Source organism: Camellia sinensis, chromosome 13 (genome assembly GCF_055761805.1).
Source record: "Camellia sinensis isolate YWXY chromosome 13, ASM5576180v1, whole genome shotgun sequence".
NCBI lineage: Eukaryota > Viridiplantae > Streptophyta > Magnoliopsida > Ericales > Theaceae > Camellia > Camellia sinensis.
In genome coordinates this window covers 103,497,521-103,569,609 of record NC_138973.1, presented here as the reverse complement: position 1 = coordinate 103,569,609, position 72,089 = coordinate 103,497,521, and the positions used below count along the sequence as shown (strand labels likewise).

Sequence of the window (72,089 nt, the reverse complement as noted above, 5' to 3'; positions counted from 1 at the left end):
TCTCGTATGAGACGCGTTTGGGCGTATTCCCTTTCTCTTCTCGCATAAGATGCTTTTGGATGTGTTCACTTTCTCCTCTCACGTGAGACGCGTTTGGACGTATTCACTTTCTCCTCTCGCATGAGACGCGCTTGGGCATATTCTCTTTCTCCTCTCACATGAGACACGTTTGGATGTGTTCACTTTCTTCTCTCGTGTGAGACGTATTTGGACGTATTCTCTTCATCTTCTCGCGTAAGATGCATTTGGACGTATTCTGTTTCTCCTCTCTCGTGAGACGCATTTGGACGTATTCACCTTTCTCCTCTCATGTGAGACGCGTTTGGACGTATTAACTTCATCTTCTCACATGAGACACGTTTGGATTTATCCACTTTCTCCTTTAGTGGAGAACGCATTTGGATTTATTCATTTTATCTTCTCGTGTGAGATGCGTTTGGATTTGTTTATCTTTCTCCTATCGCACGAGACACGTTAGGATTGTTTGCTTTTGTTATAAAAAAAATATTCGGGTACGCCCGATGTTTACATCGCTTTCGCTCCTCTGGCGTGCGACGTGTTAGGAACTCGGTTGAAACCTTGAGTGAGCCCAATGGTTATGTTGCTTTTCGCCTTTTTTTGCGCGCCGCGTAGTTAAGCTTGCATAATTTTCTCACATCCTTTCTGCATGAAATGTGGTTTGGCTCATGATTCTCACGCGTGGCGTGTTCATTCATTTATTTCTTTTCATGTTTGGGATATTGTACCTTGTTTCTGTTTGTTTAAATTGCGACATTTTCTTTGCATTGCAGCTGCATTTAAAATGTTTCACTGCACAGCTTCATTGCATGATCATAAGTTATATTCTTGCATCGTGCATATCATTTGCATCTTGCCCCAGAACTACACTGGTTTGATTCCTTGTAAGGGGGATACGTAGGCAGTCTGTGGGTGCAACCAATTTATTTTTGTCTTGCTTTCTTGTCCAAGTCTTACGGCCTTGTCAAAATGGGTCGTCTCTGGGCTTTGACATTTACTCAGGTCATTTTATGACTTTGAGCTCTGTCATAGAGGGGCAACTGTAGATATCCCATTTTTGACCGTCCGCAAGACTCAGACGCTTGGTTCAACGCACTCAATGATAAAAGTTGAATTGTGAATTCGCAGCGATTCAGAATCAGTCAGGCTTCCGAAACAACCTCACATTGTCAACATTTACCTTGTTTGAACCCTTGGGTTTATTTTTGGACCATTTCTCACCCTGAGATGAGTTTGAACCAAAAAAGATAGAGGAGGCCATCGAGGCCCGGCCGTGCATTGGTGATGGCCGGTCGTGGCTATGAATGGCTGGCCGGCCTTCGATGGCGATAAACACTACTCTGGGCAGGAGGCCGTCAGCTGTCCATTTTTGAAGATATTTATCACCTTTTCAACTTGAATTCTATAAAACCGAAGCTCTGGGATTGTTTTGAGGGTTGAAAAAAATATTAAGAAGAGATATATACACCTTGAAGCCCCTTCACACCTCCTTCTTCCATTGCAAGTTACCTTGAGGCCAACCTAGCTTGCTTACACCACCACTACACACCATATACAACCTTGTCTTACCACCCTAAAGCCTTGGTTGATCTTGAGGAAGTGTAATTCAAGCTTGAGATTACATTGAAACCAAGTTTGAGACTTCAAGAACAAGCTTGCTCTCTCTTTTCTTGCTTTCATTTCTATCCTTTACTTCATTATTCTTGCTGTTTTGGTTGTTTTTAAGTTTGTTTGAAGTGTTGGGGTTGGGTTTGAAGAGTTACCAAAAGGATAGAGAGAGCTTGCTCTTTCTACACCTTTATTCATAACTCAAACTCTTCTCATTTTCACTCTTTTTCCTTGGTATTCATACTGATTTTCAGAGGTTTAAAAAGGCTTAAAACCATGTTTTGAAGCTTAAAAAATGGAGGGGTTAGCCACCCCTCCCCACCCTTGTTTACTAGCCTTAATGCTCATCTTTATTGTCTAGCTTTTTAACCCCTTTTCATACATGTTTCACCTTTGATTTGCATGTATTTTGGACTGTTTTGAGGTTGTCTTAGCTTTTCCAATTGGTTCATACCTTGTTAGATACACTTGAGGTCTCATAGTTGGCATACTTGTTGTTTAATATGCTTTCTTGGTTCATTTTACATGCTTTGGGGATTAAATGTGCTAATCAATCAATCAATCCATATCTTTCATTCATGAAAATGGTTTCAACCAATTGAGGTTACTCAATGCATGTAAGGGAGACCTACACTTAATGGCTTAATCTCTTTAGAGATTCATCATCAACGGTGTAGTCTCTTTCTCATGTTTTGGGAGGACCTCTTGTTTGACATCACTTCTTGTTTAGAGGACTTAACATCACATTTGGACAAATGGATTAATGAATGGCAAGGCCTGAAACAATTGGTTTAAAATTTGGATCAACACACTTAAAAAAAAAATGGTTTAAATAACTTGAACTTGGCCGGACGTTATGCCAAGTTCCTTGTGTCAAGGGTTATCAAGCATTAATTCATGGTGTTTTTGATGTCCTTGAAGCGTTGAAACTTCCCTTTTTTGAGTTCATTTCATAACAAAAGGGTGGGGGTGGTCCATTTCCATTACATTCATTGACTTTTGTCCAAAAGTGACATTTGAGATCATCAAGCGATCATATCGCTCATTGATGGTTTTTGAATCAATCCTAACCTTCTCTTGAGGTTTTCCTGTGACAGAGAAGGAAGGAAGGACAAACAGAGCTTGAAAATGCTCTATTTGCACTGATTTCACCTCAGAGCACAGAAGCAAAATTTGCACCAAATCAATGCACGGCCGGCCCTCTGTAGGCCTGGCTGGCCATCAATAATGCACGGCCGGCCCTTGGTGTGTGGCCAGCAGTCCAGTTTTGCAGAAGCAGAGTTTGCACCAAATCAATGCACGGCCAACCCTCTGTAGGCCCGACTGGCCATCAGTAAGGCACGACCAGCCCTTGGTGTGTGGTCAGCAGTGCAGTTTTGCAGAAACAGAGGCAGTGGCTGAAGGTGAAACAGAGGCAGTCTGGGGTAGACAGAGCAGCGTTTAGTCGATGCACATGCAACCTCCATCCATCTTCCTTGACATCCACATCAAATGCGTTGTTATTTAATTGTTTCATTAGCATAGCAAATTGTGTTGTAATATTTAATTAGTCTAATTAGTTGTAGCTAATTAGTTGATGTTGTAATATTTAATTAGCTTAGCCTAGTTAATTTATTTTAATTAGCTTAGATAGTTAGTATTTATTTCAAGTGCTGTAATACATTAGTTAGTTAGCTTAAATAGCTTAGCATAGCTAGTTGGTTAGCTTTTATTCATTCGGACCCTTATTTGCAAGGGCGTAATGTTGTAATAAGTGTGCGTGCATGTGTGTATGTCTTCCAACCCCACGTCTTTCTCCCTTTTATTTAATCGCTTTTGATGGTTAGATTAGAGACATGTTTTAATTAGCATATCGCATGCTTGCATCCATTCATCTTGTCTTGCATGCACCAAGGCTCGGCGCATCATTTCAAACTGCATTGTCATTTCAATACTTCATTAAATATGTGTTTAACCGCATGTTATTTAATTAAATCATATGCCATATTAATAGCCGAGCCTATTAATTGCATTCTTTGAATGTGTTGCATTAGGCATTTTTGCATAGTTAGGAATCATACATTTTTCTAACTCTTATGTTTTCTAGCTTGGAGTACGAGGTGAGTTTTTACACTTTAGAATACTTGCATAAGTGTGAATGTTGCTATGATTAGCATGATTGCCATGCGGCTATGTGCTTTTATGCTAAACTGCTTGAATGCCTGTGGATGAAGGCTTGTTGTTTGAATTGGAACGATTCAACGAATGAATGTTTTAAGCCCACTTTGTTGAGTGGTAGATCATGTTTTAAGCCCACTATGTTTGGTGGCAAAACCGCAATCTTTAAGCCCACTTGAGGTGGCAAATTCAAACCATTTTCACGAACAAACATGAGTTGAATTATTTCAAATTTAGCAAACTAGTCTATACTTGCTTGTGCGTATCACATAGTAAAACTAGCTTAATAACCGGAATAAGAACACATAATGTTTATAAAATATCGTATCATGATTAGTAGAGGCCGATCTTTGATCGGGCGAGCAGGGGTGCTCAATTCATAACCTTCCCCTCTCGTACCCAAGTTCCCGAGCCGAGGCAACTTTGGTGATGACGGACACGTGGCCTTTGGCACGAGTCATAGTGTACACCGCCCGAACTCTCTCCGCGCATCCCCCTTTCGGAGAGGGCGCGGATTTGGGTTCATGCTACTACAGTTCAGACTCCTGTCACGGTTCTGAATTTAATCTCACAAAGTGCAATGTAAGACTGATAAATCACCAAAGAGTCCAAATCCGGCAAATCATTTTGGAAAATCAATTTTAATCAAAAAGCGCCAAACATGGACTACTTTACCAGATTTCAGAGTCGCCACCTAAATATTTTATTTTGGGAAATTTAGGAAATCCTGACTTGTGCCTAAGGCCACGTGTCCATCATCACCAAAGTTACCTTGGCTCGGGAACTTGGGTACGAAAGGGGAAGGTCCTGAAATGAGCACCCCCGCTCGCCCGATCAAAGATCGGCCTCTACTAACATGATATGTTATTTTTGAAAACACATGTGTTCTTATTCTGCTTATTTAGCTAACTTACTACGTGATGCGCGCAGCATATAAGTATAGACTAAATCACAAGAATTGGAACAAAACAATTCATGTTTGTTTTCGAAAATGGTTTGAAAGTGCTACTCGCAAGTAGGCTAAAGCGTGGATTTTGCCACCCTCAAGTAAGCTTAAAACAACATGATTTTGCCACCTCAAGCGGGCTTAAAACTCACATTTGTTGAATTGTTCCAATTCAAGCAATAAAGCCTTCATCCATAGGCATTCATGCAGTTAATCATTTAAGCGCATAGCCTCATGGCAAGCATGCTATCATGGCAGTCACTTACACACATGCAAGGATGCTAAAGTGGAAACACTTACAGTGTACTCCGAGCCAAAACATAAAACTAGTTAGAAATCAATGCCTGATCCTAGCTATGTTAAGATGCCTAATGCAACACATGCAAAATGTAACTAAGTAGGCTCGGCTATCTAAGATGGCATATGAATGCAACTTGACAACATGCTTTGAAACACGTATTCAAGTAAGTGTATTGAAATACAATGCAGTTTGTATGATACGCCGAGCCCGGTGCATGCAAGACAAATGAATGATGCACGCATGCAAGCATAAGGATGCTAATTGAAAATGTCCCTAAACTAACCATCAAAAGCTGATAAGTAAAAGGGAGAAAGAAGTGGGGGTTGGAAAACATGCACACACACACGCACCCTTATTACAACATTGTACCCTCGCGACAGAGGGTCCAAATGAACAAGCTAAGCTAATCTAAGCTAAGCTAATCAACTAATCTAATTAAGCTAATTAGACTAATTATTACAAATCAAATTGAATAACAAGTAAACTACTTACTAATTATTACAACAATCAACTAATTAGCACACTAATTAATTAAATTACAAAACCAAATGTACATCAAATAAACAAATAAAATGCTAACTCCACTGCCTCAGCACTGCTTTAAGAAGTTGAACATGCATGCATTCGGTTCCCGCCCCGAAACGCCTTCTGATTTGCTCTTGAGAGGCTCTGTTTGCAGGGTTTTTTTAGAAACTTTCTGTTTCACCTTACCAAACCAACTCTGAGGAATCCACCAGTGGCCTGCCGGCCATGAGGAGTTGCTGTCGGCCACCTGCCGGCCAAGGGTGTGCACTGTCGGCCAAGGATGAAGCAGTGCTGGCCATCTGTGAAGCACTGCCGGCCACTGGTGTGCTGTGACACCAAACTGCAGCAGAGCACCAAATAAAGAAAATAGAGAGTCTCCCAAGGACATGTGTGTACTGTGCCACTCCTTATCATCTCAAAACATCAAAGGAGAGGCACCATTGGATCCAAAACCATCAACCAAGCATGCAATGCATAATGGCCAAGGATCCAACTTCCACAAATTCAATGAATACACAACAAACAAGACACTAAGACCACTACCTTATCAAGGGTGATCAAAGGCAATGGAGACAAAGGGAATTGGCCCATTTTCATCACTTTGAGTATGAAATGGACCGATTCACCTTGTGTTCAATATGACGTCCGATTGAACACAATGCAATGCAAATGCAATACATGTTTATCTTGGCATGTTTTACTTAGCTCAATTCTTGTTTACACATTTTAAGTTACGAAACCACTCCTTAATTGGTTTGTCTGATATAAAAGTCCTCTAATGGGAAAAATGGCCTCAGCCACAAGCACCTTTAGCATGAAAGAAGCCTCATGCTTTTGGTTAGCAGAAACCTTCAAGAGAAGGCTAAAACCATTAGGCATGAGAGTCTCAATTCCATGCTCAAGCCAACAAGGGGCTTAAGACCACTTTCAAAGCAAATGAAAGAGTGAAGCATGAAGGAAGATTGCAGAAATTTCAGCACTGAAATAGCATGCAAAAGACACTAAATCATGCAAGCAATGCATGCAAGGCATGCTAAAAGGCCAAAAGCACCAAAGCCAGTGAAGAGCAATACACAAGAGGCATGCAATACATAGCACAAATGACCAAACCAACTCTGGACAGAGCTCAATCATGCCAAAATAATGGTCTAAACATGCTGAAATGGGAGCTCGAAATGCTAGAAGAACATGCACACATGTTGGCCTATAAGCAAGGCATAATACACAACCCTCAAAAGGTATGAAGAAGTGAAGTATATGAGAGTGTGAATACACTATATGCACTAAAATTACATCCTAAATGGTACCATACCATGCAAACATCACATGCATAACATGTTAAAGGTCTCAAAACTCAAACCTAGTCAAGTTCCTTTACACTACAACCATACTAAGCAATGCTCAAATGACCTTGACCATTCAAAACAGACCTAAGGTAGGTCGAAATAGTAGTAAAAACATGCTAGACTTGCAGCATAGATGGCAAGAAAGATATGCTCACGTATTGGCTCACAAACAAGTCACAAAGCATACCTCTCAAAAGCAATGAAAGAGTGGAATATGTGAGAGTGTGACAATGATATATGCTCTGAAATCACATGCTAAATGATGCCATGTCATGCAAACATCACAAGCAAAGCATGCTAGAGGCCCTAAAACTCAAAGCTAGTTAAGGCACCTGCACTATAGCTATACAAAGCAAACCTTAAAAGGCCAAGACCACTCAAAATAGTCCTAAAGCATGCTAAATCAGAGCCAAAAACATGCTGGAGTGGAGCATAGACATGCTAGATTAATAGGCAAAACCATCAAGTACACTAGGCTAGTGAGCAAATTTACACTACAAGTGCAAGATGTAAGCAATGAGTGGCCAAACTAGCTAAAAACAGAGTTTAAACATGTTAAAATATAGCCAAGAACATACTCAAACTAAGCTAAGACAAGTCACAAAGACATATCATTTTGCAAGGCTAACTAGGCATAGCATGGAGAGACAAGGAGAGGAGGCCACCCCCCTCATATTTGGGACCTCAAACCAAGTTTTCTACCACTGAAATTCCTTTGGAATTCAATGGTTAAAGGGCCAAAAAAAAGGTTGTTTGAAATGCTTTAAAAGATGGCTTAACACTTAGCAAATAAGTAACAAAGGAGGGTGAACCACCCCTAACTTCAAAGAGGCCTCAAACCATCATTTTAAACACTTAAAAACAGAGGTTTTTGTAGTTGACAACTAGGTTAAAATCAGCATGCAAAGGTGGCCAAGATTGTGTACAAAAATAAGCTTAAAAGAGGGAGATGCTCACCCTTGAAGCACAACACAAGAACAACCACTTTTCTTGAGCCAAAACCACCTTTTGGAACTCAAACAAAGTCCCAAGCTACCTCAGCCCAAAGATGATCCACTCTTGTTAAGGGTTGATAGGTTGAAGATGGTTGTATGCAAGCTTCTAGCACAAAAGCTTAAGAGAGAGAGAAAACTAGAGAGAGGTTTTAGAGAGAGAGGCTCCCAAACCTTTTGCTAAATTGTTCCCCCCTTATAAACCCATAGAGAAGGCTCTCATATATAGCAAAACACAAGCTTTGGTCGAAATATCCCCAAGAGGGACAATTGTACCAGCTGGACAACAAATATCTGCCAAAAACTGTTTTCTGCCTTCAATGGCCGGCACTTGATCACTGTTGGCCGGCACTTTATCATTGTTGGCCGGCATGGGGTCACCTCTGGATGGCAGGGGGCCGGCATTGGCCATTCATGGCCGGCACATGGCCAAACAATTCCATTCATGGTCATAAACTTCCATCTCTGGTTGGACAGAAAAATCTACTTTTTGGGCCCGACTTCAACCGGATATAACTCCTTCATCTGGACTCATTTTCAGGTCATTCTTGGGCCTAAATTGTAGCCCTATAAGTCTTCTTTCCAATGGTGGCAACTTTACTTCAAAATTCCAACTGTGAAAAAAGTTATGCCACTTTGAGTGAAGACTGCTAAGTTTCGATCCTACCGGGATTCATGCCGAACTTCTTCTCCAACTTGTTTTCTTCCCTCCCTCCTCTTTTTTTCACCTCTAAACACCTAAACAAGGTATTTTGAAAGATTTTTCAAAAGAGTTCATCTCTCCTTCATTCATTTCCACTTTGTCCTTTGCTTGGTTTACCGAAAAGCGCAACATTTAACAAAATGCGAGTGTCGGAACATCGTAGGAACTTTTTCAAAAACTATTTTGAAAGAGAGGGTTTCAAGGTCTAAAATCTTTTGATCAAGATTGTTTTCGTCCAAAAAGGGGTATGAAGTTGGGATTTGACTCTCCTTTTGCCGAAGAAATCGAACCCTTGTACTGCACAACTTTCACCACCAAGTAAACCATCAATAGCGCCCAAGTCTTAAGGGCGATAAAAAATGGGGTGTCTACACATGGGTTTCCTAAATTTCTCCAAAATAAAATATTTAGGTGACGACTTTGTATCTGGCAAAGCAGTCTAATTTTGACATTTTTTTGATTCAAAATCAATTTTCCAAAACGAATTGTCGGATTTGGACTCTTTGGTGTTTATCAGTTTAACATTGCACTTGTGAGATTAGATTCAGAACTGCGGGAGTCCGAACTGTAGGGCTTTTCTTTCAAACCTTTCGAAAGGGGGCGCGAAAAAGCCGAGCTACACCCTGTCTCAGCAACATGGGCCTGGACTTGATTTCAGCCTTGAGAATGTCTATGGATTCCCGCAATGCTCCATCCATTTCGTGGGCCAAAGCACTTATGGTTTGCTGGCCAACTAGTTTAGGCACATTAGCTTGACCAACTCCTTCTTCTTGCTTTGGAATGTCATCTGGTAAAGGCACCTCATGCCTTCTAGGCCTACCACACTTACCACCACCATGTCCACGTCCTAACATCCTAATGAAGGTAACAAAAGAGATTAGCACATTTACAAATGTGCCGAAGCTAACTCACTCATGTTCTAGTAATTCACTCCACATAAGCATGTAGTCACATAAACACATACGAATTTCTTTCCTGGATAATGATTGTCCCGCGGCGTTACTAGAGTTCCAATTAGAAATAGCAGTGATCAAGTACTCTTCTAATAGGATTTCTAGAAACCTGTAGGCCTATTTAGTATCCTAGAAATTAAATTACATACCCATATAATCACATAAGTATGTTATCACATAAGCATACCATGCATACAAACATCTTTGTTAAGTGAGACAAACCCATTGTGGCAATAGCCACTTCCTACGTACCCAAAGTATTCAAACCCAGTACGCTCTGATGCCAAGTTGTGACGTCCCGAAATAAATACATTAAACCATCCACGACGATAAGTTAATAACAATATGAATCAGAGTATAATGTCTTTCTATTACATAAGACTTAGTTGTACAAAAGGGTGACACATGCAAATATATATTCATAAGTCCTAATCCTGAATTTATAGCATGTGACAACAACAAAGATATGAAATAGAAGTTAAACAGATAATATAAATGCCCTAAAGGCTATAACTTTCCAAGACTGTACTTGGTTACATCAAAGTATATTTAAATCTAATATAGGTAAAGCAGTAGGCTTGTACAAAACAATTATAACAAATAAACAAAATGAAGCTCTTGCTCCAATCCTCCTAAGCTACTGCCTTGGCGAAAGCATCTCACCAACACTTGAAAATGGTTTTCCTATATAGGGTGAGCCAAAGCCCAGTAGAAATAATCTAACACAATATATGAATCTTAACAAATATATAAAGATGAAATGCATATGCAATGCTTATGACCAATACGTTTTACATTCCTTTCTCAAAAAACATGCCGTGCTCAGCTTATATCACAATTCTCAAATCATGCCCTTTACAATAGAAAACAAGGGGGAATTATTAAACCGATACAACCTTTCACGGATATTTCGTCCGTAGGAAACTGTCAAACGACACCTATGTAAACGTAGCCTATACAAGAGCTACTATTGCCATTTTATAGATATTTCGTTCGCGGGAATCGGCACCCATGTTTACGAGCGTTTTTCGAGACTTTCACTCTGGACACACAGGCCAACTTAATTTGGTGATACACACCTCTTTCCAACTTTCACTTATTTTTCTCAAAATCACATACATTTGCAATGTATTAAATGAGCAATAATAATCAATGCACATGGATGAGAAATTAGTTTTGATTCACCTAATCCTCATGCAATTTCTACAATAATCATAGCTATCCTCCACCGATAGCCCAAAACAGATATTTCTAAATAGATATAAAATCTCCAATGCAAATAAACTTTCCAAATTTCAAGGTAAGTGATAATACATATCAAACTCCACCATCTATGTCAATATCTATCCAATTTCACATTTCCAACATCAATTCCATTTATTTATACAAAATAAATATTTGAGCCATTTAGGATAAAACCCATTTTTCTTCCAAAATCCATTCCAAGTATCAAAATCAATGGTTTGCTCACAACTCAACCTCATTTCCAACGCTACAACTATTTTTTTATACATTCATTTGAAAACCCTTCTTTTGATTTTAAACCAAAACCCTAGGTTTGATCAAAATCCTAAAAGATCACAAGATTGTTTCATAAAAACAAATAGATAAGTTAAAAATCATAAAAGAGTGCAGAAAATCCCTACCTCAAAGCTAGAAGACAAGAAAAGCATGGATGAAACTCGAATGAAGCCGGAACCCAACTCTATTCGGATAAAAATGAGGCTCTAGGTGAGCTCTACCTTTTTAACAAAGGGAATATGGTGGAAAAATGAATAGATCTTGGTGTATTTGTAAAGAAAGAGTAAGTTCTAGAGAGAAAAGCTTTAGATTTTGGGTTTTCAAATGTTTAGAGAGATAGAAATGAAAAAGTGACATAAAAAGTTACTTTTACGAACTGATATACGCACAGTTCGCTCGAGCGCAAGAAGTGACGTTCAAGCATCCAGACATAACAATAGTTATCACTCGAGCTCAAGAAGTGATACTCGAGCGCCATGACACAATAAAAAAGGATGTCATCGCTCGAGCACAGGAAGTGACGCTCGAGCGTAGAATGCACACTCTTAGTAGTTTTATAAACAGATGCCTATCGTTCAAGCTCAAGAAGAGTCGCTTGAGTGCACGACCACTTGAGTGGAGAATACACTCTCCCAGTAGTTTTGCAGATTTGTAAAAGTACTGAGAGTTCATAAAGGCTGCTTGAGCGCAAGAAGTGATGCTCGAGCATAGAGGCAAAATTTTGGACAACAAGGGTTTTGAAAAGTAAGGTACCGACTTGTTCCAAACACAACCAACACAACCCAATAGCCAAACTCAAGGAGGAAAAGAGAAATAAGACATGAACAACAATACAAAACCATGAAACCTGAATCCAGAATATCAAATAGGTCGGGTCTAAACCAGAATCGCTATACTGAAAGTTCAATGTGGTGGGATTTTGAATTTTACATTGACACAATACTCAATGTTGATGGATTTTAAATTACAAAACAAAACAAAATTCAAAAATACTTTTGTATTTGATGTTATAAAAGTTTGTAAGTTGGTTACTTAATTTTTTTTTATGCCAATTTGTGATTAAATTACGTATTTTGTGGTTTATATCATGAAATTTTCTGAAAAAGTCACATATTTAATGATAGGGTTTGCACTCAAAAAAGAGTACATACTAAATTATTTTTTGATACATATACAGTATGTACATATATATACATAAAAATAAATATGGTAGTACTTTTGATGTGACAATAAATTATTTTTTTTTTCAATTTTTTGTTGAATACATCATTTAGGCTGCCGTCTCTTTATCTATTTATCTGTGTGTGTGTGTGGAGGGAAATTTGAATTTCTTTGTAATAGTCAATTTTTTAGAAACCAAACACATATCTATTTTCAAAACATAGTTTTCAAATCACTTTTTTGAAAAATAACTCAAAAAACTAAAACCAAACAAAGTGAATTGTTTTAGAAAGTAAATTAAAAGTTGATTTTTTTCACTTTTTATTTTTATTTCTTTGAAAAAACATATAAAAAAATAGAGAGATAATATGATTTAAAAAAGTTAAAAAGTGAAAAAAATGACTTTTAGCTGAATTGTTAAAAACAAATCTAAGTGTAAATAAGTAAAGTATTTTAAAAATGGAATTGTGAATGTGATTATGTTAAGAAATGTTTTTGGAAAATATAAATAAATAAGGTTGTTTATTAAGAAATATAACATTAAAAAAAAAAAGTGGTTTAAATGTTGTTTTTTAAAACTCACTTTTTTTGGAAAATGTTGGTTTTTTTTGTTGAACAAATTTCAACTTAAAATTTAAATTGAGTTTAAATTGAGCTTTGTTATAAAAAAAAAAAAATTGTGATAAAAGTGGTTTATATTTTACTACTACCAATCTTTTTACAAGACAAGTAAGAAAGAGAGAGACGAGAGAGATAATGAGAGTGGTGTAATTTATTTAAAGACTGAGAATAAATTTTTTTTTTTAACAGAACTTTATTATCCACCTCGATAACAAAGCCCACGACGCAAACACTATGTGTATTTATGTGTAGATAATTTTACAAAATTTATTTGAAAGTCGAAATTAATCGGACTTGTTTTATATTTTGACCACAAATTTTTAACAATCAATTTAATAAAATATATTTTCACTCAATAATTTTATAACAATTATATTTTAATTTCTTCATCACTTACACGTGCCTAAAAAAATTTTCTTATTCATTTTTCATTATTATTTTTTTTAAAACATAAAAGTCCCGAAGATCCCAGGACGACCGTGAACACTGAACAAACCACCCCAACAAAACCATATTGCGATTAAAAGCAGAGTAAACACGTCGGTTTGAGAGCACCTATATATAGATATATATATTCGAAACTAGGGCTTTTTCTTTGTCGTTCATTCTCGATTTCTCTATTCTCTCTTCAGCCGCTTCGCTTCAGCTACAGCCCACGAAGCTTTTTCTCAGGCTCCGGCAGCTCCAGGTACCCCAACTACTCTCCCTCAGAAAAGTTTACATACCATGAAAATTTATACAATGTCTAATCTAACCATGCTAGAAGATTAACTATTGGCAACAACAACAACAACAACAACCAATGATATATCTATATATATATATATTTTGTGAAAGGGCTTTCTTTGATTAAGTTGTATGAAATCAAGATTCAGTTTGCCCCTGTTTGTGCAAAAAATACCAAAATATAATTTTTGACTAAAACTAGGAGGTTTTGGATGAGTTGCGGGCATGCCAAGGCAACAGTGCTTAAGTTGTGATAATACTTTTAGAAAAATCTGACTTCTGAAAAACAGGAGGTTATGTGAGGCTCAAAGGGAAAGAGAGGATTTAAAATCTCCATGGAGTTTTGAATCTCAAAAAGAGAGATAAATAGACAGGAATAAACACCTGAAAATAAACTTTTATATATTCATGGGATTGAACGCATGAAAGTATGAAAATAAGTTTGAAAACATGAAATTGAGTTGCAAAATGAATGTAAACACAATTTAAGTCTCAAAACAATTCCTATGAACGCCAAAAACAATTAATTTGACACGGGTGTTTTGAAAACTAGGAAATTAAGGCTAAAACTATGGCAAAGATGCATTTCAGGTCTACTCCTAAGTTGAACTACGGCCAAACTAAGGATAAATAGCACTAGGCTATGTACTAAGTTGTGTTGAATGTTGGATTGATTCGGGTTTGCTCCATCTTCATTTCTTGTATTTATATATGCTGAAGCCTCCTGAAAATTGTGATTGCCTCCTGGAAATTAGCAACAGCCTCCCGAGAATCTCTCATGATCTCCTAAAAGTGGGGCACTAGATAGCCTCCTGGAATGACATCTGTCCCAACTCCTTTTTCTCAACGGGTGGTTGGGTAGTTCCTCATGAATAGGGTTGATTAGATCCTCCTGTAAACATGAGCCATTGGATGGTGAGTGGGGTTCTTGGATGGCTGCCACCTGTCTTGACTTGGTCAACACATGCCTCCTTTGTAGGAACCGTTGCACATTTTGAAATAGAACCGTTGGATTGCTTCTGGTAGTGGATATGGTAGCCATTGGATCAAAGTCCCGTGTCCTGTTGAACTGTTTGAACCTTACCAATATCCAAATATATTTAATATATAAATATTAACATATATCCTAGTATATCCTTTAAGAGAGAGAGAAGGGAGTGTGTAGAACTTAGGGATTTGTTCCAATCACATCAGCACCATGATTGCATCTCCTTCCCAACTCTGCCACCACATAAACCTGCTAAAGTCCCTTACGTTGCCTCACCACATGCACACATGGTACGCTACAATTGGCTGGTTATTTTTGGTACAAACAACCCCAAAGGCATAAACACATATAAAAAGGAAAAAGAATATACAACCAGATCAAATGAACCATGTTCTCATATTGTTAGCAATGGGTGTGGATGCAATAGGTTTATTTAACCATTATTATACATTTAAATTTTTGTGCAGTTTGATGAATGATGAAACCATTTACCAGCTTTTGTATGAGGAAACCTGTTAGTAGTTTTGGACAATTTGACAAATGAGAAAAACTATTTAGCATTATAGAATGTCATAGTTATTGAAAGCAGGGGGTATTTTTGAAAAAAAGAAAAAACATGAAAGTGTTCTTTGGGGTGTACATTTTATATAAAAGAATAGATCGTATTTTTTGTGCTTTGGATTGTTATAACCTACGTGACATTCTTTTAAATTTACCCTTCAAGTTATATTGTTAATTTGTGATTTTGTTGTGTATTTATAATACTTTTTAACATACTCCTGTATTTGTTTTTTTGTATTCTTTTTGTTGGGTTAACCAGACACTGTTTTGTTTCTACATCTTTGTTTCTGCATGATGCCAAACAAGCTAATGATTTAGGACAGTTTTTTTTTTTTATTTAATTTTTTTAAGTACTGTGTAGTTGATATGCTCTGTTGGAAAACTTGATCAGCAAATCAACATGTCTACTTCAGACGAAGAAATCACAAGGCTATACAGAATCCGTAGAACGGTGATGCAAATGCTGATGGACAGGGGATATGTGGTGGTAGATTCCGATTTAGAGACAAAACCTCAGTTCGTTCATAGATTTGGCGAGAACATGAAAAGGGAAGACCTTGTTATCAAAAAAGTCAAGCGCGATGATAGCTCCGAGGTGTGTTACCATTTATTTCTGAGCTTCAGTACCATCTTCAATAATAGAAGAAGTGATGAATCTTGTAGCAGCAAGTGGCTTGCTTTAGTTTGAAAAGAAAGGAAATTTAATCTACTAGTACTACTACATGATCTACATTCGATCATTCTGGTGGGGCTCCTAATTGGGGTGGAGCAAGGATTTTTGTTTAGGAAAAATCTTTAAATTATATTTATCAAAAAAAAAAAAATCTTGACATTACATGAAATTTTTCCTAAATAACAATCTAATTCTTCACAACCCCCCCCCCCCCCCTCTCCAAAAAAAAAAGTAAATAAATAAAAATAAATAAATAAATAAAAAATTCATCCCTTACATAAACAAAATTTATAATTATCTAATCTGTTAATTCAATGATGATTTAAGTTAATTATGATAATTTTAGAGAATACCAAGATTAGGGAATGATTGTGATATCATCCCCTTTTTATATTAATGAAGATTAATAATTATAAGGGAGCCCTAAGGCATAGAATAATTACAATTGAATAATAACCCAACTAATAATAATAATAACTATTTTTAACACTCTCCCTCAAGTTGGTGTGAGGATATCTCTCATGTCCAGCTTGCCTGGGATGTCATGCAATGGTTTACTCTCAACTCCCTTGGTGAGGATGTCAGCGAGTTGTTCACTAGTCTGCACAAATGGAGTACAGATTTTGTCACTAGTGAGTTTCTTCTTAATGAAATGGCGATCAATCTCAACATGTTTTGTCTTGTCATGTTGAACCGGATTGATGGCGGCCTTATTATCATAGTATAAACGCATGGAGTTTGTCTGATCAATACCTAGATCACTCAACAATAACTTGAATAATAAGAGCTCACATACCCCTTGTGCCATAACTCTAAACTTAGCTTCAGCACTTAACCTGTCAATCACATTCTGTTTCTTACTCCTCCAAGTAACGAGGTTGCCTCCAATAAAGGTGCAATACCCTGACGTCGACCTCCTATCAGTTACTGATCCAGTTTAGTCAGTATCTGTATAGGCTTTCACATGAAGATGATTATGCTTTAAAACATAAAGACCCTTACCAGGAGCAGACTTCAAGTACCTCAAAATTCTTATAACAGCCTCGAAGTGAATCTGATGAGGAGCATGCATAAACTGGTTAACCACACTGACATCAACAGCAATATCAGGACGAGAGTGAGATAGATAGATGAACTTACCACTAATCGCTGATAGTTTCCTCCATCAATAGCTGCTCCTTCTTTATCATTTCCCAGTTTCTGATTGGGTTCCAGTGGAGTGTCACAGGCCTTGCAGCCAAGCATTCTAGTTTCCTTCAACAGGTCAAGCACATACTTTCTCTATGAGATAAATATCCCAGACTTGGAGCGAGTAACTTCAGTTCTCAGAAAATACTTCAAACTCCCCAAGTCTTTGATTTCAAACTCACTTGCTAAATATTTCTTCAACAGAGGTATTTCCTCACTATCATCGCCTGTAAGAACTGTCATCCACATAAACAATGAGCGCTGTAGTCTTACCATGTGAGGAATGTTTCACCAATAAGGTGTGATCTGCCTGACTCTGTTTGAAGCCATATTTAAGCATAACCTGAGTGAATCTCTCAAACCAAGTCCTTGGAGACTGTTTGAGACCATATAAGGACTTCCGAAGCCGGCATACTTTACCCTCTGTCTAATGATCCTCAAAACTAGGAAGAATGTCCATATATACCTCTTCTTTTAGGGCACCATAGAAAAAAGCATTCTTTACATCAAACTGATGAAGTGGCCAATCTAGATTAGCTGTTAGAGAGAGAAGTACTATGACTGAATTCATCTTAGCCACGGGTGTAGAGGTCTCTTGATAGTCAACGTCATATGCCTGAGTGAACTCTTTTGCCACTAGTCTAGCCTTGTAACGCTCAATATAACCATCGACTTTGTGTTTCATAGTATACACCCATTTGCATCCCACAGGTCGTTTGCCCTTAAGTAACTCAGTCAATTCCTAAGTACCATTCTTTTTAAGTGCTTTCATTTCCTCAATCATAGCAAATTTCCACTCAGAGGTATCAAGAGCATCCTGAAAATGGTTAGAAATGCTAACAGAGGAAATATTTGACAAAAAAGCTCTATATGAGGACGACAAATGAGAGTAAGACACAAAATTTGAGATAGGATATTGAGTACAAGATCTCGCACCATTTCTCTTGGCAATAACAACATTAAGACCAATAGGAGTATAAAAATCAGTGGACTCAGGAGATTCAAAGTTACCTGGACCCTCATTAGAAGTAGGAGATGGCAGTGGGTGAGCAGAAGTGATCTCTTGTATCCAGATAACTTTTTATCTGTCTTTGTCCTGGACATAAACTTGCCTTTTTCCATTCTTGGTGACATTGGGTTCTGTAGTGCCAATAAGAGGTGGTGGTGTAAGATCAACAGGTTCCTCCATAAGAATCACAGGAATCACTTCACACCAAGGCTCCCCTTGAAGGGAGGACTGTGACACCGGAGAGGACAAGAAATAGGATTGAGACTCAAAGAAGGTGATATCAATGGACACAAACCACTTACGAGGAGGAGGGTGACAATACTTATACCCTTTTTGAGTAGGAAAGTACCTAAGGAAAACACATTTGAGGGAGCGAGGGTCCAATTTATCACGAGTAAGAGAGTGATTGTGGACAAAACAGACACAACCAAATATTTTGGGAGAAATAGAAAACAAGGACTCGTAACCTAGGAGGACTTGAAGGGGAGTTTGTTTTTGCAAGACCTGAGTAGGAAGATGATTAATAAAATGGCCAGCGGTGAGAAAAGCGTCGCCCTAGAAGGACCGAGACACACTTATAGAAAAATACATGCACTGAGCCATGTCAATAAAATGATGATTCTTGCGTTCCGCCACCCCATTTTGTTGAGGAGTATTGGTGCAAGAGGTCTGATGGATAATGCCACGAGCAGAAAAATATTGCTCCAACCCAGAATCTATGTATTCACTCCCATTATCAGAATGGAAGATTTTGACAGTGACCGCAAATTGAGTACAAATCATCTAATGAAAATTGCGAAACACAGAGAAAGCCTCACTCTTGTCTTTCATGAGGTACACTCAAGTAGTACGAGAAAAATCATCAATAAATGTAACTAACTATCGATGACTTTTCACAGACACAACACAAGATAGACCCCAGACGTCAGAATGGATTAATGAAAAAGGAATTAAATTTTTATTAAAATTGGAAGCAAAAGAAGATCTTTGTTTTCCAAGTTGACAAGACTCATAAAGAAACTCAGACACATTATTGTTTGCAAAAACATATGAAAATAAATGCGTAAGTAAATAAAAGGAAGGATGTCCAATACGCCGATGCCACAACCATAAATCATCTTTGGTAGTAAGACTTGTGGTGGGAGAATAAGCAAGCTTTTTGAGTTGATCCAGGAAGCAGAGATCATTTTCTGCACTATCACTGCCAATCGTCCTCCTCATGACAAGGTCTTGAAAAAGACAATGATTAGGAAAAAAAAGTCACATTACAATTCAAATCCTTTGTAATACGGCTCAAGGATAACAGGTTAACAGAAAAATTGGGGACATGGAGAACAGAAGATAAAGGGATGATAGGAGTGACATGGACCAAACCTTTCCCAGAAATAGAAGAAAATTGCCATCTGCAATCCTAATTTTGTCGTGACCTAAAGATGACTTATAGGCAGAGAAAAGGTTAGAGTATCCAAACATATGATCTGAGGCACCAGAATCAATAATCCAGGATAGAGACTTTTGAGAAAGAAAAACACGAGGAGAAGAGGCTAAGTTACCTAAGCGGGCAAACGATGAGAAAGATGTACTGAGAGCAGTAGAAGACTGGCGGTCTAGCAGGTGACGCAAAATATCCTCAAGCTCATGAGTTGTCATGCCAGAGAGACCATCAGAAGCCTGGCCAACGGAAGCGGAAGTAGAATCAAGTATATCAACAACACTAGACTGATGAGCCTGTGAATGAGAGCTACATCCTCTAGATTGGCTTGACCGACCTCCTCTAGACCCAAACCGATCACCTCGGCCCTTGAATGGAGTCCCATGAAGCTTCTAACATGTCTCACGAGTATGCAGCGGCTTGCGATAGTAATCACAGAATACAGACTGCTTGGTGGCAGATGAAGGGATGGGAGTCAGGCTGATGCCATCTTTAGGGGTAGACAATAATGCTAAGCGGTCAGTAGAGACAGGTGACATCATAGCAGACCAGCAACTCTCCTCATTCTGTGCATACACAAATGCCTTATGAAGTGAAGGAAGAGTGTCCATTCTCAGAATTCAACTTCGAACTGGATTATACTCCACATTGAGACATGCCTGAAACTTGAAGATCCTTTCCTATGCAATGAACTTCTTGTACTCGACTGAATCAGCAGTGCAAACAGGCTTATAGTGCTGTAGGTGATCAAGGCGTTTCCAGCCGTTGATGAGGAAGGTGAAGTACTGAAGAATTGTCTGCTCTTCCTGAACCAAGCTCTTCATAGAGCGGCTCAACTCAAATGCCTGTGAGAAATTTTCTTGGTGGGAATAGGTGGTAATCACAACATCCCAAACATCCTGGGCAGTCTCCATATACAAGTAGCCCTCGCCAATTTCTAGTACCATTGAATGAGTAAGCCAACCCATAATCAAAGAGTTGGTAATCTCTCATTGGTCATAACTCGGGTCAGTGGTGCTGGGTGCCTGTATCCTGCCATCAACATACCCCATCTTTCTTCTGCTCAGTCATAGTAGTAGGCATAGTAAAACTCTCACTCCTAGGTATCTGAGAAGTAGTGAACAAACTGATTGAATTTGCCATGGATACTGTACTACCGAACCCTCAACAAAACTAGTGTCAATCACAAACCCGGAAGATGGTGGTGTAAGGGAAAAACAACATAAAGAATTAAGAACTCATAGAGATATTTTTTTTTTCTCTTTTTTTTTGTTTTTATTTATTTATTTATTATTTTTTTTAGAAGAGAAACGAAGAAACAAGACATTGTTCAAAGGAGTAGTCCAAGAGTGTTCAATATCTTATGACCAAGTCAACAACAAACACAAAAATAGGGTACACACACAAACGACAGTAAAGGGAGAGAAGGACGACAATAGAGAGAGAGACGATACCACTAGAGGTGTCGCATGGAGCCAAATAAGGCATAGGGGCTGTCGGTGGCAGTCGGCCAGGCAAGGGGAGCCTGTACCAGTGGTCGACTAGGCTAGGAGGCCTATCTACAACGACCAACGAGAGACTAGGATGGCCTTTGGCACTGATTTCGACCAAACCAGGTGATTTTCGAACCTTAGGGTGACCTTTGACACTGATTTCAACCAACCAGGGTGATTTTCGAACCCTAGAGTGACATCAACATAGCCGAAACAACCTGGGTCCTTGTTAGCTGCTGAAGTGGGTTGTCTCCGGTTGGTGGCTCTGGTGGGTAACAGAATTGTGTGGGTAGATGGGTTTAGGTTTTAGGGTTAGGCTCTAATACCATGATAATTTTAGAGAATACCAAGATTAGGGAATAATTGTGATATCATTCCTTTTTTATCAAGGTTGTTAAAATCGGGATTTTATGTTAGATCGTTGGAGGTGTTTACAGGATCGGATCGTAGAATCAGATCGAGAATCGTAAGATCCTATTGGAACAGACAAATTACATAATAATTTAATTTAAATAAATATTTCTTAAAAAGTATATACAAAATGAGCCTATATTCTATTAAAAAGAAGTGAAGATATTGTGAAAAATATAATATTTCATGTAAAATGTACATATAATATTATACAATAAAAAACTCGATGGTAAAAGTTTAGTATTTCATCAAAAAAGAAGGTGAAGAAGAAGAATTCTATAACAAAATACTTTACAATCTACAATAATGCATAAAAAGTGAAGAGAGATTATTTAACGAAGTTGGAAATGAAAATAGATTAAGATCTCAAAAGAGCAGTTTAACCGAATGATAAGGTTTGCCGTTAACATCCCTCGTGGAGCGGATTCGAGTCACAAAAATAATCTTTCCAAAAATTGGGATAAAATTGCAATCATTTTACCCTTCTTAGACTCCGCTAAAGTTAAGTTTGCTTTTCCAACTAGTTAATTTTCTTAAATTACCACAATATTTGAATGTTTGTTTTCTAGTTTGTTTTTCTTAGTCTATTTGATTCATACTACTTAATTTTTTTATTTATTTTGACCACATAAATTGGTATTTAGACAACAAATATAAAATTTACAATAAAATATGTCATACAATACAAAACAAGGCTTGTAAATAGGATTGGATAGGATTGGATTTGGATTTGGATTTGGATCGGGATTCCACAATCCTATAAGATCCCATTACCAAGATCGAAAAATCCTATTACTAAGATCGAAAGATCCTACCTATAAGGAATTTTTTATACGATCTGGATCGATTGTATTCAAATGGATTATAAGATTATAGGATCGTAAGATTCGGATTGGGATTCTGACAACCATGCTTTTTATATTAATGAATATTAATAATTACAAGGGAGTCCTAAGGCATAGAATAATTACAATTGAATGATAACCCAACTAATAATAATAATAACTATTTTTAACAAATTATACAATTTAGTTAGAGAGAGAGACTAGTAGGTGGGATGAGGGAAAAAACAAACTCAATGGGTGCAAATTCTATAAAGAGTGTATTTTATTTAACAAAGCATATATCACAGTATAAAACAATATTTTGTTCAAATATGAGTGAGGGCAATTGCACCTGTTGCTGCCATGTAAATCGGCCCATTCATCCCAACTCAATAAACTTGACCCGGTCTTTGTTTAGGAATTAGAGGATTGCTTAATAATAATATCCATGCACTGTATTTATATGGTCATCAATCAATTTAGTTTTCCATGGTACAATTTATGATGCAATATTTTGTATGTATTTAATTAGCCTAAAGCAATTTTTGATGTAGATGTTCGTTGACATTACCTCATGATTATGCAACTAATCCCAAAACAGATGACAACTACACCATTTTAGCTAACACTACTTGATTAATTACTTTTTTCCTGTTTCGACGTGGATATTATATTTGGAGGGAAGGTATTCCTATGCTCCTTGCTTGTTAGCACTGCATCTATTATTTGTGTGATTGTTGGTTTTCTTTGGACCAGATTTATGTTTTCTTTCCTGAGGAGCCGAAGGTTGGTGTCAAAACAATGAAGACTTATACCAATCGCATGAAATCAGATAATGTTTTCCGAGCAATATTGGTTGTTCAACAGAATCTCACACCCTTTGCGAAACAATGCATAAATGAAATAGCAGCAAAATTCCATTTGGAGGTTTTCCAGGTGATTCTTGATGCTTTTCACATTGATCTCTTTTCATTTGAAGATTTTCCCTAATTTAATCTATCAGTCTTGCATTTCTTGAGAAATCAGTAATGTCCATTAATTTTGCTGCATGCCATTATTGTCTATTTGGTTGATATAGGAGGCAGAGTTGTTGGTCAACATTAAAGAACATGTTCTTGTACCTGAGCACCAGCTCCTGACAAAAGAGGAAAAGAAAACTTTGCTGGACAGATACACCGTTAAAGAAACACAGGTCAGTTATCTGGAATTTCAATAATGCACTTGCTAGATTAAAAAAAGATCAATATGATTTAGCTTCACAAACTTTGTATTAGTATGCCATGCCATATGTAACAAGCAATTCAACTTCATAACTGCTGGAGATGTTACTGTTTCCAGAAGTTATGATAATTATTTCCAAATTCAAATTTGAATGTCAAACTTGGTATAGAAAACAAGGAAAATTGGGCTCCAGTTGGCACCTATTTTAGGGGGAGAATGTTACTACTTGCATTGAAGGCAATGAATGTCTGTGATTTAGTAGTATTTATATAAGGGCAGTGATTGAGCTTGGGGAAAATGCTTGCATAGTTTAATTTGTTCGTGCTTATGAAGTTTGGCTTGGGCTTCACTTTTTTCTGTTCTAGGGATGGATTTCCTCACCTTGTTTTAAGTTTGCCAAGCAAAACAGTTGCTAGTGTTACCACAGGGCGTATTGTGCATAAATTAAAGTCTTTAATGGCCAACACTCCAAATTGAAGTCATAATGTCACATTGAGTCATGGTTGTTAGAATCTTATTATTCACAATTTGATTCATACGTTTCATGTAAGAAATAATGTATAGAGAAAGAGAGAGAATAAATTGTATGTATTATTATTGATTGATATATTGATAATTGTTGAATTATTGAATGCTACAATGATTCCTATATATAGAAGAGTAGGTGGTAGTAGGTGGTAGATGGAGTAGGTAAAGTGGAGGTGGTAGGTGGAGTAGGTGAAGTGGAGGTGGTAGTGGTGTAGTGGGTTTAGTGGAGTAGGTGAGGTGGTAGTGGTGTAGTGGGTTAGGTTTAGTGGAGTAGGTGAGGTGGTAGTGGTGTAGTGGGTTAGGTTTAGTGGGTGAAGTAGGTGATAGGTTTTAACAGCCCCCCGCAAACTCAAGGGGATAGGAACTAACCAACTTGAGTTTGGAGAGAGTAACAAAACAAGAAAATACATAAAAAATAAAAGAGGATAGGAGACACTGTATGGTCGTGTCAGACCGTTGTAGAAGACCGATGTAGAAGACACTGGCTCGTGTCGGACCGATGTAGAAGACAGTTTATGGGGTCATGTCGGACCGTTGTAGAAGACAGTTTACGGAGTCTTGCTGGACCCTTGTAGAAACTAACCGGAATCAATGTCGGGACAGTTTACAGAGTCTTGTCGGACCCTTGTAGAAACTAACCGGAATCTATGTCGGGACAGTTTACAGAGTCTTGTCGGACCCTTGTAGAAACTAACCGGAATCTATGTCGGGACAGTTTACAGAGTCTTGTCGGACCCATAAAGGAGCTAATCGAAATTAATGTCGGGACAGTTTATAGGGTCATGTCGGACCGTTGTAGAAGTTGCACCCTCAAAAGGTGTGCCCAATTTTGTCAAAAGGCGTGCCATCAAAAGGCGTGCCCAATTCATCAAAAGGTGTGCCGGACATGATGGCGAGGCACGTGGGCGCCTTGGCTTGCACGCCCGTTTTGTCCTCTGGTGGCAAGAGGCACGCGATACGCGTGGCTGCCTCGCTATTTAACCAAGGTTGATGCTGAGGCTGAGGCAGACAAAAAAACTTCTGAAAATCCTCTGAAAACAACTCTTCCTTTGCTGAGAAAGAAACTCTGTAATACTCTGTAACCAACCCGTCTCTGAAACACTCAGCAACATGGCCTCTTCTTCCCGTCCAGCTACCCAGAACATGGCCTCCTCTTCCCGTGGTCTGCTCACGCTCTTTCCAGAACTGAACGAGTCCACAAGAGAAATAACTGGTGCGGTGGCCAGTGAACCTCAACCAAACACCTCTGGTTTTGCTCCGTTGAACTTTCCGATGCGGTCGGTGGAGCAAAAAATGGCGGTGCAGTCGGATGTGGAGGCCAATCAGTATACCTTGAAGTCATGTGTGGAAACCATGGCTGCGGTTACAAATTTGTCGAACCGGCTGCAGAGTAGGACGAATGAGGTGCAGCAGTTAAACGCCCAACTGGCTCTGCTCCAACGCATGTATAAGGATGCGCGAGCAGAGATAAGTGTGCTAAAGGCGGAAAACAAGGAGCTGAAGCGGAAGGCCAGTTTTATGTTCCGATTTGGAGGGCCGCCATATGCTGCAGTGGAGGAGCAGGGAGTAGTGATCATGCCCAGTGGAGTGGGAAACACGGAGGCAACACCGGCAAGGGCCGCCCAAGACGGTGGCAAGAAGAAAAGACCGGCGGAATAGGCGAGAAGAAAAATCCCACTGTTCCGATTTGTATTGGTTGTGTTTTGTTTTGTTTTGTGTTTTTTTATTTTTATTTTTTTTATTTTTATTTTTATTTTTTTTTATGGTGTAAAATGCTGATCGGGGTTGATCCCCGGCATGAAGAAATGACAAGTTTGTAAAATGTTGTTTTTTTTTTTTTTTTTTTTTTTTTTTTGGGGAGTGTTTTGTTGAAAAAATAAAAATAAAATGAAAGAAAACAAGGGAGAAAGAAAATAGATAAAAAATATTTATAGATGGATTATATGAAAAACATCAGTGCGATTGTTTCAAAAATAAAGTGGGGTATTTAAAAAAGAGGAAAAGTGACTTGGAAAAAATAAATAAAAATAAGTGATTTTTGAAATCAAATGGAGGAGAGAGAGGGACAAACCCATGTGATAAAGTGGAGAGAGAGTCGGTGAGTGGGGTGCAAAAGGTGAAGGAGAAATGATGGATTGAAAATGGTTTGGGTCAAAAGTGGACACTGTTAGTGGGGAACATGAGTGCATTGATTATTTGATATAATAATAAAAATAAAAAGTTAGAACAGTTGGAGAGAATGAGTGGAGTATGGTAAGGGTTTCATCCAAAGCCAAAATTCCTGCAGCGAATCACTTCGCAAATCCTAGCATGAGCTTTTTCTCTTTCCAGGCTTATTCATGAATTTCCTGGTGATTTCAAGAGCTCTGGTGGCATTGTGGCAGAGAACACCCCAACCTGGATTTTGGGTGGCAGCAACTGAGAACACCCCAACCTGGATTTTGGGTGGCAGCAACTGGAAAATATCATAGATCTGATTTTTAAAAACCTTGTGACAGCATTTCATCAGCTTCATCCAAGACAAACATTTTGATGTAAACAGGGCGAAGTGATTGTCTCCGCAACATGTCAAACACACGACCAGGAGTACCAACAACAACATGAACCCCACTGGAGAGAATGCGCTGATCTTCGCGCACACTAGTCCCTCCAACACAAGCATGAACCTTCACACTTTGCTGGGCAAGTTCAAGAGTGGGTGGAAGAACCAAAGCTTGGCACTCAACCAAGCTATAATCTAGCTGCTGCAGAATTCCAGAGCAGAATGTTGCAGTGTTTCCAATTCCAGACTGTTTCGTCATATGAGGTGAAGAATTCTTCTCCATCAGCCTCACACATGACTACAGTTGCACAAATCTTTGTTGATTTTATCAGCGGAATAGGTTGAGGTCCGACGGGCGGCTAAGGTGAGGTTGCCGCCCGCCGGGGAAGCGAAAATACTAGGTTTTAAACCAGCTCTGATACCATGTAAGAAATAATGTATAGAGAAAGAGAGAGAATAAATTGTATGTATTATTATTGATTGATATATTGATAATTGTTGAATTATTGAATGCTACAATGATTCCTATATATAGAAGAGTAGGTGGTAGTAGGTGGTAGATGGAGTAGGTAAAGTGGAGGTGGTAGGTGGAGTAGGTGAAGTGGAGGTGGTAGTGGTGTAGTGGGTTTAGTGGAGTAGGTGAGGTGGTAGTGGTGTAGTGGGTTAGGTTTAGTGGAGTAGGTGAGGTGGTAGTGGTGTAGTGGGTTAGGTTTAGTGGGTGAAGTAGGTGATAGGTTTTAACATTTCAATACGAGTTAAAAATGATTCATTTTGTTCTGTTGAATCTTAAATTGTGAATTTTATGATTCAATTGTGATTCACTATGATTCATTGCTATTCATACATGAAATGACATCGTTTTATCAAAATAAGAGAAAGATCAATTAATTGTAATAATGAAGTTATATTTACAATTATACAATTTAGTTATATTATATTTATTTCATTTTAATATATTATGATAAATAAAGTGAATCATACCATTCATGATTCATTATTTTAACAAAACAATTCATGGTTTGATCTCAATGCATTTAAGGAATGAATTAATGAGAAACACCCTCAGTCTGTTTATATCCTCTTCACTGACTTTTTATTTGGATATTGATTGTTGTTATAGACTCATACGAATGTCTACATCATCTATTTGTAATTCAGTTTGTTTTTGTTTTTCCGATTCCACCAGATTTAATTTTTTGTTTGTTTGTTTGTTTAAACTGTTTGGAGTCCAGCTACCTCGAATTCAGGTGACTGATCCAGTTGCCAGATACTATGGGATGAAGCGTGGGGAAGTTGTGAAAATTATTCGACCAAGTGAGACTGCAGGCCGTTATGTCACGTACCGCTATGTTGTCTAAATTTCTTCCAGCATCCTAACTAGTGGAGTAGAATTCTGAAGCCTTGTTCTGGTTGAAAGCATTCTGGTTTTGTTTCACTTGATGAATCAAGCAACTAGCAGACGAGTAATTTAGAACCTAATCAAATTTTGAACTTAATTTTTCTGTTGCCTATTAGCCTAATTTGGTTAGCTTATATGTATACATATCTTGGTTAGCTTATATATATATACATATAAAGACAGTTATTTGTTTCGAACCCTAGTAATGGACGTTGTGATGTTCTCATATAAACATTTTGTATTGTTCTCGGCATTTACATTCCATTTTGGCAATGCATGTGATTTATTCATCTACTGACATTTGTGTTGCAAAATGGTATGTTCTCTGAACTCTGGCTCCTTGGCGACAATTGTATTGCTCTACTTGTGGAATCTTTCTTTTTATCATTTTTCCTTTGTCATGAATGAGAGAAGAGTATTGAATGGTTTTAGTATTGCACAGAAAGTTCTTGCAGGTTATATATACTTGCTTGTATGCAGAGTCTGAACAATTACTACAGCTTTAATTTATAGATGAATGATTTCTGATTGCCTTCAAGGCAGTGAATGGTTAAGAAACAACCTACTTGACATAAGAGACGCTAACAAGTAAAAATCAATGTATAATTCTCAGCCACTAGATTTAGATAACAGAAATTTAGTCATTGATTAGTAATTAGTAAAGCAAAACACACACACACACACACACAAAAAAAAAAAAAAGACTCCTCGGCACTGATCACGGAGACTGGATTATGGGCATTTGACATTACATTGGTAAGTCATCAGTGCTTGTTGCTGAACTTTAGCCCTTGTGGATTGGCCTCCAACCAGCTTGGGAGGAAGGATTACAAGGTCACTCAAGCTATCAATGGATTGAATAGAGTGGACCCTAATTTTAATCTTTGTCAAGGAATCAGGGATCTCCTTGCGTGGGATTGGCAATGTCACCTTCAAAGGATTAGGCGCGAAGCTAATGCCTGCACTGATTGTTTGGCCAAACAAGCTAGATACCATGTGACTCCCTGACCAGTTCTTCGAGCTCCTCCAACCTCTATCATTCCCTTGATAGATTTAGATCGGCAGGGACTTAGATCCCTTTGCCTAATTTCTTTATCATTCTTTTTCTTTTGGGGCCTCGGCTCCCATTTTATAACCAAAAGAAAAAAATAGTTGCTTAGGCCAAAATGGTCATGCTACACAATATATAATTAAGAAATTCTTACTCATGCTTCACTTTTAAAATACAAGATGAATTGTGAAAAGTAACATATAAATATCAGTTCTCTATGTTAGGGGCAAGTTGGGCAATTGACTTTTAAATAATTTTTATTTTATTTTATTTTAAAACATCTACAATGGATATCCAAAAAATGATGAAAGTATAATTTTGATGTTGCATAGGATATGTTAGTATGTGTTTTAGTACAAGACATAGCAAAAAAGATGTGAGATTTGAAGGAGTTTGTTAATTATGAAGAGGCTTCTAACAAGGTGGAGTGAAAAAGAGGAGTGAAAGAGAAAGAAGTAAGAGAGAGAACAACTCTTGTTACAACACACTAGATATTTTAATAGATATATATTATTCTTAACACATATTTTAATATTTTCAATATTTTCATTGTAACACCCTTGTACACTCACTAAATTAACAGATGTTAACATATAAAATTTGACTTCACTTTTATTAGTTTTGTCATATAACATACATTGATACACAAATTTAACATCTATATTGGAGAAGCCCTTAGGATAAAATTATTGTTAAAAGAACTTATGTATTTAGTAAATGCTAGGAACTTATTTTTTGAGTAAATTACACTCTTGTCTTATAAGGTTTAAGAAAAATATATAGTCTTTTCTTTTCTTTTCTTTCTTTCTTTCTTTTGCTTTTTTTGTTTTTTTTTTTTGTTTTTTTGTTTTTTTTTTTTAAATTTTAAGTATAGCTTTCCATCTAAAAAAAAGAAAAGAAAAATATGACTAGTCTCAAACTTTCAATATAATTACATCGATAATTTATGTAACACTCGGACAATTTTTCTTCAATAATTCATTATTTGTATAAATAAAATCATAATGTTATCATATATTTTTTTCGAAAATATATATTTATTTTTGCTTAGTTCAATGTCTAATAGGGAGATGACACATGGATATATAGGTAACATGTAGACATATAGGTGACATGTACATATAAACGGACAAATAGATAAATAAATAGGCATAATAGGGTCTTTCAATTTATTATTGTCCTTTTGATCTTAGAAGAATATGATTTGAAATTATTACCTCAAAAGTTTTGAAATTTGATCTATAACAGGAGTAATCTATTTTTTCTTAGCAGAAAGGTTGAATTGTTCTTATTTTTATGTTTATTTTTTCATTTTTAGCCTTTTTTTAGCTAAAAAACAATTAAAACCAAACTGAAACAACCTAAGTCATTACTCTAAAATTAAAAAAAAAAAAAAAAAAGGGTTCACTTTGCTTGGTTTCTCTTTTCCAAAAATACTTTTTAGAAAATTCTACTTTCTTATTTTTTGTATTTTTTTGTTTTTACTAAATTTTTTTAATATTTTAAACAATTTTACTGAATTTTAGAAAATTCTAGCTTTTTTTTTTTAAATTTAATTTTAAACTTTTTAAAAGATATATATATCTCTTTTCTTTGTGAAAAAACAGTTTGCTTGGTTACACTTTTTCAAAAATACTTTTTAAAAAATTTTACTTTCTTATTTTTCGTGTTCTTTTGTTTTTATTGAATTTTTTAATATTTTAAGTAAATTTTTTTAATTTTTAGACATACCTAACATAAATATACTTAAAAAATAAAAAATTCGTGAATTTTTTTTTTTAAAATTCACTAAATACCAAAAATACAAAAACAATACTAGAATTCAATATATTTTTTGTATTTTTATGTATTTATTAATTTTTTAAAATATTTTTTCACAAAATTTTTATTTTTTAAATACATCTAAGTAAGATACATCTAAAAAAGTAAAAAAAATATTTAAAATTTAAAAAACATTTACTAAAAATAAAAAAAAATCAAAAAACTCAATTTTTAAAAAAACTTAATCTAGAAAGTTCAAACCAAACCTTCTGATTATATTATATTATATTTTTATTTTTTTATTTTTTTCAAAACAGAAGCATATTTCATATGTTTAGTCCAATGAAAAATGTTTGGGAGTATTAATTAATGCTCCCACTAATTAGGTGGCAGTGGGTCTCGCCATTAATGATGTGATGTTAGTCCAATAAATGGATGATCCGTACATACATACATATTCGATATTCCATTCCAGTATATACACACATTCTAGGGTTTTACAAATAAATTTCTCACCTTTTTTTTGACTGAGAATCTGAATCTCTCTCAATCGAGGATTCTCCCACTAGAAGATGAAGCTCAAGCAATTGGAAGGTCATCTTGGATCCCTTCAACAATTCTCCAACCCAAAGGTCTCTCTCTCTCTCTCTCTCTATATATATATATATATTGAAATTCTGTGACTGAAGTGAATGCCATGCTCTGCTTCTGCTGCAGATTGAACTAGAACAATACCCAACTGGATCCCATATCGCTTCTCGGATGTTATACACTGTATACTCTTCTTTCTCCTCTAGCTTTTCTATCTTCAAAGTTTTCTATTTTTGTTTTTTTTCTTGGGTTTGTGTTTTTATAAATTGTTGTTTTGTAAAAACATGTTTTTGGAAACCCATTAGGCAGAGAATTCATTTGGGGATGTGTCCAACAAGGTAGTGGCAGATTTTGGTTGTGGGTGTGGTACATTGGGTATTGCAGCTGCTCTCTTGGGTGCAGAGTGAGTTGTTTATCTATCTTCCTTCTTCTTTGTTTCTGCTTTTCAAATTGGTCTGGTTGTTAACTTTCAGTTGGAGGTTTGAAAATTAGGTTTTGTAAAGTAATTGTATGATTTTGATGTTTGTGCTAGTGATGTAGGGCCCAATCAAGAATGAGAGAGAATTTAGAGAGACAAATATCTCAATCAATCAATATTCATATCTAAAAGTTAGTTACAAAGTGGTTATCCTCTTCTAGATATAGTCTACAATTTTCCCTCCACTAACTACCACATGTTATGCACATGCTATCCTACATCATACTCTCATACTCAAAAGAACTTGTCCTCAAGTGAAGACAATAGAACACAATTAACGCACTAGAAATGAAACCAAAACTAGAAGATACAATCCAATCAAATCCCAAAGCGAAGAACTAATCTGCAATGATGTTGGCACGGGAATCATCCGGCAAATAAGGTACAAGGTGTTGCACATTAAAAGTGTTGGAGATGCTCAAATGAGGCGGCAATTTGACTTGATAAGCATTGTCGTTGACTTTGTGCAACACAAGGACCCACCTTTCTATCACTTAACTTGGTGTAAGCACCATGAGAATACCTTTCTTTGCTCAACACAAGCCATGCAAGATCTCCCACTTTAAACAACACTTTCTGTTTATGCACATCGACGGCCAATTTGTATTTGGCATTGGACTTGTCAATTTGGGCCCTAACTTGAGCATGAACATTCTTCATGAATGTGGCCATGTCCTCCGCTTAAACATTTCCCTTCCTTGAGATAGGCAAAGGAGCCAAGTCCATAACACTTGAAGGTTTCATTCCATAAACTACTTCAAAGGGAGAAGTATTTATGGTGCAATTGATCGATGAATTGTAAGCAAACTTGGCCAAAGGAATAATATCATCCCAACTGTTGGGATGATCTCCCGCAAGACACCTCAACAAGTTACCAAGATTTCGATTCACTACCTCCGTTTGGCCATCGGTTTGTAGATAAAATGTAGTGCTAAAGTTCAAGTCCGTGCCAATTTTCTTCTACGAAGTTCTCCGACAGTAAGAAGGGAACTTAGTATTTCTATTGGACACAATAGAGGTAGGTACCCCATGCAACTTATAGACTTTCTTGAAGAAGAGATTAGCAATATTTGTAGCATCCATAGTCTTCTTGCAAGGTATGAAATGTGCCATCTAAGAGAAATGGTCCACCACCATTATAATAGAATCACTTCTCCTTTGTGTAGGAGGTAAACCCAACACAAAGTCCATAATAATGCATTGCCAAGGAGCATCCGGCACCGGTAAAGGCATATATAATCCAGCATTAGTTGCAATCCCTTTGCTTCTTTGACAAATTTGACACCGCATCACATAGTTGCCCACATCCTTGGTCATACCTGACCAATAGTAAGCATCTTGAAGTAACCCAAGGGTCTTGTCTTTACCAAATATCCCAATTTGTGATGCTCAACCAACAAATGCATCCTCAAAGAATAACTAGGCACACACAACTTAAGGCCATGGAAAAGGAAACCATCCCTAATCATGTAGCTTGGATAAACAGCCCTATCCCCTCTTTGCAAAGTATCAAAAATCTTGAAAAAATAAGGATCACTTGTATAGAAGGTGTGAAACTCATCAAAACCCACAACTTTATTCTTCATCTCAACCAAAGAGTCGTTTGCCTACTCAAATCGTCGGCCACTTTATTAAGAACCCCTGATTTATGTTGCAAAGAAAATGTAAATTGTTGCAAGTAAGCGACCCATTTGGCATGTCTCTTGTTGAGATGGGATTGGCTATTGATGTACTTGAGGGTCTCATGGTTGGTGTTAAGCACAAATTCCTTATAAGCAAGGTAGTAGCTCCAATGTTTGATGGCTTGGATAATGGCATAAAATTCCAAGTCATAAGTAGAATACTTGAGTTTGCCCCATACAACTTTTCACTAAAGAAGGCAATTGGCTGCCCTTCTTGGCTAAGGACGCCCCCAATGCCCAATCCCGAGGCATCACAATCAAGTTTAAAGGTTTTGTCAAAGTCCGGTAGTGCCAAAATTGGAGCTTCGGTAAGTGCCTTCTTCAAAAGTTGGAAGCTATCGGCGGCTTTTTTTGTTCCATTCAAAAGTCTTAAGCTTGAGAATATTAGTTAAAGGAGCTGTGAGACTACTCAACATCTTGATAAACCGCCTATAGAAGGTAGCCAACTCATGAAAATTTCGCACTTCTTAAATACTAGGAGTAGGCCAATCCACAATCGCCTTGACATTCTCCGTATCCATAAGCATCCCACGAGAAGACACAACATGACCCAAAAAAATAACTTGATCCACGGCCAGTGTTTTTAAAGGCTCAAGGCGCACTAAGGCGCTGAAGGTCTCTCGGGGCCTAGGCGCAAGGCGCAAGGCGAGGCGCGAGCTTTATTGAAATAAGGCGCACAGTCTTCGTAAAAAATAGAAAAATTAATATAGAGTGTTTTTAAACAATTTCAGTATAATGTTTAAATTAAATAACAATTTTGGTATAATTATTTAATTCATACATACATAAATAAAAAAAATAGATACATAAATTAATTAATTATTATGATTATTACATACATAAATAAATAAATAAATTAATTCATACATACATAAATAAAAAAATAATTAATTCATAAATAAAAATTATTATGATTATATGATTATACAATTAATTCAAAAAATAAAAATAATTAAAGGCGTGCCCAATCCATAAAAAGGTGTGCCCAATCTTTCAAAAGGCGTGCCATCAAAAGGCGTGCCCAATCTTTCAAAAGGCGTGCCATCAAAAGGCGTGCCCAATCTTTCCAAAGGCGTGCCATCAAAAGGCGTGCCATCAAAAGGCGTGCCCAATCTTTCAAAAGGCGTGTCGTCTGGCGTCAAGTATCTGCGTTGGCTATTTAACCGAGGCTGAGGCAGAGGCTGCCTTGGCTAAAAAACTCTCTGTAATACGCTTCGTTTTCGGAGAGAGATAAAAAACTCTGAAAAAACTCTGCCTTGGCTAAAAAACTCTGAAAAACGTTTCGTTTTCGGAGAGAGATACTCGGTAACACTCTGTAATACGCTGTTGCCCAGAAAATGGCCTCGTCTTCCCGTGGTCTGCTCACTCTCTTTCCCGACCTCAATGAGTCAACAAGAGAGATAACTGGTGCGGTGGCCCGTGAACCTCAACCAAACACCTCTGATTTTGCTCCGTTGAACTTTCCGATGCGGTCTGTGGAGCAAAAAATGGCAGTGCAAACGGATATTGAGGCCAATCAGTATACATTGAAGTCATGTGTGGAGACCATGACGGCGGTCACAAACTTGTCGCACCGGCTTCAGAGTAGGACAAATGAGGTGCAGCAGTTAAACGCCCAACTGGCTCTGCTCCAGCGCATGTATAAGGATGCGCGAGCAGAGATAAGTGTGCTAAAGACGGAAAATAAGGAGCTGAAACGGAAGGCTACCGTGATGTTTCGATTTGGAGGTCCGCCATATGCTGCAGTGGAGGAGCAGGGGGGAGTGAATGTGCTTGGTGGATTAGGAAGCACAGAGGCAGCACCGTCAAGGACCGCCCAGGACAGAGGCAAAAAGAAGAGACCGGCGGCAGAGTAGGTCGATGGGTGGCCGTCGGCAGAAAAGAAAACAAATCAGTTGTGGTGGTGATGGTGATCTTGTGTGGTTTTTTTTTGTTTTTTTTGTTTTTTTTTTTGTTTTTTTTTGTTTTTTTTTTGTGTGGTTGTGGTGTAAAATGTGGATCGGGGTGAATCTCGGAGATGAATAAATTATGGTTTGTTGTGCAAATTGGAAAATGGTTTTGGGTTTTTTTATTTTTTTTATTTTTTTTTTATGTGGATCATTAATTTTTTTTATAAATATTTTTATTTTGAAACATATATATAATTTATTTTAAAACATATATATAATTTATAAAGGTATATATATAATATATAAATAAAAACATATCATATATATAAATATAATTTATAAAAACATAAATAAAAATATATAATAAAAATAAAAAATAAAAAATAAAAAGTTATAATAATATAATATAAATTATAATTTATACTATACATATATCTATATATATATATATAGAAACAGAGTCGAAGAGAGAGAGAGAAAAGAGAGAAACAGGCAAAGTGAGAGAGAGAGAAGGCGAAGGGGAAGGTCGATCGAAGCTCGTCGGAGGTCGTCGGAGCTCGTCGAAGGTTGATCGAAGCTCGTCGGAGGTCGATCGAAGGTCGAAGGTTGTCAATCGACTGTCGAAGCTTCAAACTCGACTGGTTAGGGCAAACTCGACTGGTCGGAGCTTCAAACCCAGTACTCCTCTCTTCTCTCTTTCTTCTCTCCTGTGTCCCTTGCCGTGTCCCATACCTGCACAAAAAAACAAAGGGACACGCCGAATGGGTATCCACTCAGAAAGCCGAGGCGCACAAGGCGCTCGCCTTGCACTTCGTAATAAGGCGATCACCTCATCGCCTAGGCAGCGCTTCACCTATGTCGCCTCGCCTCACCATGCCTGAGGCGCAAAGCTGCGCCTTGCCTCGCCTTGAGCTTAGGCGTGCGCCTAAGCGCGCTTTTTAAAACACTGTCCACGGCAAATGTACACTTCTTAGTGTTGCCATGGAACTTTTCTCGCCTCAAAAGCTCAAAGACTTGCTGAAGATGGCACAAATGCTCTTCCAAGCTTCGATTATAGATCAAGATATCATCAAAATAAACCACTACACAAACACCAAAAAGTGGTTTAATATTTGTGTCGTCGCTCTCATAAAAGTGTTTGGAACGTTGGTAAGTCCAAATGGCATCACAAGCCACTCAAATAGTCCATGAGGTGTTTAAAAGCCGTTTTCCAATCATCACCCTTCGTAATGCGGATTTGATGATAATCGCTTCTAAGATCAATCTTAGAAAACACCTTTGACCCGGTAAAGCAATCCAATGTATCATCCAATCTTGGAATTGGAAAGTGATATTTGATGATAATTTTATTGATGGCACGACTATCCACACACATGCGCCATGACCCATCCTTCTTGGGTGTTAAAAGAGCCGGAACACCACAAGGACTAAGGCTAGGCCGTATATATCCTTTAACCAAAAGCTCGTCTACTTGCCGTTGCAACTCCTCTTTCTCCTTTGGTGATATGCAATAGGCCGGTTTATTTAGAAGTGCCGACCCGGGTACCAATTCAATACGATGTTGGATGTCATGCATGGGAGGTAGATTGGGAGGAAGTTCTTGGGGAAGACATCGGCATACTTTTCCAAAAGAGTAGTCACATCAACCTTTTCCTTAGTAGTATACGTGTGCACATTGGAACCAAGGCCAATATAACCCCAAAATCCCGAGTTTCTTCCAAAAATTCCTTGGAGGCAAGCAAGGTGGTAGAACTAGAAGATGGTTTAGAAGTAACTTTCTCCTTCATTGGAAGCAAGGTAAGATGGCTTTCATTCTTGAGAACGGTGTAAGTGTTCTTTTTGTCATCATGCAAAGATTGCCGGTCATATTGCTAAGGACGCCCAAGTAAAATGTGACACGCATCCATAGGCACGACATCACACCATAACTCATCAAAGTACTTCTTCCGAATAGAAAACGCAGTCAAACACCGTTTGGTCACCTTGATCTCATTGCCTTCCTTGAACCAAGATAGGGAATAAGGATGTGGATGGTCCTCCATCGGAAGGTTAAGTTTAGCCACCACCTCTTGAGAAACCACGTTCTCACAACTTCCACTATTAATGATCATGTTATAAACACATCCACCAATATTGCAAGTGTTAAAGAAGATATTGGTATGCAAACAATCTTCTTGGCTCTCTAGCTTCGGTGATAGAAGCGTCTTCTTCAACATAAGAGCAAGACCATCTTCTTCATCACTATCTCCACCGATTTCAATATTGTCTGAAGTGTCATAAATTGGAGCCCTCTCATAGTCATCGTGTTCCTCAACTTCTTCAATAAGAAGTGCCTTGTTCCGATTAGTACCCATATTCTTGCGGCACTTGAAAAATCTATGGCCCGGTTCTCCACATTTGAAGCACTTGAAAGTTTCACCTTGGGGTGGATTTTGGCTTCTGGAGGCACCATTAGAACGAGGAGCTTGAGAGGAAGAAGCACCCTTGTCCGTAAAGTTGGAAGGAAGACTAGCTTTGCCAAAGTTAGGAGGAGAAGGACTTGGCCTAGAACAACCTCGAAACCCTCCTTGGGAGTATTGTCCCATTTGAGAGACACGACGACTTTGTTGCTTTTCCACGGCTAAGGCTCGATTATAGACTTCGGAAACATTACAACATGTATGCTAGGCAAGAACATTTTGGATCGAAGACTTCAAGCCGCTCACATAACGAGCCACCCGTTGCTCTTCACTCTTATTTAAATCAACTTGAGCAATGAGTTGATAGAAAGACTTTATGTACTCACCCACACTCTCAACTTGCTTGAGAACATGAAGTGCTTGATAGACACTTTGAAGGTAGTTGAACCCTTCAACTTCTTCATTTTCTCACAATCACGAATTTTTTCCTTGCCACATTGCCGACTATTAAGTTGAAGTTGTTCCCACCAAGCGGAAGCTCTTCTTTTTAATCGAATGGCAACAAGCTTGGCCTTCTTATCATCGGAAACCTCACCATAATCAAAGATCCGCTCGATGGTGTTGAGCCAATCAATGAATTCGTCAAGATTAAGGCTTCCATGAATGTCGGGAAACTCAATCTTGATGTTGTTCTCTCATTTGTGTTCCATCCTACCCACATCCGTTCGACGCCTTCGAGGAGCCCAAAAGATATTATCAAAAGAATGATGAATACCACCTTCGGTATCATCGGAACCATCACTACCATCAATAGAATGAGGAAGGAGACGTTGCACCGTCTCGATTAGAATGGCAATTTGCCGTCTCATTTCAGCAATTTCATCTCTTGGATATGGAACCTCATTACCCTTGGTATCATTACCCAAATTTGAGGTATAACGCCCTATGTTACATGGACTCCGCACTTTGGGGCGAAGTACCCTTGTCAACACGACATAACACGACACGACACGGGTGCGGGTGTGGGATCTATGTCGGATTCGCCTCTTCTCTCTCGGATACGGCAAATCAAAAAGGAAGAAGAAGGTTGAGATACTTACATTGATGTATGGGTTCAAGATCTTGATCGTGTCTTTCGATCTTCTTTGTCTCGATCTCCTTTTCTCTCTTTATCACGATCTCCTTCTCTCCCTCGATGTCTCTCTCGATCGTGTTGTGCGTGTGTGAGAGAAGAGAAGAGAAGAGACAGACCCATCGTGTTGCTGTGGTGTGAGAGAGAAGCGAAGAGGAGAATGATAGACTCATCGTGCTGCTGCTGCTGCTTTTGTTTGTATCAAACCCTAATGGGTTGGACCAAATAAATAAATAAAAAGCTTGCTAGTATAAATACTAATGGGCTGGACCCAAACAAATAAATAGAAAGTTTGGGCACTGGTTTGTATCATAATAATTAATATTATAAACTATAATGGGCTGGACCAAAAAAAATAAAGAAAAAATTTGAACCTATTGGCTGGTTTGTATAATAATAAACCCTAATGGGTTGGATCCAAATAAATAAATAAATAAAATATGTGGGTCTATTTATAAACTCTATTCAATAATAACATGGGTTATTCTATGACTTATCTATATGTTTGATTCTATTTATAAAAAAAATTATTGGGTCAACCTTTTTTAAACTTATCTTCATATAATAAATATATTTAAAAAATAACTATTTAACTCATTTTTATATAATAAATATATTTTAAAAATAACTATATAACGTATCCCCATACCCATATCCACATTTGGATCCATATCTATGTATTTTCAATTTTTAATTTTTAAGTGTCTGACCTCCATATACGCACCTGCATTCGATACCCACACTCGAGTCCGTGTAACATAGATAACCCCTACCATGAGCAACCCTACGACCTCGACCTTGACCTCAACCCCGGTTAGCCATAACAACAACCCAATATGTTCCCAAAGTTGTTTAGATATACAGATTTCAGACCCAATTCACAAATTAGGATAACTCAGTGTAACTATCAACTCATAGCAGTATGAAGTCTCAAATATTCAAGGGTCAACAACATGACTATAATATCACGAATTGATTCAAACAGCTTGTATAAGGAATTTGAACAGCCTATGAATTGAAAACAAAGGTTGAAAGTACCTGTGTAGAACCAGAGTCCAATTACAGATTAAGAATCGAAGTCCCAAATTCAAAAGCATCCTAGTCGTAAGTCATAGTGAGCCTTGAATCCACGAAGTCGCACTACGGCATTGGATTGAATCACGAAATCGACTGTATGGATGTCAAATCGAAATCGATCTGCCCACTAATGTTCTTGAGACGAACTCCCAGTGAAGAACCCAGGCGAAGATTCAATCAGCGAACTTGAATCGAAAGTTCCAACACTTGATCGACAGTGAATCAAAAAAACCAAATTCAGAGTTGAACCAACAACTCGAATCATGATGATGAATCAAAATCTTGACTGGGTATCGATCTTAGTTTCTGAATGAACTTAGGTTCCGCGACATTCGTTTCTGAGAGCTAACTCCAATGGCAGTTCCATTCGAAGCAAGAATGAACCAATCTCTGAATTGCCAATCAAATTAGGGCTACAATTCGATCTATAATGATGATTCCAGAGATCAATTCATGAATCTAACTCATATTGGGGTTTTGAAGATCAGGCTAATTTCGAGGTAATGGTCTGTGATAATCAGTAGGTTAGGATCTAACTCTTGATGCTTTGATACCAAATGATGAAGAGCCCAATCAAGAATGAGAGAGAATTTAGAGAGAGGGAATTTGGAGAGAGAAATATCTCAATCTATCAATATTCATATCCAAAGTTGGTTACAAAGTGGTTATCTTCTTCTAGATATAGGCTACAATTTTCCCTCCACTTACTATCACATGTTATGCACATCGTATCCTACATCAGCTAGTAAGATGTTACTGGGATTTTTAGTATATGGTTTTCCATTGATATATTTTGATGCATATATATTCATTTGGATTTGAACTCATTATTGGTTTGAACAGACATGTCATTGGCCTTGATGTTGATGCTCAGTCAATTGAAATTGCATCCATAAATTCAGAAGATCTTGAGGTACTTACTGTTTTTGATTAGTACCAGTGCTTAAGTCCATAATGGTTTCTTTTATTTGTTTGTTTAGGCTGTATTTTGATCTTGGATTTGGAGAATTGTTTGTGGAGGGAAAAGAAAAGTAAAGTGAAACATTAGATTTTTTTTTTTCCCACACTAATCTTCTCTTTTCCTTTCCCATGAAAAATCGCTCCCCAAATCCAAGATTCAAACACAGCTGTGTGAACTAGATTTCCCTATACAAAGAAGTATAATGTAGTTGTCTTTACGAAACTGGCTGATCGATGTGATTTTGGAGGTGCATTCAATACTTGGGTCATTTTGTTTTTTAATGCAGTTGACTGACGTAGTATTGCTTTGTATTGATCAAAAATGCAGTTAGATGTGGACTTTGTTCAAAGTGATGTGAGGAATTTACGATGGAGAGGTAAATCTCTTTATCTCGCTTTCAGTTGCACAAACTTTCACAACGAGAATTCCCCTAGGCTCTCCATCTTCCTTCTTTTTCCAAGCCTCCAGCCAAATTAGGCACTCTCTGTTTTTGGTTTTTTTTTTAATTTTTTATTTTTGTTTTTACTAATTTGCACATCACACATTTACAGACAAAATACAGTGGATGGGCAAAAGCAAAACTCTCTCTCTCTAACATGGTCGCACAATAGAAGTTCAGTATGCTTTTGTCATTAGTAATTATGTGTTTGTGTGTGTGGTGCATTCCTTAACTCAAATAGCACATAGAATGTCAAAATCGAGCATCAAAGAAGTTATACCACAGAATTTTATCCAGGGAAGTGCTGGATTTGGATTGGCTTGGAGAGAAGTGTTTGTTTTCTTGAAGACATTACAAACTATTCTTTAAGAGATGTGTTGATAGCTAGTTTATCTTTTTGGATATTTCCGTAGAAATATTGTTGTATAGCATTTGGGTCTGTTGGTATTGAGTTGCAATTTGCGTAACATGATATATTTGCTTAATATATTTCTTTTGGAGATGCTAAGCGTACTATAGTATTCGTTCATTTACCAAAGTAGTGATCTTGCTTTCATGTGTAGGTCCAATTGTTGATACCGTTGTTATGAATCCTCCGTTCGGAACCCGGAAAAAGGGAGCTGATATGGACTTTCTTTTTGCGGCTTTGAAGGTAAAGAGGCTAGGACTACTTTTTGACGCATTGAATGCACTTGTCCGTTCTTTCTTGTTCTAATTAGTTTGTGTTGTAAATTGCTAATCAGATTGCTTCACAAGCAGTTTATTCCTTGCATAAGACCACGACAAGAGATGTAAGTAGCTTGGTCTCAAGTTATTGTTTTAAGAATTGAAACTTTTTGAAGTAGATGGATTGGAGCTATTTTTCCATATTATCTATGACAACGTGGCAATGGATATGTGACAAGTTTGTGGCTGAGGAAGCCATAAAAGGATGGCCATTAGTAGTTTTGATGTCAATTCTGAAAATATTCATCAACTAATTTTGGTTATGTGGTATACTCTTCCAAACATTTTCCTTCAAGTTTAAAATCATCTAGATATCTTTGTTGTCACCAGTTCTTTTCTGGCTTCTAGATTTTATTCTTGTTCCCTCTTGAGGTAGTGTTCTTAGTGAACTCTTTCTGTCGCGGCATACACTTGATTGTGTTTCGTCATTGTAGCTTGATTGTTTTCAGAGCTTCAAAACTCTCTCTTTGACGAAAATGAATGTTGTTCACCTCTTATATTATTCATTTAGAAAGATTCCTTCCAATGAATGGTTTGGAAAGATTTTTGTCATGACCATGGTTGTTAGACTTGTTTGACGAATCTATTCATTCAATTTGATCCAAGTTTCAACCAAAACAATTTGATTTGTGCTGTTGAATATTAAATTGAATGAATTGTACGATTCAGTTGCAATTCACTAAGATTCATTGCTTTTTTTTTACTGTTATTCAGTCCTGTTTGCATAATGCATGAAACGACATTGTTTTGAAAATGAAATAAAAACAAATCAATCAATTATATCAATATACATGATTATATATATGTATAATTTACTTTCTGATTTCAGCATGTGAAAAGAGCAGCATTGAGGGATTACAATGCTAAAAGTGCTGAGGTATTATGTGAGGTACACAATTTATCTGGCTCCTTCCAGGAATAGAATATACATACTCTGATTCAACGTAGTTGTTAGAATCTTGCTTCCATGCTGTTTTACTTTATTTTGTGTTTAAGAACACGTAATGAGTAAGTACACAATTTGTGAATGCTCAATTATTGTAGATTTGTTACCTGGTTTCTTACGTTTTCCTCCAGCTTCGATATGACGTGCCACAACTATACAAATTTCACAAGAAAAAGGAAGTGGATATTGCCGTGGACCTTTGGAGATTTGTTCCTCAGAGAATTCAGGGAAAGGGTTTTTAACAACTCATTCAAGACAATGCATCCAGTTTTTCAAGAGATGAACATGTGTGAGATTTAGAGAAATGTGATGGTATCTTTTGTGAAAAACAGAATGTGTGTTCTGCGTACCCAATATTATGAGGGGCTCCATAGCTGCAGTGGCCCATTTGTAACGGATGTGAGATTTAGAGTATTTTCTTGACCCATTCATATTTGTTATCGGAACTGAATAATTAGACAGGATTTTCCATACATTAAAGATTGAGGCCTCGAATGTGTGGAGCGCGAATGGCGCGAATAGTACGGAAAATATTATCTTACCGGTAAGAGAATAAAAAAAACCCTTAAAACGACGTCGTTTTGAGATTTCGAGCCATTCGCGCCTTTAATATTTCGAGGTACGTAGCATTCTTCTTTTCCATAATTTTTATATATTTTATACCCTCATCAAGAAATAATGTGTGTATTTATCATACATTAGTAAAATATTATCTATTTTATTAGTTCTCTGACAAATCCATTTTGCAGCAATCCTGTCAAAATAGAGCAGATACTCTTCGGAGGAAGAAAGGAAAAGTGTTGACCTAAACCGGATGGCTGAAATTCCAAAGAATATGTGTCTACTTCCTTCCCATAAGAAATGGAGTGCATGTTTTGAAATCGCACTTTCGTGCCCTCTTATATCACAAATTTGGTCGTACCACACTTGCCTGTAAATACATGGAAATTGGTTTTTGCTTCCGAGCTACACTACATATTCCAAATAACAGTTCCATGGTGAGTTAATTCTCAAAGGAAAATTATTCAATGGTCAGTACCATCATGGCAATTGTTGTGGTGCTTCTGACCAATGAAGCTATACAAAGGGGGTGTTTGTTTTAGTTTTTCAGAGTCAACTTATGGCTTTTAGTAGGGATGGCAATTTAAACCCGGTCCGACGGGGACCCGACCCCCCGACCCCGATTTGAATGGTTTTTTTCCGAAAAATATCCTCAACGGGGAGGGGATGGTATTCAAAAATTAATCCCCGATCAGTTTCGGACTGGGGACGGGAATAAGTGTCTCAGCCTCGTACCCGGCCCGTCCCCGGCCCCGGCCCCGGCCTCATCTCCGGCCCTGTCCCCGTTCTCCGGCCCCGTTTCCCGATATAAAATTACTATTCTATCCCTATATATATATATATATATATCAAACCCTAAAACGCATAACCTCTCATCTCACTGTGAGTCACACCGCCCCTCTCTGTCTCTCTCCCCGCCAAGCTCCCTCGTCTCCCTGTCGATCTCGCCGATCTCCCTCCTCTCTCTCTCCCTGCCGATCTCCCTTCTCTACCCGCAGATCTCTCGCCGATCTCCCTCTTCCTCTTCCTCAGTTCGACCGGCGAACGAGACCCTCCCTCCTCTCCAAACACTGTTGCAACCACAGCCCTAAGAGGCTGGCCACGACGGCTCTGTTCGGGCTCCCCGCCGATCTCCTTCCTCCTCTCTCTCTCCCCGCCGATGTCATGCTTGTGTTTGTTCTCTCCCTCTCTCTCTCTCTCTCTCTCTCTCCCTCTCTCTCTGTGTGAATGTTTCTGATTTTTTATTTTTATTTTTTACATCTGATTTCCCATCTGTACGATTTGTTGGGTTTTGGATCTGTATTAATTTTTCCTATCTGTGCGATCTGTGAATGTTGTTGTTGATGATGAAAATCTATGTTTCAGATCTGTGAATGTTTCAGATCTATGTATGGGTGCGACTTGTGTGAATGTTTCAGATCTATGTTGAATTTTTTTTTTTTTTTTTTTGATCAGGGAATCTTCGGGGTCGGGGATCCCCAATCCCAGTTAGGGGGCGGGGGTGGTAATAGGCTCCCCGTCGGGGATCGGGGGCGGGGCCGAGGAAATTTTGACCATCGGGGATCGGGGACAGGGAGTGTGATCCACGGCCCCGCCCCGCCCCGTTGCCATTCCTAACTTTTAGTTTTAAAAAAGTTATTTTGGACTGTTTGGTTAAACTTATTTCAATATTCTAACAGTTTATTTTAACTCAAAAAAGCTGATTCTAAGAAGCTGCTCACCCCTTGCTTCTGATTATCAACTTCTGCTGTGGACATGTTAATTTATGGTTATACTCTTAAATTTTTTTTATTTTTTATTTTTTTAAAAATAGAAAAAGACTCAAATGAACTATAGATTATTATTATTATTTTTTATGAGAAATGTAGACAAACAAAAAATAAAAATTAATTGAAAAAGTTATTTCACAGCTTATTTAACAAACACTACTCAGCAACTTAAATCTATAATCCAACAGTTACACCAAACAGATTAACAACTTCTGATTAAAGTCATAATCTATAATCTGTTAAGCTATAATCTATAAGCTGTTTTAACAGTTACACCAAACGGGCCCAAAAGAGAATGGATGAGATCGACATTGTTTCCAGCTCAACTAAGTGAGGTTAAGTTGACTCTACCCATTTATATCGACGACTCTTATTGGTTTAGAAGCATTATGTAAGCGTGTTGGGTTGGTACTCCCGAAATTATTGACTGCAATCCACTAACGACATGCAAAATTGACGTAAGTGCAATAAATGCAGGAATTCCGACTTGAATCTGTGTGTTGAATCTTCAGAGATGAAGAGCAATTTTATCACCAAACAGTCATGAAAGCACTAACTTTCATCCCATTTACTGCATTTAAAAGATAGGTTTCTATCCTGTAAAAAAGTTTATTTCTACACTTTACCCTTTTTGTTAGACATTATTCACAGCTAACAAGCAAATGAATCCCAATTACCCCACAAATTTGTTACTTTCATATAAACCCACCCTAGCATGATAATGCATGGTAAGTGCCATCATGTAATACACAGACACACTTTAAACGAGTGTAGTGTCGGTGCCCAACATGTATCAAATATTGACGTGTAACACCGATATTTTTACAGACTTGCATGTCTATTTTTTAATTATTAATTTTTGTAACACGTTGAAGACATTTCACCAACATACCCGTCCTGTGTTAGGAAACAATAACAAAAAAGGCAGAAAGTGAAAAAAAATAAAAATTCACACGTTTTATCACCTATATCTATGTACCATAAATTTATATACATAACAAATAAAATTATATATATATAAAAAAAATTCTATATCACCACTGTGTTCATATTTTATTTTTTCAAAATCATTTGTCCCTTGGTCTCTGTGTTAGTGCTTCTTTGATGGTGTACAATTCAAAACTGTATTTGCATATTTGTACTTCTAGCTTTCTATATTAGAAAGAATAACATATATAGATATGCTTCTCCATCTCTCTCAGAAGTAAAAGCAAAATGTAGTTAGTAATAATATGTAACATGCATCAGTGCTAACCACATAAAATGGATTTCCTTTCATCACAACAAAAATAATCTGACAATACTTTAATCTAACAATACTTTAAAACCTCAACAAACTTACCATTCTCAGTATTTCCAAGTGAAAAAAAAGAAAAGAAAAGAAAAGAAAAAAGAATCATATCAAAAAGCTCCCTCAGATTCGATTCTATGCATCCACTCACATTTTCACTTCTTTTTCACAGCATCTCATGCTTCATTCTCTGTTTTTGCAGTTTCATTCATCTCTCCAAGCGTAAATCGAACAAACCTCCTAACTTTTATGTTCTCCCCTAGAGCAGCAACGGTCTGCTTCACCAAATCCTTCACCAAAATGCTATCGTCTTTAATGAAAGGCTGTTCTAAAAGTGCAAGCTCTCCAAGCCTTTTGGAGATTCTCCCCTCAACAATTCTCTCTCTTATGTTCTCGGGTTTCGACAAAAGGTCCTCTCTCTGCATCTCCAGTTCCTTTTCCTTGATCCTAACACTCTCAGGAATATCTTCTATAGATACAAATTGCACTTGTGGGCAAGCCACAACTTGCATTGCTAGATCATCAACCAACTCCTTGAACTTTTCACTTCTTCCCACAAAATCAGTTTCACAGTTGACTTCAATTAGTACTCCAATGCGAGCATCATGAATGTAGGATCCGATCCTTCCTTCGGCCGCGAGCCGACTGGATTTCTTGTCAGCAGCTGAGAGACCCTTTTTTCTAAGGTACTCTTGTGCCTTTTCGAGGTCCCCTCCAGTTTCAGAAAGAGCTTTCTTGCAGTCCATCATGCCTGCACCGGTTTCTTCACGCAGTTGTTTAACCAATGCAGCTGAAATTGTTGCTTTCGGTGGCCTGGAATAGGGCTTGAGCATATTAATTACCAGCAAGTCTTAATGGTAATATTAGTAACAAAAGAACATGCATGCATTCAAGCACAAAATTTTGTCTGACACACGCACACTAAAACAAACAAAATATATTTGTTTTAGAATTTAATTCATCAAATTCATGACAAAGTGGCTTAAAGGAAAACGAGCTGATGTTTTAGATTTCTTTATAATTTCATTGTCTACTGCTATGATCTAAGAAGCACAATGTCATGTCGGACACGACACTTTGTAGACACTTCAAAAATCCACCACTTTTTTCAATATGTCTTAATTAAATAAATTTAATTCATAATATTAAACATTTTGCAGACACTTTGGTGATGTAATGAATCTCTTCATAATAACAATCTTCATAATGCAATTTGTGCACCCTAAATATGTTTTGAAACATTTATAACGTGAATACATTATATGAATTTTAATGTTCTATAATTGCTTTGTATTCTTTAGAATGCAATTGTTATGTAGATGATATCTTGATGCTTAAATTATGAAACTTGACTTTTTAATTCTAATTTGGGTTATGTTGCTTTTTTCATTATCTTTGAATAAACTATTCATATATTTGACATATAATAAATTTATAAACATTTAAACTTTTAACGTGTCCCAGGTGTATGTATTGTGTCTTGCATTTTTCGAAAATCATCATATCAATATATCTGTGCTTCTTATGGATAAATTAGTACAGGGCATGACCTGTCTGAAAAAGTTGACATTTAAAACATGTTTGCTGTCATTTGCACCTGTTTATGCGGGTCCTCAAAAAACACTACAAGATTTCAAACCTCGGCTACGTGCTGCCTAATTTATCCTCAATTCACAGAAAATCTCTGTTTGATTTTATTTTCAGAATATGTTTTAGAAAAATACTAAAAGTTAATGTACTGAAAAGTTAGTGAAAAATTTAAAAACGCTAATCGTCTTCATATAATTTTTTCTTTTTTGTATAAAAATGGTTTTTGAAAATTCAAAAACATCTTTTTGGTGTCTATTTTCAACAAATTAGTTTCTAGTGTTTTTTAGAAAACAAATTCTGAAAACGAAACTAGATAGAATCTCAACAATATACCATAGTTCAACAGAAAGTCACCACTTACGTATCAACAGTTCCCTTGGCTTCAGCCACGGCCGGCTGCTCTTTCCCCGGTGAAGCCACCTGTTTTGCAGCTGTTTGGGCAGCCACCTCTGCTGCAAAATCCTGACTTTTCTTTTCCAAGCCTTCTCCAAGGTTGTAACGCACAAATCTCTTCACCTTAATATTTTCCCCAATGGTTGCAATGGTCTGCTTCACCCAGTCCTTAACCACCATCTTATCATTCTTAATGTACGGTTGCTCAAGCAATGCCAGCTCCTCAAGCCTCTTTCTAATCCTCCCTTCAACAATCTTTGACCTAATCTGCTCGGGTTTTGACAAGAGATCTTCTTTCTGCATTTCAATTTCTCTTTCCTTGTCGACAGTTTCTTTGGGAACGTCTTCCGTAACAAGATGCTGTACTTGAGGGCATGCAGCCGCTTGCATAGCTAGATCATCGACCAATTCCTTAAAAATGTCACCTCGAGATACAAAATCTGTCTCACAGTTCACCTCTATAAGGATACCAATTCTACTATCATGAATGTACGAACCGATTCTTCCTTCAGCAGTGGCTCTACTGGCTTTCTTATCTGCGCTTGCTAACCCTTTCTTCCTGAGAAACTCCTGAGCTTTTTCCAAGTCACCTCCAGTTTCTGAAAGAGCTTTCTTGCAGTCCATCATTCCTGCTCCTGTTTCTTCGCGCAGCTGCTTTACAAGAGCTGGTGATATGGCTGCTGTAAAACACACGAGAGAATTAATTAGAGAAAACAATATTATAACTCAGCTAGAATATCTTTTCTAGAGTTAAAAGAAGCAATTAAACAATCAAGTCATGCAATATGTCTGCACCAAGCATCAACATTGTGGATTGACAGATTGATGAAACTTAACTCCTTTTGCATGTGGCTCAATATTTTGATATCAACTCCATTGATGATGTTTTTCAAGGTTGTGTTTGAATCATGGATTTGGATAGGGATTTGGAAGGGGACAGGAAAAGGCAATAGAAATGGAGAAAAAAATTTAGCATATATTTCATATCTTCACCCAAATCCATGAAATAAACGCAGCAAAAAGAATGAAATTGTTTTAATAGTGAATCTTGGTAGAGAAGGGAGACGAAGTAAGAAAGGGAAGATCTCGAGAAGAAAAAAACAGGAAATGAGGAAGAACAAAAAAGACTAAGGCCCGCCAATAACGCAATCATTTAGGCTGTGTTTGGATTAAGGATTTGTGGAGGGAAAGGAAAAAAGAAGGGAAAAAGTGAATAAAATATAAGTTAAATTTTGTTCACTTTTTCATTTCCCTTTCCTTTCCCACCACTCCACAAATCCCACTCAAATCCTTGATCTAAACACGGGTGGCATAAAGTTCCCTAACAGTTTGCTCAAAGGTCAAATTCCTCTTACTACCAATGGCAATATTAGCAGTGCCTGGAATGATGAAAATGTCCTCTATTAGAGGTCATGGTCTATTTATCATGTACTTGTATATATAGTCTAGAAAGTCAACGTGGTTCACTAATCCAACCTTACATAGAAAGAAGCAACATTAGTAAAGAGGCTGACAATGACCGTAGTTTACTTCTTCTGCAGTTCCATAATTTTTATTACTATGATGACATGTTATTATGTTAATATCTTGTTGAATGCTTTCTAATAAAGGACTCCTGTAGGTTGGATTATCTTAGAAGATTTAGGCATTCACCTAAGACAACATTTCATTTAATAAAGCAGATACAGATTGGATTGCAGGAGAAATAATACAAATATCAATACATGCTGGACGAGGCGCTTCTATTCTTGGGGAAAGTGTTGCAAAAAGAGACTGTAAAATGAGTGTACAAAACCACATATTCAACAAATACAAGGCGCACGCCATTTTCATTATACTTTCATACGTCCAGTGTGTTACAGGAGCAACCATAAAATGTCTGAAACTACATTATTGACTAGTATTAGGAATGCATTCATTAGTTCTAGTATGTGACCAACATAATCATCTTCAGCCCATTTTAGAACAGAAAATTAAAAACTTAATAAAGGATAATTAATTAATTAATTAATTTTTTAAAATCTTAAATCAAAATTTGACTCTTATTTAATGCACTTAAGCCCACTATAGACTTCAGCTGAACCAATTATATCTCTATACGGATTCATCGAGTCACAAACTATATTACCCTCAAATGATCACTATTTCAGAATACTACAAACATGTACATAAAAGAACAATGTAAAACATACATAAAAAAGTACATTAAATCAGATCTGAGACGTGATTATTAATCATTTCTTGTATTTAAGCACTAAGTTATCAGTCATGGTGAATGTGTCAAAGAAAGTGATTGGTTTCAGTTTTTTTATTTTTTATTTTTTTAATTTTTAATTTTTACATGTCCTCTATACCATTATTTCAAATACACACCTACACATGTACATGTTTGTTAAAAAAAAAAAACTTTAGCTTTATATTCATTATAATGTTTTTCCGCCATGCCACCCAGTTCTAATATACATTTGGTAAATATAATCTTAGAATGAACATGATTTGCAGTTTTCCTAAACACATTCCAGACAAGAAACAGTAGTTTACCATTGGTTGTGCTTTCCTTTGGGGAAGAGGTACCATTTTGGCCATTTGAATTGATAGCAGTGCCATTTTTCTCAGGGACAGATCCCACCTTCTCATTACCAACTGGTGTGGCAGAAGGAATTTCATTGTCTGCAGCAGAAGTTTCATTTTTCAGTTCATCCTTCGCCTTAGAGTTGTCAACTCCATTCTTCACTTCTTCATTGACCTTCTCATCTTCAACTAGTGCGGCAGAAGGAATTTCATTGTCTGCAGCAGGAGTTTCTTTTTTCAGTTCATCCTTCACTTTGGAGTTGTCAATTTCATTCTTTCCTTCTTCATTGACCTTATCATCTTCAACTAGTGCGGCAGAAGGAATCTCATTTTCTGCAGCAGGAGTTTCATTTTTCAGTTCATCATTTGCTTTAGAGTTGTCAATTTCATTCTTTACTTTTTCATTAACGTTCTCATCTTCGACTAGTGCAGCAGAAAAAAATTCATTTTCTGCAGCAGCAGTTTCATTCTTCAGTTCAATTTCATCCTCTGCTTTAGAGTTCTTAATTTCATTCTCTACTTCATTGAACTGACTTTCTGGAGATGAATTGATCGTTAGCCATTCCACCAGATACTTTGGTCAGATTTTACATCTTTTCTGTAAGCTTTGCCACGGTTACAAACTAAACTACCAACTATTTTACCAACCACTCACATGTGTGTGAGACTGACGCACGTGGGTCCCATGTAAAATAACTGGTAATTTAGTTTGTATCTTTATCTTTTTTTGATTTTCAATCCATCTATGTGTACATGTATACAATTTTCACTTTCATAAACAAATAAATAATGCCTTCTAAAAAACTTGAGGAGTGAGCATACTGTACATTCCTATAGGTATATTTTCATAGGCAGGTAGGAGAAAGCAAACTATAATGGCATTAATCACTTCACTTTTATGAAGACATAGTATGACCAAACTGCATATACATGAGAATAATTGGTGGTTAATAGCATATTTTTGTTACATTAATTAGCTTTCCTTCTGACTAAATTACCTAAAAAAGAAAAAAAAAAAGAAAAAAGAGAGAGGATAAACTGTGGCATTAATTATTTGGAGAACAATTACATAGGGAACACATTTATAGGACAAAATCTTGTCCTAAACCAACAAAAACAACCAACCTCTTGAGAAATTGGGGTAAGGCTGCATACATCTTGCTCTATCCATACCTTGCTTTAGCAGGAGTCTCATGCACTGGGTCGCTATTTTTTAATCTTGTCCCTCTTTTTCCTTTTTCCCTTTTTTTTAATTTATTATTAAGTACTAAATCCATATTGCATTCTTAACTACCACCTATGTTATATGGACTTGTGTATGGGTGTCGGGTGCGGGTATGTATCTAGATGTCAGACTCATTAAACTATAAATTTAAGAGTACATAGACTCGGCAAAAAAATATCATATTTTTATATTTTTAATCCAATATGTGAAATAAAATTGTACTATATGTAACTTACAGTGTCAAAAAGATATTTATAGCAATTATACAATAATATGTACATATAATAATAGTGTTATATACAATTATTTTTTTTGATAAAAAAACAAATATTATTAAAAAAGCATCAAAGAGAGGCAACAAATACAAACGGCCGCCTCAATTAGGGGAAAACAGAAAAACAAGCACTAACCAATCACATAGTGTTATATACAATTATATAAGAAGTATCCGTTGAAAAGTATCTGACACATATCCCATACCCTTATCTGAGTGTCGGGTGTCCGACACGGATATTTGATTTATTTTGAAGAGTCCGTTTAACATACACTACCACTAATATTATCAAATAATCAAGGTGTTTTATTATTAGACCATGGTATTTGATTTGCCAAATACATCATTATTGTATACTCTTTCATATATAAGATGCAACGTGACGTGATTCTCATCCCTATAGGCTGCTACAACTATTCAAAAAGATACTTGAAACTAGAATGATATTCATCATAAATATTATATTGTGTAATGCAGTTCGGTTGACACCTTTAGCATGGACCCCTAGGGGAGTGGGGATTGAAGGTTAGGTCTCTACCGAATCCAACCATCCTTTAAAATCTTGTTAAAATTTCAAACATATAGTGCAGATGCTGCATTAGGTTTTGGATAGTCATTTTGAGGAGTTAACACTAGAGTTTCCCCAATAGAAAATACAAATGACACTAGCAAAAAGAGTTATTACAGACCTTCGTTGATGCTTTGCTGCACTTCAGGAATATCAATTTGTCCATTTGAGCTGGTAACACTTCCATTTTTATCCGGGTTAATTCCCACCTTTTCATCTTCAGCTATTGTGGCAGAAAGAATTTCATTTGCTGCATTAGGGGTTGTTATCTCTACATCTTTCGCTATGGTTTCACCAGCTCCACTCTCTTTAACTTCTTTACTAATTTCACTTTCTGACATGATAGGATCAGTTATTTTCCCAGATAAGTCAGATTTTTTATCATTTGTAGAAACCTCCCCAGTAGCAAACACACCCTCTTCAGCGGACAATATTTCAGAACTAACCTGCACACTATCAATTTCTGGAGCTTTCTCAGTTAGCTGATCTGAAGTAGATATACTTTCTTCAGGAGCCAATATTTCAGAACTTGCATCAGCTTTTTCCTCCATGCTCTGGATCGCCCCGTCTATTGCATCTGATAAATCGGAGACTATGTTTTCTGGGTCCCTATTATCATCGGCAATTTCATTTGAGGCATCTTGTACTGTGCCTCCTTCCACATCCACTTGCTTTGAAGAAATTTCATCATCTTCGACTGTCTTATCAACTGCAGAAAGGGCACCGGCCAGTCCCTCACTGCTGCTTTCTTGTTCACCCTGCACTTCAGTGAGCTCAGTTTGAGTTTGACCTACCTCTCCACCCATCTCATCAGATGTTTTTGGAATTCCTGAACTTTCAGCTTCTTCTGCCTCTTTTTCCTTCTCATCAAGCAATGTTCCAGACTCATTTACCTTTCCTTCTACCTTGTCAGACACACCACTGCTTGTTAGTTGTTCCTGCACTTCATCGAGCTTGGTTTCAGTTTGACTTAAATTTCCTCCAATCTCATCAGAGGTTTGTGGAATTCTTGAATTTTCAGCTTCTTCTGCCTCTTTTTCCCTCTCATCAAGCAACGATCTAGATTCATTTACCTTTGCTTCTACCTTCTCAGATACACCGCTGCTTGTTAGTTGTTCCTGAACTTCATTGAGCTCAGTTTCAGTTTGACTTACCTTTCCACCCATCTCATCAGACGTGTGTGGAATTCCCGAACTTTCAGCCAGTTCTACCTCTTTCTCCCTCTCATCCAAAAACGCTCCAATATCCTTATTTTTACGGAAAGCCAACAGGAAGGGGTTTGTTGCCGTGTGGACAACCCCTTGGAGCTTCGAGTCCAACTCTCCAGCAGCTTCTTCTTTTTTCATTGTCAAGGTAACCTGTCCTCGTGTGATGCGCAACACACGGACACTGACTTCTTGACCAACCTGCAACGACGACCCCCCCATCATGTTCACAAACCCTTCATCCAATTCCTCCGATGTTGGCAAGAATCCTTCCTCTCCCTCAGGAAGAGATATAAAAGCACCGGATCTTGTTAAATTCTTTACCGTGCCCTCAAGATCTTGTCCCTTGGCAAACTTTGACGCTTTCTTCACCTCATTTCTCTTCTGGTTGGTCCTTGGTGGGCCCTTTCTGGGGGGTCTTGATTTATCAGTACTTGAAGGAGCATCGGTTCTTTGCTGCAGCTTACTAATGTCATCGCTTTCACGCATAGTAAGAGATATACGTCCCGTCTCCATGTTCGCTTCCACTAATCTCACCTTGACCTCTTGTCCGACAGAAACAATGTTTCCAACATCCTTAACAAAGCTATCACTCAACCGGGAAACATGTACAAGTCCATCGGTAAAAGCTCCAAAATCAACAAAAGCTCCAAATGGTTGGATTGACCTCACTTTCCCGTTAAATGCTGCACCGGGAACAAGTTCCTCGGGCTTTACTGGTGGCATGTCACTCTTCCTAGTAGGTCTCGGACGTTTGCTTTGAGCTGGAGCGGCACTGGCATCTGATTTGACAGAGGATGATTCATCACTTGTTCCAACTGCATCTGATGGAATTTCTTGGCCCGCACCAGAATCTTCATTGGCAACTGGAGAATCTGCTTCCTCTACAGCTAAATCAGCACCGGTGGCTGATGTTATATGGATTCTTGACTTGTGATTTAAAGAAAATCCACTTCTGAATTGTGGAAATAATCTAACAGATGTTGACAATGGTAAGACATCTTTTTGCGAGAACCATGTTTGTTTGGCAGAGTTCCTTAAAATATTGCATCTTTTTAAACATTCATTCTTCCTTGTTGTAAAGGGGGTTCCGGGAATAAGTGGAATGTTGTTTATGGAATTTGGAATTACAGGCATCATGTTTTCACTAAGTGCAGAAGTTGGGAGGTACAGTCAACAGCTAGAATAATATATTCATTACCTCACCTGTAATATAGACAAAAATCATGATGAAAAGTAGACAAAACAAATCTCCCTTGAGATAGAAAAATACATAATATTAGTGGGAACTAGGAAGCAAATTCTATAAGATATGGACTAATAGTTCTCTAAGAAACACACAAACAAGTCATGGCTTGGTTCAGCAAAGCTTCACTCTGGTTGCAAGCTACAATATGAAAGATGAAATATAACAATCTCACGTGTTTAGGGAGATTTGCTCAACAATGCTACACGTACCATCTTTTTATACAACATTTGGAAATAGACTATTTTAGTAACTTTTTGGCTTATTTGGCTAAAATATGAGGTAAAAAAATTAGTAAGTTTGAGATGATTTTTTGGATTTTTATGAAAAAGCGTACAAAAAGTAGAAAAAAAAAGAAAAGAAAAGAAAAAGGAATCATAGTTGTTTGGCTTTTTGGCCATTTTAGTGACTTTTTGCCTTTTTTAGTTCTTCCCAAACCAAGCCTTAATTTACCATCTCATATGTCATCACAACATTGGTTTAATGGATCCCACCACCTGTATCAGTTTACCAATATAGTAATCACACATGAGATGATAAACAAAATATAGTATAAAAATGTGGTCATCATAGCAATATTGACAAAATAAATTGCTCTCAAATTAGTTCCGACTTCATTTACACTACTACGCACATATACTTCTCTAAGAAACACATAAACAAGTCATCAGTCTTGGTTCAGCAAAGCTGCACTTTGGCTGGAAGCAGCTAACGTGAAAGATATCATAGACTGCTCCTGCTGAGTTCAACGTTAAAAACACCATGTTTCATCTACAAACAATTAGTAGCAGTATGCATATAAAGGGAGTGACTTGCATCAAAATTCTCATGAAAATATCTAGCGATTCAAATGCCACAGAAACACATATTCTCCATGGTTAAGTTGTCCATTTAGATATTCATAAAATGGATAGTTTTTTTTTTTTTTTTTTTTTTTTTTTTTTTTTTTTTTTTTGGGGGTGAGTAAATGGATAGTTTTCCTATATTGCTAATCCAGATTATGGAGTGACAGGTCATATAAGAAATCTGTGTCGAATATAAGGAGAGGAAGTTCATAAGCATGTTCCTTTAGCATTGAAAATCTAACAATGCTCAATCTTTTCGCATCATATTATTATCTTCCCAAGATATGAGAATGACTCTACCATTAAATTTGGACCAAAATAGTGCCCAAAATCTAAACAACCTAAATCTTGTAAGCCAAAATTGAGAACGATTGCTTTAACTATGAAATTAAAGGGCCATCGGAAAAGCATACCACATGCATATATTTAGCAAAAAATAAACAGGTAATTGACAACCTGCATTCAATCATAATTTAAAAAGAAACCATTTCTAAAGAAAGCTTATTAGTCCAATGGTACTTGTCAAGGTTCTTCGAAGGTAGTAACACTAGAATCCACAGTTTTAGTAGTTGAATGAATTCCAACTACTAATAACCATGTTGCAACCCTTGGTTTTTAATCAGAAAATTTAAATTATCCTTTATTTATTTATTTATTTGGTTGGAAACCCAATTTCCAACTTGTCTAGGTAGTAAAAATTCCTGTACATATTTGTCTTCTCAGTCCAGATTTAGAGAATTTTTAGGAAAAACTAATGCGGCAGAACGTTTCACATCCAAGGGTTCTTCCAAATTCAGTTTGAGCCCTCTTTTTGGAAATTCACCTCAGCTGAAGCTTATACACTGAACATATGACTTGAGAACATTAAAATAAAAACAAACAAATAAATAAAAAAAACTGCAAGATCATTCTGTATAAGTAACTCATATCATCAGGTAAAAAATCCTCTCTTTGGATTTAAAACATAAAAAACAGAGAAGGAAATTGAGCAATACTTACAAACAAGTGCATTGCAAACCAAACCAAAGCAAATAAACACTTTAAACTAACACAATTATCCCCAATTCTGGGTTTTTACACATATTCCACACATCAAAGAAGTCATTCCAAAGACCTCTAAATGGAAAAGCCATAACAACTTCCCAAACCAACAATTCATGGGGGGCAAAGAAACAGAGCGAACTCAGAGTAGAAGAAGAGAAATAGAAAACCAAAAAATTGATGGAACCCATTAATGGGAAGCTAGAATTAGAGTAAAAAGTGAATGACCCAATAGAGTATTATGCAATAGAAATCATACCTTCTGACTATTTGAAGAACCCAACAACGGTTCTTGTGTGTGCGTGCATGTGAAGCTCTGTGGGTCTTTGTGAGTGAATGGTGAAAGAAAGAGGGAAATGAAATGTGGGGCTTTAAATCCTTATCTCATCATCAATATATCGCTCTTTTATCAACAAAACATCCGTTTTTGTTCCTTCGGCTAAGAGAGAGAATATCATATGTATTAATTCTTTTGTTACACTAGAGGGGAGAGAATATGTATTAAAAATAGAAGGGTAAATTTTAATTAGGGTGAATTATATTTATGATCTCTATAGTTTAATTAGGGTGAATTATATTTATCGTCTTTATAATTTGAGATTTGTGTTATTTTAATTTTTAATTTTTTAATTGTGACGTATTTGACTCATAATTTTGAATCAAGTTTTAAATATGGATAATTGAAGATACTATTACTCAATTTCAAGGGAAAAATTATCAATTTGATAAAATATAAGCTAGTTTAACAAAAATAAATATCAAAAAAATATTTTTAAATTTTTAAAAATTATTTATACCCACCAAAGATAAAATTATATCAAATTGATAAATCTTTTACATATTTATTTATTTATTGATTTTTACCAAATTAATTTTTAGTATATGTTTAGATGATCATGTAATGGGTAGTTGTTTTTACTTTTATTAAATTAGTTTCAATTTTTTCAAAAGTCAAATATGGCGATAACTTTGATACCATTATTAAGCCAATCCATTAAATCAAAAAATCCAAAACTAAAAACATTTCATATATTAAATATATCGATTACACATTAAAAACCTAACAGTCACCCATTATCATCCAAACACATAATAAAAATTAATTTGGTAAAATAAATAAATAAATGTGTAAAAAATTTCTCAATTTTACATAATTTTATCTTTGGTAGGCAGAAATAATTTTTAGAATTCAAAAATATTTTTTTGAAATTTATTTTTGTCAAATTAATTTATAATTTATTAAATTGACGACTTTGCCCTTAAAATTGAGTAATGGCATATATAGCGATTCTGGTTTATACCCAACACATTTATTGTTTTGGATCCAGATTTTCTTATCTTGATGGTTGTTCATGTCTTCTTTCATTTTATTCCTTGTTGAGTTTGACGATTGGAGTGTCTTTGTTGTGTTTGAAACAGGTTGGGAGTTAGTCTTTTCAAAAACTGTTCTGCCCAGATTTTAGCCTATTTGCTTGAACGAACTTTCTTGCGCTTGAGCGAATTTTGAGAACTTCCACTACTTATGTAGGTCTGCAAAACTACTGGGAGTATGATATTCTTCGTTCGGGCGGTCTTTTGGAACTCTCAGTACTTTTACAAGCCTGCAAAAGTACTGGGAGGGTAGTGTTCTTCGCTCGAGTGGTCACTTTGTTCGCTCGAGCGGTCTTTCTTGTTGTGTTTGGTCACTCGAGGGACCATTTATGTACTCGAGTGGTCTGCGCGTATATCAGGTTATAAAAGTCACTTTTTGGATCACTTTTTCACTTCTCTCTCTCTAAATCTCAGATCTACACATTCTCTCTCTAGAAACCATCTCTAAACTTCAAATGTACCTTGATCCATCAATCTCTACACCCTAGTCCCTTCGATAAAAGAGAGAGCACGTCGAGGGTTTCATTCTAATCGGAGAAGTTTGTGTTTTCAGCTTCGTTGAGTTCTACCCACCTCTGCTTTGAGTCTTCTTCTTTAAGGTAGAGATTACTTTGACACTTTGTATGGTTTTTAACTCATTTATTTGATTTTCTAAGCTATGTTGTGATTTGGAAATTTCTAAACAAAAATCTAGGGTTTTAGTTTAAAAATTCAAAAGAGGGGTTTTTAAAATAGGTTCTTGTATATGATTATGGTTTTGTAAAAATGGTTGGGTTGCGATAAATGATAGATTTTATTCTTAGGAAATGATTTTTAAAGAAAGGTAGTTTTGCCTTAAATTGTGAACATTTGATGGTTGTAAAGAGGAAATGGAATTGATGCGATTTTTATGGAATTGGAATGATGATGATGATGATGATGGTGGTGGAGTTGGATATGAATTATTACTCCTATTTGAAAATATTGGACTAACAAGGGTTGGTTCAGCTGGTAAGGCTCATTCCCTTCACCCATTTGGTTTAGGTTCGAGTCCCGCTGCTGTAGACACCCCATTTTTGACCGACCTTAAGACTCAGACGTCACCGATTGAGCGCTTGGTGATGTTGCATAATGTGCTTGTTTAGAAGCTTCAGAGTTGCGGCCGTGAGCCCTGCCTCCGGACTTCCGAACCCTCTTCTGTGCCTTGTCTCGGTGTGCGAACCAGACTCGGTTTTCTCTGTTTCTTTTCCTGAGGGGAGGGAGAGGTCCCGTAGACCATCTCTCAATGTCCGTAGGCTACATTTGGTGGCCGTAGGCCATTTTGCCCATTTCGGAGTCCGGTTCCCGGTTTTCGGGACCGTTGGCCGTGCGCCTCGGTTCGGGACCGCTTAACCATCTCCTATTGCTCTGATTTTTGGCATACATCTTATTTGCTCCCTTTTGAGGGACACTGGGGTCTGACAAACCCACTTCGTGGCCGATTGCCATTTTCGGTGCTTAACAGCCCATTTTCGGGACCCCGAACTGCGTGTTTTGGCCCCGGAACGTTCATTTTGCAACGGTTTTTGTTCATTTTTGGCAGGTACATCTGTTTTATCACAAGGAAGGTCACTGAAGGGTGGGAGGCTAGTAATTGTTGCAGAAACCAGTTATCTCTCCTCCGGAGCCTCCCGACGCCCGTTTTTCCAACTTCCGGGCCAATGTTGAATACCTTGGAGCTAATGTTGCCAACTTTCAACCACATACCTGTGATGTACACACCTGAGAGGCCCCTAAAAGTTGGTGGCCGGCCATTAAGGTCACCTGACCCTTTTGACCCCTTTCTTCCGGGCTAATGTTGAACCCCTTGGACCTTTTTTCTTGAACTTTCAACCACATATCTGTGATGTACACACCTGAGAGGCCCCTAAAAGTTCATGGCCGGCCAGTAATTCAACTTGACCCTTTTGAACCCCTCTTTCCGAGCCAATGTTGAACCCCTTGGACCCACTTTCTCGGAATTTTAACCACATAGTTGTGTTGTACACACATAGGGGTACCTCTCCAGTATCTGGCCGGCCAGAAAATCTCATTGACCCTTTTGACCCCTAGCCGGCCGGCTAGGGGGTGTGGCCGGCCGGCCACCTCCAGAAAAAGTAACAGGCCGGCCTGCTTCCTTGCACTGTGCCCTTTACAGCTGTGGGGCAATATCCCCCAGATATTTTCTATATCCGGGGGATATTTTGTGGGGGAGTTTTACCCTCCTTTTCCCCCACCTTTACACCCCCTTTTTTGATCCATATAACCAGCTGGTGGCCTTCTTTGTTTAGGTTAGAAAAAATTCTCTTCAAGTCTCCATAGCCATCTCCATCTTCTTCCTTCTCAATTCTTCAAAAAACCCTAAGTCCCTAACCTTCATTCCTTCTACACCACCAAGCTCTACCACCACCATCTCATTTCCAGCAACAAGGAAGGATTCTTGAAGGCTAAAGAAGCTGCAAATCCATCCAAGAAGCAACAAAAGTTCGAATCTTCAAGGGTAAGTTACACTTTTACCCTTTTGACCCTTTTTCTTGATCTATTTCTAAGCCCCTCTTGCTTTTTGTTTCAAGCTCCGGCCCTAACTGAAAAGGGCCATTTTTTGAGCTCATCTTCACTTCTCATTAAGGGCTCAACCCTGTTTGAGCCCTCCATAATACACTTGCTTCATTGACCATCTTGTATGTCATAGTTTTGCATGCTATTTTTGACCCATGAGCAATTTATTTTCGAGCATGTTGTAAACTGATATTAGGCTTATTTTGAGCCCCTATTCAACATTGGAGAAGGGCTCAACCTTGTTTGGTGTCTCCATGTGTCACTTGTAGTTCAATCCCTTATTTGGCCTCATTTTTGCATAAGTTGATAGCCCTCTTTGCTTCTGTTTTTGGACCTTGGTCCGAACTGAAAGTGGCCTTGTTTTGGCCTATACTTCATGTTTCATTCACACTTTTTTTCTGTTTGGTGATTATTTTGTATACTTCATGTTTTAGCACCTTTTGAGCCTTATTTTGCATCGTATTTTTAGCATGTTTGTATACTGATTTTGAGGCTGCTACATACTGTAAATGTTCATATTTTTGGTCCATATTCAGTGTTGTAGAAGGAAATTTTTCAGTTTGGGTTTAGCTTATATCACTTGCTTCATTACCCCTATCTTGGCCCCTATTCTTGTATGCTATTTTTGCCATACCTGTATTTTCTGTTTGGCCATGCTATAAACTGGAAAAGTGCTTATTTTGGGACTGTCTAGCTTCTGTCTTTGCATTTCATGTCCATATTGTGCATGTTTGGCATGGCTATAGGCCATTTCGGGTGCCTATTGTTGCATTTCGGGACATTTCCTTGCATTTCATGTCATTTCGCTTCATTTCGGGACTGTTTTCCCCCATATTTTGTTGCTGAAATTCCATTGGCATGCTTGCATATCATTTTTGCCATGTTTCATCACATTCTGTCATTGCCTCGGTTTGCGTGCCCGTGTGCACGCATTTCGAGGCACTCCTTTTTTATCCGATCGGCATCCTATGTGAGTGTGGCTGAGGCTCACTCATGTTGGTATAAGTCCATTTGTCATTTCCATGTCATTCCATTGCATTTTGTCATTGCCTCGGTTTGCGTGCCCGTGTGCACGCATTTCGAGGCACCCCATTTTCATCCGTCGGCATCCGATGTGAGTGTGGCTGAGGCTCACTCATGTTGGTATAAGTCCATTTGTCATTTCCATGTCATTTCATCACATTTTACCATTGCCTCGGTTTGTGTGCCCGTGTGCACGCATTTCGAGGCACCTCATTTTCATCCGTCGGCATCCGATGTGAGTGTGGCTGAGGCTCACTCATGATTGGTATAAGCCCATTCGTCATTTCTATGTCATTTCATCACATTTTACCATTGCCTCGGTTTGCATGCCCGTGTGCACGCATTTCGAGGCACCCCTTTTTTATCCACCGGCATCCGATGTGAGTGTGGCTGAGACCCACTCATGTTGGTATAAGCCCATTTGTCATTTCCATCTCATTTTCATTGCATCTGTTATTGCCTCGATTTGCGTGCCTGTGTGCACGTACTTCGAGGCATCTCATTTTCATTGCATTTATCATCGCCTCGGTTTGCGTGCCCGTGTGCACGCATTTCGAGACACATATCATCGCCTCGGTTTGCGTGCCCGTGTGCACGCATTTTGAGACACATATCATCGCCTCGGTTTGCGTGCCCGCGTGCACGCATTTCGAGGCATCTCATTTTCATGGCATTGTGTATGTTAAGATTGCATCTTAGTTGCATCTCATGCATATCATGCATGTTGCATTGTGCTCGGAATAGGAGTTAGCCCGGGCACGGGAAACGAGGTACATTTCGTACTCTGAGTGACGAAATGTGTCTCAATTCCCCAGTCACCGACACTCCGGATTATCCATGATGGAGTTAGGTTTTAGCTGTAGTTTCATGTGCATTCATCCTATATTGAGTTGTGCATTTCGACTCCTCGGCCATCATGCCTCGATATGCGTGATTGGTGGTACGAGGATCGAGACATGCATATATTTGTGCAAATACATTGCTATGCCCCTTTTCTGCTCTCTGTTGCAGCAAAATGAGGAATCAGCAATTTTCCGGGACTTGGCACGCATTTCGAGAATAGGTGTAAACAGAGGCTAATTGGGGCATTCCGGTGGATTTCCACGCAAGACAACCCGGACATGCATCATCCATCAGAAGGAAGGCAGTCCCTGGCTTGCACGCCAGCTTTATTTGCTTTCTTAGTTAATTTGTTAATTAATTAGAATTCTGTAATATTATTTCGGACTGTAATACTCTTTTATTCGGGATTGTAATATTTGGACTGTATTATTTATTCGGACCCTCCGAGTGAGGGCACAACTGTAATAAGTGTGGGTGAGTGTGATGTATGTCTTCCAACCCCACGTCTTTCTCCCTTTTATTTATCCGCTTATGATGGTTAGATTAGGGCATGTTTAAATTAGCATACAGTATGACAGCATGTTTGCATTCATTCATCTGTATTGCATGCACCGGGCTCGGCACACCATACTAACTGCAGTGCATTTTCAATTCCAAGTTGAATACATGGTAGTCGTAGCATTTCATATACCATCTTAGAATAGCCGAGCCTGCCATAGTTGCATTTTGCATGTGTTGCATTAGGCATTTCTGTATGTTTAGGACCATGCATGATTTCTAACATAGTTTTTGTTTTGGCTTGGAGTACTCGGTAAGTTTTATGCTTTAGCATCCTTGCATGCGTGTGAGTGTTGCCATGAATAGCATGCTTACCATGAGGCTATGTGCTTATCTGATATAACTGCCTGAATGCCTGTGGGTGAAGGTTGGGTTATTCGGATTAGAGTAAATCATCAAATGTTTCAAGCCTACCTGAGGGTAGCAAAACCTCTTTTCAAACAAACAAGCATGAAATGTTTTGTTCCAATTCGGGCGACCCGGTCTATACTTATATGCTGTGCGCATCACATAGTAACCTAGGCTAATAAACCGGAATAAGAACTCACAATGTTTTCAAAAATTGATATCATGGTTAGTAGAGGCCGGTCTATGACCGGGCGAGCGGGGGTGCTCACGAAGTGACCTTCCCCAATCGTACCCAAGTTCCCGAGCCGAGGCAACTTTGGTGATGACGGACACGTGGCCTTTTGGCACCGAGTCAGGGTTTCCTAAATTTCTCAAAATAAAATATTTAGGTGGCGACTCTGTATCTGGCAAAGCAGTTCATGTTTGGCACTACTTTTTCAAAAATCAGTTTTCCTAAAACGATTTGCCGGATTTGGACTCTTTGGTTCAGACTTAGAACCGTGACTACGAAAAGTCGAGTCCGAGCTGTAGCGAGGTCCCCCCGCGGGCTTGTTACAGCTGTCGGCAGTCCTTTGTTGGAGGGAGATATTATGTAACACTTTTCCTGGCCTTGGAGTGAGGGTAGCCTCCCCTCCTCCTAAACTTTTTTATGAATCAAAAAAAAAAAAAAAATTAAATGTTGGAAAGTATATTTGTGCTGAAAATTAAATTATCTGTTTAGAGATATCTGTTTTAGGCTATCGGTGGAGGATAACTATGATTATTGTAGAAATTGCATGAGAATTAGGTGAATTGAAACTAATTTCACATCCATTGCATATAGCATGGTAACATATTTAACACATTGAAAATAGTTATCGTTTTAAGAAAAATGGGTGAATATCTTAGTGAATCTGGATAGGAGTGTAGTTGTGGTATTATATTAGCCTGTGTGTTCTTGGTGAAAGTTTAGAAACCCACGTGGATAGGTACCGAGCCTTCTGGTTAGTACCAGTAAAAATGGCAATTGGTAGTGCTTGTAGCCTACTTGCAGACACATCCTAGAGATTCCCAATGTTGTATCCACTGCCTTGTTTTTTATTGTGAAGAAAGTGATTTCATGAATTGAGATATAACCTAGCATTACATGATTTTTGGAAAGACATATAAAATATTTTTGGCATGAGCGTTGTATATACATTCACTTTATGACTCTGTTAAGATTCATATACTGTGTTAGAGTATCTTTACTGGGCTTTGGCTCAACCTATGTGGGAAGCCATTTTCAAGTACTAATGATATGTCTTCGCAAAGGCAATAACTTATGAGAACTTGGAGCCAAGAGCTTCTATTTTTTTTTTTTGGTTATTGTTGTATTTATTTTGTACAAGTATAGGGCTATATTTGTATGGAGTTTAAACTTATTTTTATTGTAACCAAGCACCGTTTTGGAAAGTTGTAGCCAATAGGGCATTATTATATCTGTTTAACTCTTATTTCATATCTTTTGCTATGACACATGCTATAGATTCAAGGTTAGAACTTATGAATGTGTTACTGCATGCACTATACTTTTGTAAAGAAATGAAACCCTATGAATTGGAGAACATTATATTCAGACACCTATTATTATTTAATATCTGTCGTGGGATGATCTTATTGTAATTATTTGGGGGCGTTACAACTTGGTATCAGAGCTGTCTGGTTTGAATACTTTGGGATCGTGGGAAATGGTTATTACTACAATGGGTCCCTTGCTAGATGATATTAGGAATAAACTTGGTATGCTATGTGATAACATGCTTATGTGATTAAGTGGGTATGGGATTTAATTTCTGAGATATTGATTGGTCTACAAGTTTCTAGAAGTCATATTAGAAGAGCACTTGATCGTTGCTATTTCTAATTGGAACTCTAGCAACATCGTGGGACGATCATTATGTAGAAAGGAAATTAGTATGTGTTTATGTAACTATGTGCTTATGTGGAGTGAATTAATTGTTGTACACCGCATTAGGATGCAAGTGAGTTAGCTTCGATAGATTTGTATATAGCGATTCTGGTTTAAGACCTGACTGATTTGAATTTTTGAATTCAGGTTTCATGGTTTTGTATTGCTATTCATGTCTTATTCCTCTTTTCTCTTTTTGAGTTTGGCTATTGGGATGTGTTGGTGGTGTTTGGAATAGGTTGGTACCTTGTTTTTAAAAAACCTTGTTGCCTAGAATTTTGCCTCTATGCTCGAGCGTTACTTCTTGCGCTCGAGCAGCCTTTGTGAACTCTCAGTACTTTTGCAAGTCTACAAACTACTAGGAGAGTGTATTCTACGCTCGAATGGTACTTCTTGGGCTCGAGCTGTTGTGCGCTGGAGCGACTCTTTTTGAGCTCGAGCGTTGGCCTCCTGTCTGCAAAACTACTAGGAGTGTGTATTCTTGTAGCGATCCTAGTTTTAAATCGTCTCTTTGTAGTATTCCGAGCTCGGGTTGGTATGGTTTTGAACGGTGTTACATATCTTAGTTTTCCTGTATTTTCCTTATTTTGGTTATCGGGTTGTAGCGGTGTGTTTGGAACAGGTAATATCTCCAAACCTTTAGATGCGAATACAACCCGAATTGTGCCTTGCAGAGTTGTATCAGAAGTTAATTCTTTTATGTTTTGCCATTTCATTGAGTATGTCGGGGATTGAGCTACTCAGTCAACTCGCGGGGATCCAGGGGGTAATGCTCCTTGGCTAGTTCGGGGCAACGCCCCCGAAGCAAAAATGCAAAATGCATTCGAAGTTGCTTGTCCGCTCGAATGGCCGTTTATGCGCTCGAGCGGAGAATGTTTGGTTCCAGAAGTTTAATCTGTTTGCAAAAGTACTGGGAAAGTGTATTTGACGCTTGGGCAGGGCTTTCTACGCTTGAGCGGACCGTGTTATATCAGTTCGTGAATATGATATTTCAAATCACTTTTTCAGTCATCTCTCTCTCTCTAAAACTCTCCAGAATTTCAGATCTGGAGCTTCACTCTCTAGAAGTCATCTTCTCTCTTTGATTTTTCTAAATCCATTGCGATTTAGACCTAAGTTCTTCACCAAAATTGGTTATCATCTCAAGAGTTTCGTTGTGTGTGGTGAAGATCGAGTTTAGGCATCGTTGATTTTGGTGCTTTATCTCAATTCTTCTTCAATACTTGAGGTAGGGATTTTCTTAGAGTTATATATATATTTTTGCAAGGTCTAGATGATTTTCGAAATCATCTTTCGATAGCTTTGAAAATTGATTGTTGATTCAAGAAGTTGAACGATTTTGAAAGTGGTTTTGTCTCTTGTTCTTTTAAAATGATCTTATGGGTTTTGATCTTCGTTGATTGAAGAAAAGATGATTTTGGAAAGTTTTCTTTCAAAAGATTTGAGTTGTACAGTTTTGGTGAGAAAATCTAGAGATTAGGGATTTTTAAAAGAGATTGAAAATCCATAAATGATATTGTTATATTTATTTTGTGTGTCAAAATAAATGGTTGTTTGGAAAATTTCTTATTTATATTTATATAAATGATGAATTTCATGGAATATGAGAATTGTTGTTCATTTTGGAAATTATTATTCAAAACGTTGAAATAGTCTTGAAATGACTAATTATTGAGGATACTTGAGAAGAAGGAATTGTGTTATTCCTTGGATGATGAATTGGAATAAAAGTATTTATATTCATCTTGTGAAATTGGCATATCAATTCATTTGATTACATTAAACTTTGAAAGTTGATTTGAAAACTTGCATTGAGAAATGAATTTTGAGAATCAAGTTTTCATGGAATGGTTTTGAGGTAAATATGTTGGTAAGTCTTGATAGGTAGTGTAGATGATATTGAATAAGTTGGCCTGAGAGTCCGGGGTGAAAGACCGAAAACTCGCACGGATAGGTGTCGAGCCTTCCGGTTAATACCGGTAAAAATGACAATTTGGTAGTACTCGTGTAGTCTACTTGCAGACACCGACCTAGGGATTACCAGAGTTGTATTTACCGCCCCTTGAATTAAATTGTTAAGTTTTGAACAATGGATATTTCATAGCATCATTGAGCATGATGGTTTTCAAAAGATGAAGATATATGATTTATTTGCAAAAAGACATAGCATGTCATGTGCATTCATTTCTTGAAACTTGTATAAAATGTATATATTTTGTTAAGGATTTCCTACTGGGCTTTATGTTCACCATACGGGATTTTTGTGTAGGAAAAGATGTGGTGATTCCGCCTAACTAAAGGCGAGGAATTATGTGTTAAGAGTACAAGGCTCTCATTTTGCTACAACTTTGTTTGTAAGCCAATGGCTGTATTTGTGTGGGTTTGAATAACCATTTTGTGTAACCAGTCCTAAGCCTTGGAAATTTGTAAACCCTTGGGGATATCTATTTGTTTATGTTATTTTGATTTGAAATGAATGTATTATTGCCTGAAGACTATTTGTATCATATAATGCAAGTGTGAGGATTTATTTTCAGTTTTATTTTAAAGAACCATGGTTATCATATTATCATTTGGGTATAAAAATTGAGATGTTACAATTCTATGCTCGAGCGGTAACTATTTTTGTATCTGGATGCTCAAGTGTCACTTCTTGCGCTTGAGTGGACTGTGTGTATATCAGTTCGTAAATGTCACTTTTTATATCATTTTTTATCTCTTTCTCTCTCTAAACATTTCAAAACCCTAAATCTAGAACTCCTGTCTCTAGAACTTAAGGGTTGTTTAGGGTGTCCTAAATAAGTGTACTTTTTCTCTTCTTGGACTAAAAAGTTGAAGAAAAAAATATGAATGTTTGGGTTAACTTTTTGACTTTTTACGGAAAAATGTGTATTAAAAAATTGTATAAATTAGTGTGAAGGGAAAAATTAGGATTGAGAGTTGTGCAGCCGTAATTTTTTACTTTTAGTGAATAGTGATAACTTTTTAACTTTTTGAGTAACTTTTTAGCTTTTTGACTTTTTTTCAACTTGCCAAACTTGGCCTTACTCTCTCTCTACAAATATTATAAGATCTACTCATTTTTCCACCCTACTCCCATTGTTAAAAAAGTAGAGCTCACGTAAAGCTTCGTTTTTATCCAAATAGAGTTGGATTTCGACTTCTTTGAGATTTCTCCACTCTTTTCTTGGTCTTCTAGCTTTTAGGTAGGGATTCTCTATACTCTTTTATGATTTTTAACTTAGTTATTTGTTTTTATAAAACAATCTTGTGATTTTGGAGGATTTTGAACAAACCTAAGGTTTTGATTTAAAATCGAAAGAGGGATTTTTAAATGAATGTATTGAAAATGGTAGTGGGATTGGAAATAAGGTTGAGTTGTGATAGAATTGTTGAATTGATACTTGAAATGGGTTTTGGAAGAAAAAGGAGTTTGGCTCTAAATATCTCAAATATTTATTTTGTATAAATAAATAGATTGATGTTGGAAATGTGTAACAACCTAAATTTTTAATTATTCTGTAAAATTTATACTAATATTATTTAATCACAGTTGAGAAAATATACAATTTATTTTGTATTATTATGTGTAATTTTATAAAATAATATAATTATTAAGAATTTAGGGGTCAAAGTATAAATAAGTAACTAATCTATACTTATCTATTTTTGAGGGATAAGATTTAAACCTATAAATGATGATGGCAGTTACATATAGAGGGGTTATGTGGCATGGCCACATGCACCTGAAGCTTGTTGAGCAAGCATTTCACCTTGTATAAAAGGAGTGATGGTACTATGAATGGAACAACGAAAGGAAACGAAGAAAAGGGAAAGAAAATAATGGAAGTCAAAAAGGTCTTTGGTAGTGGAAAGAAAGAGTAAGGTATTACTTTTAGGGTAAGTTATATTATACCTTGAGTCACCATAATATATTTTACATATGTTTTGGATTATCATAAATTATTTTACGCAATCTCTATTTTATAAATTACATTAATATTTTGATTACGTTAATTATTTTCTGAACTCTATTTTGCTTAAATTGAAACTCATGGATATTTTGTTTAAATCTTATTAATTATTTGACACTATTTTTATAAGTAATTATTTTTTGTAAGTACCACCACGGGAGTCCCATGCCTTAGGGGACTTAAATAACCATTGGTTCTCTGATTAGTCACTTTGTGACCCTCTATCTGTCATAGATCTACTAACACTCTGATTTTTGGTGTGGAGCAAAGTGCTGTATGGAGCTAAGTGCTATACTATTATGGGAGCCACCTCTAGAATTCATACAAGCCACCTCTTGAGTCCATACATCTGTTCTGTTCCGTTCTGTACCATGGTTATGATTATTTTGTGTTATATGTTAAATGATTTCCGTATTATATATTCTGTATTTTAATATCAAGCTCTGTTTAGCCAATAATTATCCATGGTGAATTTTAGGCCCTTATGCTCTTAGTATAATATTTCTCACTCTGCCATGTGCTTATAGTTGTTTACCACTTTCAGGTGATACGTCAGGGCCATTTGAAACCGGCTCGACGGGGACCTGCTATCCCGACCCCGATTAGAGTGAGTTTTTCCCAAAAAATACCCACAACAAGCGTGGTATTCGAAATTAAATCCCCAATGATTTTTAGGTCGGGGATGGTGATATGTTTTTCAGCCCCAGCCCCAACCCCATTCCTATCTCCATTCCCCCTGAAGTAAAATTACTATCATACCCCTCAATCGTCCATTCATATATATATAGCCTCAAGGCTGTATTACACTTAACTGAACCCCTCATGTCTTTTTTTTTTCTCTCTCTCTCTCTCTCTCCCATCTACTCTCTCTCACTCTCGCACCTCTTCTCCTCACCACCGCTGTCCACGACGCTGGAGTTGCCGTCCAGCTTGCACCTGCGCTTCACCTCCATCGACTCTGCACCTCAGTCCACCTCGTCACTCTCACACCTCTCCTCCACCTCTGTCCACCTCGCACCACCGCTCCACCTCCTCTGTTGTCCATCGTCGCCGATCTGCGATCTGTTGTTGCCGCTCCACCTCCTCCGTCGTCTATCACTACGAATATGAGATTTGTTGATGTTGATATTTTGTTGATGATTTTGTTAATCTGAGATATGTTGATGTTGATGATGATGATTTGTGTTGTTGTTGCTTCTTTTTTTTTTTGGGGGGGGGGGAGTTTTCGGGATTGGGGAAACCCGATCCCCGTTAGGGGATGGGGACGGTGATGGAGATAGATGGATATTGATATGGATGGTGGAGTCGGATATGTATTATCGCTCACATCTTAAGTTTTGAAAAGTTTATCAGTATTGGAGATTTTATATCTATTTAGAAATATCTATTTTGGGTTATCGGTAGGGGATAGCTATGATTGTTGTAGAAACTGCATAAGACTTAGGTGAATTGAAACTAATTTCTCATTCATGTGCATTGAACATTGTTACTTATTTAATACATTGCAAATGTATATAATTTTGAGAAAAATAGGTAAACGTGGGAAAGAGGTGTGTATCACCAAATCAAGTTGGCCTGTGTGTCCAAGGTGAAAGTCCCGAAAAATGTGCGTATATATGGGTGCCGATTCCCGCAGACGAAATATTCGTAAAATGGAAATAGCAGTGCTTGTAAAAACTATGTTTACATGGGTGTCATTTGACGGCTTCCCATAGACGAAATATTTGTGAAAAGTTGTGCTGGTTGAGATTTTCCCCGCTTGTTTTCTATTGTAAAGAACATGATTTGAGAATTGTGATATAAACTGAGCATGACATGGTTTTGGAAAAGAAAGGTAAAACATTTTGACATGAACATTGCATATGCATTTCACCGTTATAGTGCATGCCATCCACCATATCTGGAGTAAACTGAGCGCTGCCCGCAGG

At 37.4% G+C, this 72,089-nt stretch overlaps 3 protein-coding genes across 7 annotated transcripts; 2 read left to right on the top strand and 1 right to left on the bottom strand.

The window, feature by feature from the left end:
* The first annotated feature begins 13,291 nt into the window (after positions 1-13,291).
* Positions 13,292-28,141, top strand: LOC114271476 (DNA-directed RNA polymerases II and IV subunit 5A). 3 transcript variants are annotated; one of them, XM_028213094.2, is made up of 5 exons: positions 13,292-13,540; positions 15,519-15,722; positions 22,914-23,093; positions 23,236-23,349; positions 27,681-28,141. In XM_028213094.2, the coding sequence occupies exons 2-5, from the start codon at positions 15,528-15,530 to the stop codon at positions 27,804-27,806; spliced, it is 615 nt and encodes a 204-aa protein (XP_028068895.2). In that variant the 5' UTR covers positions 13,292-13,540; positions 15,519-15,527; the 3' UTR covers positions 27,807-28,141. The 3 variants fall into 3 exon arrangements, with proteins under 3 accessions (XP_028068895.2, XP_028068894.2, XP_082759181.1); XM_028213093.2 differs by having other exon boundaries at positions 13,303-13,540; positions 15,489-15,722; XM_082903055.1 differs by having other exon boundaries at positions 13,336-13,540; positions 15,479-15,722.
* A 2,922-nt stretch (positions 28,142-31,063) lies between these two features.
* Positions 31,064-43,452, top strand: LOC114271475 (S-adenosyl-L-methionine-dependent methyltransferases superfamily protein). Of its 2 annotated transcripts, none has more exons than XM_082903053.1 (9): positions 31,064-31,291; positions 31,377-31,433; positions 31,556-31,653; positions 40,751-40,820; positions 41,196-41,244; positions 41,871-41,959; positions 42,051-42,098; positions 42,863-42,922; positions 43,078-43,452. In XM_082903053.1, exons 1-9 carry the CDS (start codon positions 31,232-31,234, stop codon positions 43,219-43,221), a joined length of 675 nt encoding a protein of 224 aa, XP_082759179.1. In that variant the 5' UTR covers positions 31,064-31,231; the 3' UTR covers positions 43,222-43,452. The 2 variants fall into 2 exon arrangements, with proteins under 2 accessions (XP_082759179.1, XP_028068893.2); XM_028213092.2 differs by having other exon boundaries at positions 31,075-31,291; positions 43,111-43,452.
* Positions 43,453-46,560: 3,108 nt separating this feature from the next.
* EMB2726 (elongation factor Ts family protein) lies at positions 46,561-58,031 on the bottom strand. Of its 2 annotated transcripts, none has more exons than XM_028213115.2 (5): positions 57,818-58,031; positions 53,343-55,632; positions 51,125-51,487; positions 48,552-49,263; positions 46,561-47,413 (listed from the first exon to the last, which is right to left on the bottom strand). In XM_028213115.2, exons 2-5 carry the CDS (start codon positions 55,564-55,566, stop codon positions 46,777-46,779), a joined length of 3,936 nt encoding a protein of 1,311 aa, XP_028068916.2. In that variant the 5' UTR covers positions 55,567-55,632; positions 57,818-58,031; the 3' UTR covers positions 46,561-46,776. The 2 variants fall into 2 exon arrangements, with proteins under 2 accessions (XP_028068916.2, XP_082759178.1); XM_082903052.1 differs by having other exon boundaries at positions 48,552-49,260; positions 57,818-58,029.
* Between the last annotated feature and the right edge of the window lie 14,058 nt (positions 58,032-72,089).

Coding starts and splice junctions, on each gene's coding strand:
- LOC114271475 (XM_082903053.1), top strand. CDS start 31,232: ATGAAGCTCAAGCAATTGGAAGGTCATCTTGGATCCCTTCAACAATTC. Junction 41,245..41,870: donor GAGGAATTTACGATGGAGAG/GTAAATCTCTTT, acceptor TTTCATGTGTAG/GTCCAATTGTTGATACCGTT. Junction 42,923..43,077: donor GTGCTGAGGTATTATGTGAG/GTACACAATTTA, acceptor CAATTATTGTAG/ATTTGTTACCTGGTTTCTTA.
- EMB2726 (XM_028213115.2), bottom strand. CDS start 55,566: ATGATGCCTGTAATTCCAAATTCCATAAACAACATTCCACTTATTCCC. Junction 51,488..53,342: donor GCAGCAAAGCATCAACGAAG/GTCTGTAATAAC, acceptor CTCCTGCTGCAG/AAAATGAGATTCCTTCTGCC. Junction 47,414..48,551: donor GCCAAGGGAACTGTTGATAC/GTAAGTGGTGAC, acceptor GCCCTATTCCAG/GCCACCGAAAGCAACAATTT.
- LOC114271476 (XM_028213094.2), top strand. CDS start 15,528: ATGTCTACTTCAGACGAAGAAATCACAAGGCTATACAGAATCCGTAGA. Junction 15,723..22,913: donor AGCGCGATGATAGCTCCGAG/GTGTGTTACCAT, acceptor TCTTTGGACCAG/ATTTATGTTTTCTTTCCTGA. Junction 23,094..23,235: donor TCCATTTGGAGGTTTTCCAG/GTGATTCTTGAT, acceptor TGGTTGATATAG/GAGGCAGAGTTGTTGGTCAA.